This window comes from Schistocerca serialis, chromosome 1 (assembly GCF_023864345.2).
Source record: "Schistocerca serialis cubense isolate TAMUIC-IGC-003099 chromosome 1, iqSchSeri2.2, whole genome shotgun sequence".
NCBI classification, from domain to species: Eukaryota; Metazoa; Arthropoda; class Insecta; order Orthoptera; family Acrididae; genus Schistocerca; species Schistocerca serialis.
This window is the reverse complement of record NC_064638.1, coordinates 549,852,848-549,924,936: the sequence shown is the minus strand read 5'-3', so window position 1 is coordinate 549,924,936 and position 72,089 is coordinate 549,852,848. Positions and strand designations below refer to the sequence as shown.

The 72,089-nt window shown below is 42.4% G+C and overlaps 1 protein-coding gene across 1 annotated transcript; it reads right to left on the bottom strand.

Annotated features, from left to right (window-relative positions):
- Positions 1–37,784: 37,784 nt before the first annotated feature.
- LOC126414545 (uncharacterized) lies at positions 37,785–71,127 on the bottom strand. The gene is made up of 3 exons (XM_050083358.1): positions 70,873–71,127; positions 43,936–44,085; positions 37,785–38,270 (listed from the first exon to the last, which is right to left on the bottom strand). Exons 1-3 carry the CDS (start codon positions 71,125–71,127, stop codon positions 37,785–37,787), a joined length of 891 nt encoding a protein of 296 aa, XP_049939315.1.
- Positions 71,128–72,089: the final 962 nt, after the last annotated feature.

Genomic DNA, 72,089 nt, shown 5'->3' with positions numbered 1-72,089 from the left:
AATTACATCTGGAGATATTGTAACCTAAAGTTGACACTTGAGTACCACTCCTCCGCTGTTCAATCTTGTGTATCGGGGAGCACCGAATTACGTAGGGATCCAAAGGGAACGGTGATGAACCTTAGGTACAGAAGAGACTGGAACAGCACATTACGTCCACATGCTAACACCTTTTTATTGGTCTTTTTCACTGAGGCACATGTACATTACCATGAGGGGTGAGGTACACGTACACACGTGGTTTCCGTTTTCAATTATGGAGTGGAATAGAGTGTGTCCCAACATGTCAGGCCAATAGATGTTCAATGTGGTGGCCATCATTTGCTGCACACAATTGCAATCTCTGGCGTAATGAATGTCGCACACGCCGCAGTACATCTGGTGTAATGTCGCCGCAGGCTGCCACAATACGTTGTTTCATATCCTCTGGGGTTGTAGGCACATCACGGTACACATTCTCCTTTTACGTACCCCACGGAAAGAAGTCCAGAGGTGTAAGATCAGGAGAACGGGCTGGCCAATTTATGCGTCCTCCATGTCCTATGAAACGCCCGAAGAACTTGTACCTCACCCCTCATGGTAATGTACATGTGCGTCAGTGAAAAAGACCAATAAAAAGGTGTTAGCATGTGGACATAATGTGCTGTTCCAGTCTCTTCTGTACCTAAGGTCCATCACCGTTCCCTTTGGATCCCTACGTAATTCGGTGCTCCCCGATACACACGATCGAACAGCGGAGGAGTGGTACTCAAGCGTCAACTTTAGGTTACAATATCTCCGGATGTAATTAACATTTAACAATGCAACAAACGGCACTGATTACGTATTTGTATATATGTTCAGATGTGCTAACAAAACTACCTTGGTTCCATTTAAAAAAAACATAGGTTTGTGTTAAAAAACATACTTCCGTGCATTTTTTTATGGTTTGTATTAACCAATTACGCTAGCCCCTCTCCTCACGTTCGGTCTGTGGAATCGATTCGTCAGTATTTGATGTGGTTTATGAAATATATCCAGCGGTAATGTTAGGTGACTCACCCTGTATAATACTGGCAGAAGTGAAAAACATGTGGAAGGACACAGCGGGTTTAGACAAACATCCATTGTTTTAACTATAAATAGCAAGTAGTCTAATTGTATTTTTGTGTTGGTATGTACTACAAAATTAGTCTGACATCATTTATCTAACAGACATGTTTCGACCTACAGACAGGAGCAAGTACTGCGTATAAATAACAACCCATTTAGGTACGAATATAACTTCGCCCATTAGCGACAATGATCTCACGTGGCTGGGTGCAGTGCACAGCGCTCAGTATTAGGGGGAGCGAAGTGCGGGGAGTCTGCCTGAAGTCAGCTGGCAAGCCCGCAGACCACGGACTACAGCAGAAGGAGATTAGCAGGTGTAGCGGTTGTTGGCTTTGATACTAGGGCAGTCAGGGTCTCATGGATAGGGAGGTGAGTCAGCTGCAGCTGGAGCAGCTGCTGCTTGGCCCAGGGACAGTGACTGTCGTGGCTGGTCCTGTCTCACATCCGCAGTGACCCAACTATGCTTCCCTGCATGGTGCAGAGTGGTGCAGAGGCTTACTGGGGCGGTATGATGTGGTGAAGGACGACAATGTGGAGGCTCCTTTCACTCTTGGTGTTATCTTAAAGAGATAAACATCGTGAAAGTGGAAAGATTCAAAGTTAGAGGAACTGGAGTTAAGAGATGCAATTTGCAGGAACTCCATAAGTGACCATAAAAATAGCCATACATCTCTGGATGAATAATAGCTTAGAGAAACATGCCAATGAGGTCAACAGACGGGAATCCACTGTCTTATAGACAGGATTGGATCCACAGGAGAAACAAACACTTTTAGTTCTCGATCTGGTACAGGGGTAGGTGGGTGACCTTGCCCTTCGTTCTTAAATCACAGACTTAGGCCTCTTGAGGACACAAACAAACATGCTTTGTCTCGGTGGTAGAGTCCAGGAATATGGCAACAGTGCAGGGTAGGTCAGTATTACAGGACAGTCATCTTGAATTCCAACAGTTTCTACAAAGGAGAACGGTCCTAATTTCACAGTGGCAACATAGGAGCTGGAGAAAAACCCATATTTTGAATTTCCCACCAAAATCTGAATTTCCCGCCTTTTTATACTTAAGGCAATTGTTCTTTGTCAGAAGGGTGATCTTAGGAGACAGTACCCTTCATTCCAGAACTGGGAAACCCAGGAGAAGTGGAAGTGAGTGTGACATGAAAAAACACTTAACAGAAAACCATGTGGATTAGAGAGCAATAGACCTTGTTCCAGAAAAACAGAGTGCAAGGACATGAAAAACAACTCTACAGAACACTATAGAGATTAAAGAACAATAGTCCCTTGTACCAGAACGAAAGAGTGGGACAGCTGAGATGTAAAAGCACTTAACAGAACTATAGGGCGAGGAGGGGAAGGCGGAGGATGGCATACTTACTCCCACAACTCCCTGGGCCTATCTAGTCATGACCTGCTACGAAATGTTGGTGAAGATAAAAGTTTAACCACCATGTCCCTCATCAGGTACAGAGCAGTGCATGGCAGGACAGTCAGCGACGTTACTCTCTTATACACATAAAAAGAGAATCATAAAAAACTAGACCTCCCTGGTTTTGTCTCCAAAGTAATGTTGAAAAAAGTAAAACGACTCAAAACCCTCCAATACTGGCCAAAGTATATGAGACCTTTCCCTTAGTTATAAGGCAAATGCTGGAACAGGAAATCACCTACCAAATATTTACAATTGGAATCACCTTGTCCCTCTACCACCTCGCCTGTGACTTGGATAAAATGAGCGCCGTAAACGGCCGGATCGCAACAGCCTCCTTTCATCTTCCAGTCCAAGCTCCGTACTAGGGTAGCGTATGAAATGTTTTTAAAAAAATCGAAATATTCTGCAAAATATTTCCAGTGGGGGGGGGGGGGGGGCGGGGTGGGTAGCTATTTATACCACTCTCAGTTTGCTGCCATTTGGCTGAAAGGCTACATTTCTATAACAGCCCGCCATAACTACTTGGGTTGGGATAAAAACGTCAAAAACAAAAAAAAAAAAAAAAAAAAAAAAAAAAGAGAGAAAGGAAAGACAATAATAAGAACAGACACAGGATACGCGACTGTCTGCAAGCGCTAAGCCGTGAGATTCCTTTATTGTTAATCTGTGTTGAATTGCTAATTACTCAGTAAGGTAACTGTAAGAATTAAGAACGATCGAATTAAACTGGGAGTAGGTGCAAGTGCTCATGAATGAGTTATTGAGGAAATCTGCATTCAATGCTTCACGATATTTAATAGATAAAGTATGTAAAACATGTATTATTTGAGTAAAAATGTTATTATCGCTCAGCAATCTGCAAAACGCGCAAAATGTGAAATGAATTTCCTTAGAAAATAGATCAGATGCGTAGTAAGATGTGGATGAGCGAGGCATACTAAGAAAGCTTTAATTATCAGCTCGAAACAATAATATAACGTAATTAATTTATTATTCGCCTTCAGGTGCGTGATTAGAATCATTGAATGCATTGAAATCCGCCCGTCACAGTACCGTACCACGCCGCTAGAAGAGACCACAAAAAGGGCATAGCTAACTGATATTGGGCGGTAAATCGTTTTCTGTGTTTGGAAGGGAAGAACGCTGTGACAGTCCATGTTGAATAGATAGACGTATAGACAGTAATGTACCATAGTCGTGTAGGCGCTTCCAGTGTGGTCAAACAACTCTGAACGGCGGTGAATAAACAGGGAAACCATCTATCTATTAAGAAGGCGGAATCGCAAGAGAAGAGAAGGCCTCGAAGGTTGCCGTACCCCATCAGTGCGACAGTCTTGCCATTGATGAATTCATTATTAGTCACGCACCAGGTCAGATAGACAGAACATTCGGCATTAGCAGGGGAAGACCGTACATGTTGGGCGCGCATCCCATAACTGTAACAGAAGACAAAATACAAATAGGTGATAGACAGTTTGACCGAACACCAGGCTTAATGAACCTTATTTTCCTAAGACCAACCAAAAAACCTATAAATTATTCAGTTAGTGATAAGGACACGTACCGTCAAATACTACACATGACTGGTGTACACAAGATCACCAAAAGCCTAACCAACAGGAAGTATAAAACCATTATAAAACCAATACTTGAAGACCAAAACAGCAACAACGGTGCCAGCAGCGGAGATGGTATTGACATTGGTCTTAAGGCAGTGAACAATCGAATCCCTCAGTATATATATTATGACGACCCCAACGAACTAATAGATCGACTACGTCTGCTCATGGCATCAGCTGCTGCAGGCAATACAGCTCATTCGAATGAAGTTGTCTCCATAATCTCTGGGCTTCGAGAGAGAGGTATCATCGAATAAGTATGGAGACCGTAGTTCGAGAACTACACAATCCAGCACGCAAAACATACCCGCGCAGGCGTGTCATGATTAAAGGGTTGGATGACTTGTGGCAAGCTGATCTTGTAGATATGCGTCAATATTCACATGAGAATAATGGCTTCAAATACATTTTAATTGTTATTGATACATACTCCAAATTTGCATGGGCAGTACCAGTCAAGACAAAAACCGGTCCAAATGCCGCTGATGCTTTTGAACGCTTGCTACAGATGGGAACCAATCGATGCGCGGACAATCTCCAAACCGATCATGGTGGTGAGTTCTACAATAGGTACTTCAAGACAGTGATGCAGCGGTATGGAATACATCACTACTCGACATTCACTCACCTGAAGGCAAGTATCGTAGAGCGCTTGAACAGAACAATAAAAGGCCGAATGTGGATGCGGTTTAACCTTCGCGGCTCATACAAATGGACAGATATCCTCCCAGAAATAATTGCTCAATATAATAGAACCAAACATAGCACAATAAAAATGCGGCCAATTGATGTTCGTGATAACACACTTATGGATACGGTATACTTTCACATTAAGATACTGGATCCACGCAAACAGAAATTTAATGTAGGTGATTTGGTGCGTATCTCAAAACACAAGACCGCATTTGAGAAATCATACCTACCGAACTGGTCAACTGAGATATTTACAGTTTCAAATGTGCAGCGAACGAATCCTAGAACTTATTTTTTGAAAGACAGTAAAGGTGAAGAAATTGCAGGCTCCTTCTACACTGAGGAGATGCAGAAGAGCTCACAACCAGATCTTTTTCTCGTGGAGAGAGTCATAAGACGACTTGGAAATAAGGCCCTAGTCAAATGGCTTGGTTTTCCTGCTACACAAAACAGTTGGATTGATGCCAGGGATTTGCTATATAATGAACATTCATCGCCCACAACCACCACAGTAGCCTGACATGCGCGATCGAAGGCACATTAGAGGAGGCGGTGGTGTTCTGGACAAACTACCTTTGGAATTACACATCCCGGGATATAACTACTGCGGACCTGGGACAAAGCTTCAGAAACGGTTGGTGCGAGGCGATAAGGGAGTGAATCTGCTTGACGAAGCGTGCATGGAACACGACATTGCATACGAAGCAAATAAAGATCTACCAAGTCGTCACATTGCAGATAGGATTTTAGCTGATAAGGCTAAGGCGATACGGAAAAGAAAAGATATTGGTATAGGTCAACGCATCTGTGGATATACTCCCAGTCAGCACAATACGTGTCGAGTGTAACATTGCTACGAATTCCTATCTCAACGATACTCTCATTCACACTATTTACGGATTCTTCCCCGCAGTTGCAGCGGGGTATAAGATTGTTGAGACACCGGCCAATTCAATATACCTTCCAGTGACTGCTCAGACATTGGGCTATTTGGAGCTGCGTATTGTGGATCAGAATAATAAACTTGTCGACTTTCGCGGTGAGGAAATCATTATACGATCACATCTAAAACAAGATGGGCATGCGGTATAAAACAAGTGCACGCAATACACAACGCGCCACTTCGCTACTGAACAGCAAACTGATAACACCTGCGAACTACGAATTTCTTAAATCAGTTGGTCTCAAACCCCGCAATGACGTCATCACTCAATATAACCAATCCAGTAGAGTATGATGACAGAATTATACGTCAAGAATACTTCTCTCATAAATCTTACGCTTCAACCACGTTTAACAAGAATGATGAAATCACGATTGTCATACAGCACCAGGACACACTCACTCTTCCGTGCAAGAGTTTCATATATCTCGAGGGGTCATTCAAGAAAACTGATGGCACCGATACAGTGGGGTCCAAGCTGACACGAAACGCATTGGCATTCCTCTTCCGAGAGATTCGCTATGAACTGAATGGTTCTGAGATTGATCGTACACGCAATGTTGGCCTAACATCGACCCTTAAAACATACGTCTCGGCATCACCAGCAGATCTGCACAGTTTAGAAAATGCTGGATGGTTCATAGACGAGGCGGAGGGTAGAACACCCCAGGAGTACAAGCGATTTACTGCATGCATACCTCTAAAAATACTTATGGGATATTTTGAGGATATGAGACAGATTATTATGAACGCTAAACAGGAACTTATTCTCGCGCGGAGTGCGACAGAAAATAACTCTTACATTCAAGGAGCTCAAGAAGAGAATAGGATCACAATCAACAAATTAATATGGAAAATGCCTCACGTCAGTGTATCCGACGAGGAACGTTTGAAGCTTTTAAAAGTGCTGAATTCAAGTACATTTCTGTCACTGACATTCTGCTCATGGGAGATCTTTGAGTATCCAGTGTTACCGACCGCGAGCAGACAAACATGGGCTATTAAGACCTCCAGTCATATCGAGACACCCAGATTCATTATACTTGCGTTTCAGAGTAATAGAAGAGCAAATACATCAAACGATTCCACCGTGTTCGATAACTGCAAGTTAACTAACGCCAAAGTCTACCTCAATTTAGAATTCTACCCATATGACAATCTACATCTGCAATGGAATGAAAATGTATACAGCCTCGCGTATGACATGTAAGCTAGGTTTCGCCCTTCTTACTATGAAATTGCTGAAGGAGAGGGAGAAGGGTGTCTACTGAGTCCTCGTAAGTTCAAAGAGCTTTCACCGATCATTGTAATAGACTGCTCTAAACAGAATGAGATAATTAAGTCTGGACCTATAGACGTTCGAATTGAATTTGAATCATCGACAAATTTCCCAGAACACACCGCTGCATATGCCTTAGTCCTACACGACAGAATAATCAATTACTGTCCGCTCACAGGTGTTGTGCAACGAGCTGTATAAATGAATATATGCTGTCCTGTGCATTGATCATTTGACGATGGCAACTCAGCCGGTGAAGATCATTGCAGATGTTCAAGGATTCCATGATGGAAAGCGAAGACAGTTCATATTTAAACAAGTTCTTTTGTGGCCTACACACAAGACGCAGGAATAATTGAAACCTTCTCCGCAAATATTCGATCACCAAGACCGTTCACGCAAGTGAAATCTTGTAAAACACGGACCAGTGCATTGTGGTCAACTAATTTTTATCATGGAATTCACTGGGATGATCCCGGCATACCCTATAAAGATGTGGTGATAGCACTTAAATTATTCGATCACAAGGACACCATCGTTTACGTCAAGGGAAAGGACAAAACCTCCTGGATGCGTCGAATATTTAAATTTGCATCTATTCAAGACCTTGAATGGTACGGATGTCCATCCATCCATCGACTGAAGAATATTTACGAAAAAAGTGCTTTTGTATCTGCATATGAGAATGTAAAATTACTTTTCACTTTTATTAGAAATAAATAATAATTTATAAGATTGAGTGTTTTTTCTTTCTATGACACCCAACGTCCCTAGTATTGTAAGTTTATTCTTTTTATATTGTATATGAAGGGAACTCCACTGGAACTGTCCGAGAGAGACACATACCCCGGCCTTTGACGTGGAATGAGCCTACTGTCATAGTTAAGCGCGGATGCGTCAGATGCCGATCTCGCGGCCTCCGTCGAAAGCGACAGACACGCGCAGCCGCTGACGCTTGGTAGGGGGTTGCGCCAGTTGCCGGCCTCGCGGCCGCTGTGGAAAGCGATGCGTCAGATTACGATCTCCAAAGTATCTGCTGACGCTTGGGCTGTGTGTGTTCGTGACAACTAGCCCAAGTCCGGCACTTGTCATTAAAAGCAGGAAACCTTATAACTTTATGCAGTGCGATGTGGCTATATGTACGTATTCTACATACACACATAAATAAATTTATAATATTTTTAATAAGAAGAATAATCATTATTAGGGCATCAAATAATAATAACATTTTTTTAGAATGAAATAACTGAGTTTATTATTGAATTCAGAATTTAACATTTTTTTCACATTATATATAAATATGAGTTTACAGATATAAGATTGGTTTTTGACCAAAAATATGAACTTCCGCATCTTTTTACATAATTTTTTTAAAACAATTTTAGATAATTAAGAAATATATATATAAGCATTCTCTTCAGATAAATTACATATATATAATTTTAAAGCTAATGCAGAGGTACTACCCTATCTTACAAAGTAAATAATATCGCTAATGAAGTTCCACCAGAAAAACAAATCACTTTTAATTAATGCCAAACCTATTTGTTTCAAGTCAATGGCTCTAAACATTTTCGAAAAGAACAACAAATTGAATATATATTTTTTTCCAAGTAAGTCGATTTAAAGATTTTCAACTACAAGAACAAGGTGAACATATATATTTTTCTTTAAAGTGGTTGCGTGGAAACATTTTCCACTAGAACAAGCAAGTGAACATATAGAAAGAATTTAATTAGTGGAACTCATACACTTAAAAACTAGTTCTGACTGGATGGCTAGCGGTAGGTGAGACTTACAAACTAAAATCTAAGCTCTATAATGACTAGAAATGAAGCATATATTACGTGAGAAAATTTTATTATTTTTTTTTTGTTCATACAGAAGTTAATTGGCAAAATTTATAGCCTTTTCATATATATATATATATATATATATATATATATATATATATATATATATATATTAATAATGGCCAACAATATGTAGATATAAAAACTTCTATAAATTAGTTTTTTAATTTTATTTATTATGATTTTCTTTGAAAAAATAATGATTATATTTACATACACACACACACTTAACACAAGTTCGCGCTCATTCACACACTCAGACATACATGGAAGCACGCAAACTGATACACACACAACAAAACACTCTCATCCACTAGTTACACTATGATAAAAGAGCCATACTATTTCCACGCATAACCCACATTCGTAACATTCACACGCTCATTCCCTCTCTATCACTCAACCAGAGTCCCCCACCCCTACTTTCGTTTCAAGTAAATAGTGTGAGTATGGGAGGGTTCCCACCCCATCCTCACAAATGACTCTTTTTATCGTCATGAGGAGACAGTTCGACTTTAGACTGCAGCACAGTGTACACCTCGTGAGCTCGTGATCGAATGCTAGTTTGTTGAACCATGTGTGGATGAGCGCCTTCAACGCTACGACCGTACAGGCACTGCAAATAGTCCTCGACCGTAAGCGCACGAGACGCGATCCGTCTAACGCCCTTTGCCAGCCTCAGAGTGCTCCCGTCTACTGTGCGATATGCATACATTTTCGACCTCAGTCCCACAAACTCTACAATTGGTAAACCATTCGACTCGTCTTTCATGAGACCGATAACCTTCTTGTTCTGTGGAACAATACCATAAGGATTATTGACCTCATAAGAAGAGGTGTCGAATTCTTTACCATTGCACCTAATTACTTCATATGGATCACAGTTCTTGATCCAGTAGATAAAGCTGTCTGTATCCACATAAAGTAATTTTGGATCTACGAAATGAGGTTTCGCAAACTCATAGTGGAATCGGTACATGTAGAATTTGGAGATATCGAGTATACACATCCCCAAATAGATGGGTTTCATAAACTCTACTGCAGTCTTCGACATCTCCACAGCAACAAAGTTTTCATTGAAGATGGTGGCACGCTTAAAATTTGGTCTGGCTGTACATTTTCTCACGCCATAACGCCCTTCCCATGCGGTTCTAATAACAATATCGCGTTCATTTCTTACATTCTGCATAGTTTTCCCGAAAATGGAGTTATTCATTAATTTATAAAAGTCTTTTTCAAAATCATTACTCGCGACCGCCCTCTTTTCGGTATTTAGTTCAATATACTCCTTCAACCAGGGGGATTGCTTGAAGGAGATTTCCCGGGTGATTTTAATGAGCTCCATTCCTAATCTGAGGCACTGCTGGAGGTTACGATAATGAATAATATACCTCTGCTTATCCCCAACAGTGGCCAGCAGTTTAGGGATGGTGCTTCCTCGTGGAATTTGTTGCTCTGGACATAACGGCAAGTCGCTTGTCTCTCCATGCAAATTATTAGGGTACGCGATGTCTACCTCAAGCACATACCCTACATCAGAATCGGCCGCAAGACCCATTATCTGTCCACCTAATCCCTTCAATTCGTCTTCAGGCACCCATTGGAACCCGGCAACCGGCAGCGGGTGCTTCATAGCATGCCCACATAAATTGTTAACATCTAAGTACAAAATGTAACTAGAATCAAGGGATGCGTTGTACTCGACACCCATCCGCGGGTTATTTGCCTTGGCGTGCCTGTGAACACATTGACAAAGTCCGCCGCGGATCCCTCGCTCAAAAAATAGAAGCATCGAAGCATCAGTCAAAAGTTCAATGTTGCAATCCTTTTTTTTAGCATAGCGTCCCAGGACAACCCAGGTGCCGTGTAATAAAAGGCCGGGTCCAGAGAGTACGTGGTCATACATACACTCCGGAAGTTTTCGAAAACATCTGCAAGCAAACGAACGTCCGTGTCCATGTATAACCTTGCATATTCTCCCAAATTGGGGATGTTGAATTCCTGCCAGACATTAACGGCATGCTCATAATCTGTGATAGTTGTGGTATCGCCTGTGAGAGTACTGGTAAAAGAAGTTATGTCGGGAAGCCTGGTTTCATTGAGTTTTGCCATACTATCAAGATACTCGTACGGGAAAACTCCTTTCCTCATCGCAAGTTGAAACTTTTCCTCATCGGTAAATGCAGATCGAGTGATATGCATATCATTCCGAGGTAAAGTCTCAACCAGTTTCTGGAGAGAAGTCTGCATAAATCGTAGAGAGTCAAGGAAGCGGAGCGTAATTTTCGGCGTCATTCGTTTTGAAAAAGAAATGTACTTTTCAACACTTTCAGGCAGGATACTGACCAGATCATTCTTCATACCGAACTTAGCCAAGTGCTCAACGAGAAAATGAGCGTCATACCCGCTCAGATTATGAAAAAAGACGGGTATGTGTGTAGGTAACTGATACTTCAAGTTGCATGCATAGTGGGCTGCACCGCGGAACTTACCCGTAAGATGACAATGGTCTCTACGAGGAGTCTCCGCTTTTCTATCTAAGGCCAGCCCGCAAATATGACAATTAACAGCCTTTTCATACAAGTCATCAGTTTCTTTTGATTTGGTCATGGGAATATTGATGCTGTAGAGCTTGTGAACTTGCCATGAAAGTTTTTCGAGCTCAGTGAGAAGCCAAAGCGCCGGATCGTCCCCTACATAAGACTGATAGCTATTAAGTTTACAATCATACGCGCATACAACTTGGAACGCCGCCGCATAAGGTACGTGTTTTTGTGTGAAGGTTGTGTGTGAGGCTAAGGGGTTCCCTTCACAACGAGTAATAGGAGCCAACAAACATTCAAAATCGGAGTACACAACAAAAGGACAACGCTGCTGATGGTGAGCATTTTTAAATTTAATGAAGTTATTTTCCTCAGTGGGCATAACAACACGTACCGGGTCCTTGGATGCACAATCTAATAGATGTGTCGCTAATAACTCTTGAGATAAAAAACAATTCAAACACCTTATACAAATATGTTGTTTATGTTCATTTTTACTTAACTGGGAGGAAATGAGTCGGGACATGTCTTTGATCCAGACGCAGTGATAATTATGACGTTCGGAGAAGAGCAGCATGTTGACATGCAACTCTCGCTCACCTGCAAATTTTGAGAAATGGAGGGGGCCTACTACTGTATGCTTGTTCTGCTCATCTGACTTGCTTTTCTTCTCCAGGCCATAAACGTGGACCGATATTGCGGTATTCTGAGCCTCAAACTTAGGTATGTCCTGGATTCTTAAAGGGAGCTTTATTCCGTCAAAGTTATACTGTCTCTTAATATCTTTGACTTTGTAACTGCTGGGACGCTCGGGAAGATGTTTGTAATTGTAATTTCTCTCGCAAGCCAGGACTGACCATGCAAAACACACATTATCATAGTTATTTTGAACATTAATGCACGCCTGCTTTTTCTCAATATCTATAGGGAGTTTAATATAACTGGACCCTCCATTCAATGGATCATAGACATGTATATGGATGTCGAAGTGTGGTATACTGCTGAGCGCTTTAGCGGATCCACGTACTTCCATCTCGGAAAATCGGGTCATAATAGCGCTCAAGGTGGATTCTCGGTACCACTCAGCAATCGATGTGCTCCGAGAAATAACGCCATTGTCACCCCATATATAATGCAGAGTAGCCGTCTCCGCGCACCTTGATGTTTAGGGGGGTGACTCAGTTCACAGCATAATACCGCACTGCATTTAATGGCGTTAAATTCCGGATCTTCTAAGAGTTTGAGGAGCTCGGTCTCCAAGACGGGGAGGCACGCCTCCAAAAACCTTACAGGATCGCGATACCTCCCGCCTGGATTCTCAATTCTGGTGAAAGAGATTCGCCCCTCAAACGCTCTAGCAATTGCTGAGTATTCTAAGGGAGTCATTACGCCGTTATTCTGATCGAATTCATTATCGATAGGACGGGGGAGAGAACTACCGCTAGCCATAGGGAAATTACTATTATTACTATTGCTACAACTAGGAGTCCACCCGATAGATGAAGGGGCTGGTGATGGGGGATCGTAATCATCATCATTTGCGGGGAGAGGTATACGTCTCCGAACGCATACCTTGCGTGGGCGGCGGCGGCGAGCTGCTGCTTCCGGAGGAGGAGGGGGTGACAGCCGGCTTGAAGGGCCTGGCTGTGGCGACGGCGGACGGGCTGCGCTGCTGCCTCTACCTGCCGGTGGCGCGGGGGCTCGGTGTTGTTGTTTTTCACAGCCAAACGGTTGCGGCAGCGCTGGGGGAGGAGCTGGCGCGTGTTCTCCATCCGCCTCCCGAGAAGCCGTTATAGGGGCTACGCAAGGCGCTTCGTGTCTTTGCGGTTCGGTGCGCCCGAGTCCCGCCCCCGCAACCACCGCTCTAGGAACACGGCCTACGTCGTGTGATATACCTGTAAGATAAATAAGGAAAAAAAATATTAATTTAGTGATTTATATTTAAAAGAGCGATAAATAATAACAATATAGTAAATAATGGTAGTTATGTGAAGGAATGTTAATGTTCAAAATTATTCACCTTCTCCGCTCTGACTCCATGGTTTGAGCAACTCATTGCCAAAATCAAGTAGATCCTCAAACCAGTCAGGTAGGCTGATCTCCTCCTCCTCCTCCTCCTCTAAAGACTGAGTGTTCTGCGTGGCGGGCGCCGTTTGAACGCCACCGCTGCCTCCTTGAACGCTTTGGGTGGTAGAACTGAATGCTGAATTAGGCGCATCTACAAAGAAAAGACAAGCTTATGAGGACTAAATGTATACAATCAGAAAACGGGTATATATTAGATGAAATTATTTAAGTTTAAGAAGTATGTTTGTATTAGAAATGTACTTACATTCGAGCTGCGCTTGAGCCCTTTCCATCTCGAGCTGCTTGTCTGCTGCTGCCACTGGCTGATCGTGATCGCTTCATTTTTGCACGTTTAATTACGAAGACGTGACAAGTATTGGACGAACGAAGTATACGAGCAGTGTGAGAGTGAGGTGGGCCATGCACTGATTTATATAGGGATACACTGGGTGCGACCTTGTTGTTGTTGAATAACAGTGCTTTGGAATGGTGGCGGGATTGGAATGGTACTGGCTTTGTTACAATACTTACGCAGACCGTAGCGGTCGCTCGGTTCCAGACTGTAGCGCCTAGAACCGCTCGGCCACTCCGGCCGTCATCACTGGTTTGTTAGTATCCATTTGGAAATTCCGAAACGCAGCTTTCTAAAGCTTCTTCCTGTCCCACTCCAATGGCCCGCTACTTGCTCTCCTGCATGAGTCGTTGACTCTCGCCGTGGGATGCACCCTGAAAGCTTTCCGTTGAATTGCCCATGATGCACCCTTCACACCTGCTCATGACTGCTCACGTCTGCTCCCAAACAAAAAGTTTTCTCTAGCTACTTGTTTCACCTCTTTCTCATTGACATGCAGTATATGGGATCGGTGTGTCAGTACCATCGATTGAGTGTTATCCCTTCGCATTACATACTTATAGGTAAATCTGCTCATTTCTGCCGAAGTATGTTAGGTGTCATATTCGCCTTCCCATTACGATGGATAAAAACTCTCATGTAATTTGCGAACTTGGCCTTTATTTAATCTGACACCTTACAAAATAAGTTTGAAGATCGGATCAAATCTCTTTCTTCACATTCCACACACAGTATACACAATGAAGTCCCGACTTGTGTTCTCTACAGGAGCTGGTGCACATATCGCCCCTGCTGTTCGTTGTAAAGGATGTGTCTCCATCACATCCTTTGATACACTCGGATCTCAAACCCCAGGGCGCATCTGTGGAAAATCACAGTCAACGCTCCTAGTTGCAGACGTACCAGCTTCTCACAGATCTCCTTGAAGTCAGACAAAAATGGTATGTGATGAACTTAGGCAGTCTGGAAATCGTTCTCTATGTATGGGTGCAGCTCTATCATTATGTACCTTACCGTGAAGTGGAAGACTTGGAAGTGATCGGATTTTTAATCTTATTTTATATCCAAACCTCACATTTCCGGACATGCTTTACTTGTCAAATCTTTGTCTACTACGTCCCCTTCATAATCCCCAGAAGGCTGTAAAAGATTGTGAACATCCTGTATAGTAGTGTACCCATATTACAGTAGTTCGCCGATGCAGTGTTTTATCGAACTTTCTGTCTACTGAATATCCTGTAACAGAGGCATCAGACAGTGCAGTGCGGTGATAAACGGAAAAGGGCAAAACGGACAGCAGAGTGTAGAAGTAGCGCTTAAAAGGCTGAACATATAAAAAAGTACAGACTCTGTTTTTGTTATCTACTTGCTACATAAGAACTTCACAATTAATGAAGAATGTCTCCCGGAACTATGGTATACTGAACTTGCATGAGTTGTATTCAAAACGATATGGGAATTTTCTAATTTCATGTGTTCTATTATTTCGCGTAACTTTTTTCGTTTTTGTGTTGGTAAAAATATTTGAAAATTATCCATACAGTGTTAGCTACAGCAGATATGTAGTCTGTTGTCAGCTGACAAATAAATTACGTATGTTTGGGTAGTATCGACATACACTTATTTTGTGTGAAAATAAATTAAAACATTTTAATTACATTTTGCTGTAAGAACGGATTTAGTACAAATTTGCAAGCGACTTCTAATCAAGCTGCGGGGCTATGGGGTATCGTCTCAGTTGTGCGACTGGATTCCTGATTTCCTGTCAGGAAGGTCGCAGTTCGTAGTAATAGACGGCAAATCATCGAGTAAAACTGAAGTGATATCAGGTGTTCCCCAGGGAAGCGTCCTGGGACCTCTGCTGTTCCTGACCTATATAAATGACCTGGGTGACAATCTGAGCAGTTCTCTTAGGTTGTTCGCAGATGATGCTGTAATTTACCGTCTAGTAAGGTCATCCGAAGACCAGTATCGGTTGCAAAGCGATTTAGAAAAGATTGCTGTATGATGTGGCAGGTGGCAGTTGACGCTAAATAATGAGAAGTGTGAGGTGATCCACATCAGTTCCAAAAGAAATCAGTTGGAATTTGATTACTCGATAAATAGTACAATTCTCAAGGCTGTCAATTCAACTAAGTACCTGGGTGTTAAAATTACGAACAACTTCAGTTGGAAAGACCACATAGACAATATTGTGGGGAAGGCGAGCCAAAGGTTGCGTTTCATTGGCAGGACACTTAGAAGATGCAACAAGTCCGCTAAAGAGACAGATTACACTACACTCGTTCGTCCTCTGTTAGAATATTGCTGCGCGGTGTGGGATCCTTACCAGGTTAGATTGACGGAGGACTTCGAAAGGGTGCAAAAAAGGGCAGTTCGTTTTGTATTATCATGTAATAGGGGAGAGAGTATGGCAGATATGATACGCAAGTTGGGATGGAAGTCATTAAAGCAAAGACGTTTTTCGTCGTGGCGAGATCTATTTACGAAATTTCAGTCACCGACTTTCTCTTCCGAATGCGAAAATATTTTGTTGAGCACAACCTACATAGGAATGATCATCAAAATAAAATAAGAGAAATTAGAGCTCGAACAGAAAGGTTTAGGTGTTCGTTTTTCCCGCGCGCTGTTCAGGAGTGGAATTGTAGGGAGATTGTGGTTCGATGAACCCTCTGCCAAGCACTTAAATGTGAATTGCAGAGTAATCATGTAGCTTTAGATGCTATGGTGTTGTGAGCAAAACAATGTTTTTGAGTGGTATGAGCGATTCGAATAAGGAGATGCAGTCGTTGAAGATGACGAATACCCTGGATCGGCTAGTCACAATCAGCGGATTTGCTGATGACGTTCGCATATCAACAGGTTCATTCCATTTTTCAGATGTTCTGTTCATGTGGCAGCAAAATGTTTTCCATACTCGGTAAATTTCGACCGAAACCAGTGGCAATGCAAGTTGCTCAGGGGTCGACGCATGATGTCAACAACGATGGATATACAAAAACGTGTTATATCAGGGAACGGATCATGAGTCAACGGACATGATGACAAAACCAAGGCTCACTCTGCACCAGTGGGAGGACTCTGGATTGCCGCAGCCTCAGAAAGCTGGGCAAGTGCAGTCAGATGCGAAGGTTATGCTCGCTCGGTTCTTCGATTTTAACGACAAAATGAACCAAGAGTTCTTGCCACATGTTCGGACGGTCAATAAATAGCACTGCTTACAAGATCAACGCCGTTTGCATGAAGCAGTCCAGGAAAACGCGTCCGGGTATATAGCGGAACAATTGATGACTTTTGCACCAAAATAAACACCTGCTCACACTTTCTTGCTTGTTCGTGAATTTTTGTCCAAAAGCTATAATGTAATGATGGCTCAGTCTCCATATTCGCCAACCATGACTCCATGTTGTAAAGAAAACCGCAAAGAATCATAGTTTTAAAACAAGCGTAGAAGAGATAACAAAGTAATGCTGAGATAGCTAAAAGTTATCTCAAAAGATCGAGTTCCAGGAGTGTTTCGGGGACTGGAAAAAGCACTGGTGTGTAATTATATAAAATGTAATGGGAACTATTTTGAAGAGGATGCTATGGATACGGGGGAGTAAATAGGATTGTTTCCAAAATACAAAATTTAATGTTGTTTTTTTGACACGTCTCGTATGTCCGATTGTCGGTGAAGCCTATCTGACGGCCAAATCCTGGTCATAATTCACATTACCTTAATGGTATGGGACGCAGTGTCATCGCAGACAACATCTAGACAAGATATAGATGAGGACTAACGATAAGATAAGCATGAAACACCAGCTAAAGCGTTGTAAATCGGACACTTGTGAACTGGGAAACGAAACCTCATGAGATGAAGGTCGCTGAGTGTTCGACCTCTTTACACATACTGGTAAACTGTTAAAAAGGGATTATGTACATATTTGTGGACGCAGATGTAGTTGTGGCAGCCATTATCCCACAAGTCAATAACTCTTTCCAGTTTATTTATAACGTTTGCTCTCTGATGTCGTGGAGCGTGTTGTTTTATATAACACGGAATCCCTTATCACATAACTTCCTACACATAAGTACTTTCGATGATAATCTTTATGACTCTCCAACAGGTGAAAATCTTGTGTTACTATCCTGAAACGGAACATTGGCGCAACACCGAAACCAGTGTCCGAGCAGAAAAAAAGTAAAAATGTTAGGTGTCGTGGTTCAAATACGGTGCGAAGTGTGATTCCGCTGTGTTACAGTGTTATCAGTTGGATAAAACCTATCCTTTCTTTAGGCGGAGTCAACTGTAGTTCTTATGTGACATGTTTCGCACCCACCGATTTCGACCATACAATAATAAATATAGAATACTTACATGTGTACAAGCAGAAGAAACATTAGCTGCCTGGACACATTCAGTTGGAATTATACATTGTTTCAGCAGAGACTAACAAGAGTGCGTTTGGATCGTTGTGTGTGGCATCTCTTTCTTTACTTTTTTTAATTTAAAAAAGTATACATTCATATGCAGGGTAGTTACGTAGTTATAGTCAGGTTTTAGAGTCTCAATTAGGTCTTCAGCCCTACATAAGTATTATAACGTGATTTTGTAATACACAAACCTCAGTACAACGTTTGTAATAATTATTGGAATGACGTGCTACTACAGTCTAGAAGGCGGATCAATAAATAAATTTTACAGAAAAAAGTTTGAGATCTGTTAACTGATATGCTTTTATGGAACAAGATGTACGAAATTACTCACCACAGCGGAAACAAAGATACAGGAACACAAGTCCGCCATGTTGACGAAAAGAAGAATGAAGATTGATACATTCATTACTCCCTGCAATAAGGAGACAGATCTGTAAAAAAATAAGTAAATAAATAAATAAATAAATAAAAATAAAAAATTACAAGAAATAACAAAAAACACTGTCGTTATTTATGAATTAAAATATTTTAGCATTTTGGTTTTATTGGAAGTAGCACATATTACCGATGTTAAAACTGGAAACGAGTTAACGTACTGCATAATAGTAATTACAAAATAAGTGACATAAACGTCACGTGCATTATACTCAGATAAACTCTGTCGGTTTTAAACTCTTGCCCGAGGAACATCCAGAAATTGACTTCTGCGCCTGTGATTAGTCTATATATTGTCATTAATGTACGTCTTTTTACAATGTCTTTACTATTCCAGCTTTCATTACATTGTGGAATTTACTTGTGGCAGATAGATTAAAAATTGTCTCTTGAGTCACAACACGAATAAACAGTGTTGTGAAAATACAGGAATGGACCAAAGTAATCGGAATGCAAGAAAACTTGAGTTGATGGGGTAGATTTACTTTCGTTTTGTATACGGGATTTTCAATTAACTCACTTTTATTAAACGAGAAGTGAATTATTGTGAGGAAACAGGAGAGATAATCATATGTGAATTGCATTTTGTAACATCGGTAGAAATTTACCGTTATCAATCTGGAATTGTGAAATACTCTATATAAGAAGTTATATCATTGCAACAGAAGTTTTCAAAATACAGGCGAGTTATGCGGTAGCACATTTGCACCAGTCACTGGTGGTGCTATGCGAACTGAAGTAATTTGATTCGTAAATAAATGAACTGCTGTGAATTGAAGACTGAAATAATGTTAGTCGGAGGCGACTTCAACCTAACTAGTATAGACTGGGATGTCTGTGGATTCATTAAAGGTGGTATAGACAAGCCGTCGTGTGAATTACTTTTGAACACATTATCCGAAAACTATCTTGAGCAGCTAAATCGACAGCCAACGCGTAATGGAAATATTTTGGATCTGGTAGCCACGAACAGACCAGACCTCATCGACGGTGTCAGTGTTGAGACAGGGATTAGTGATCATGATGTTTTCATTACGACAATGGTTACGAAAGTTGAAAAGTCGGTCAAGCAGGCTAGGAGAGTATTCTTACTAGAAAGAGCAGATGAGCAGTTGTTATCATCCCACTTAATAAATGAATCGACTTCATTTACTTCCGGTACGATGGATGTGGAAGAATTATGGGCAAATTTTAAACACATTGTAAATCACGCATTGGACAAGTATGTGCCAAAAAAGTGGGTTACGCACGTAAAAGACCCACCGTGGTTTAACAGCGCAATTCGGAGAATGCTCAGGAAGCAAAGATAGTTGCACTCGCGGTTCAAGGAAGATCGGGAGAATGAGGACAGGCAAAAGTTAGTAGAGATTCGTGCTGCTGTAAAAAGAACTATGCGTGAAGCATACAACCTCTACCACCGTCATACCTTAGCAAAAGATCTTGCTGAAAACCCATGGAAATTCTGGTCTTACGTAAAATCGGTAAGCGGGTCGAAGGCTTCCATCGAGTCACTCACTGATCAGTCTGGTCTGGCAACGGAAGACAGCAAAACGAAAGCTGAAATTTTAAATTTAGTGTTTGAGAAATCTTTCACGCGGGAGGATCGTACAAACATACCGCCGTTCGAGTCTCGTACAGATTCCCGTATGGAGGACGAAGTGATAGACATTCCTGGGGTTGTGAAGCAGCTGAATGGGTTGAAAATAAATAAATCGCCAGGTCCTGATGGGATTCCAATTCGGTTTTACAGAGAGTACTCTACTGCATTGGCTCCTCACTTAGCTTGCATTTATCGCGAATCTCCTGGCCAACGTAAAGTCCCGAGCGACTGGGAAAAAGCGCAGGTGACGCCTGTATGTAAGAAGGGTAGAAGGACGGATCCTCAAAATTACAGACCAATATCCTTGACACCGGTTTGTTGCAGGATTCTCGAACATATTCTCAGTTCGAATATAATGAATTTCCTTGAGACTGAGAAGTTGCTGTCCATGCATCAGCACGGCTTTAGAAAGCATCGCTCCTGCGAAACGCAACTCGCCCTTTTTGCACATGATATCTTGCGAACCATGGATGAAGGGTATCAGACGGATGCCATATTCCTAGACTTCCGGAAAGCGTTTGACTCGGTGCCCCACTGCAGACTCCTAACTAAGGTACGAGCATATGGGATTGGTTCCCAAATATGTGAGTGGCTCGAAGACTTCTTAAGTAATAGAACCCAGTACGGTGTCCTCGATGGTGAGTGTTCATCGAAGGTGAAGGTATCATCTGGAGTGCCCCAGGGAAGTGTGGTAGGTCCGCTGTTGTTTTCTATCTACATAAATGATCTTTTGGATAGAGTGAACAGCAATGTGCGGCTGTTTGCGGATGATGCTGTGGTGTACGGGAAGGTGTCGTCCTTGAGAGACTGTGTAAGTAGGCTGTTTATGTTTTCTCTATGTAAGTAGGCTGTTTATGTTTTCTTATTGGCAACGTTACGTAGCGCTCAATATGAAAATCATTGGCTGTGCTGTGTGCAGTCTGTGGCTGCTTTGCATTGTTGTAATACTCGCCATTGTAGTGTTAGGCAGCTGGCTGTGAACAGCGCGTAGCGTTGCGCAGTTGGAGGTGAGCCGCCAGCAGTGGTGGATGTGGGGAGAGAGATGGCGGAGATTTGTAATTTGTCATGAACTGCTATATTTATATATGATGATATCAAGGTAAATACATTGTTTATTCTCTATTAATATCTTTCATTTGCTAACTATCCCTATCAGTAGTTAGTGCCTTCCATAGTTTGAATCTTTTATTTAGCTGGCAGTAGTGGCGCTCGCTGTATTGCAGTAGCTTGAGCAGCGAAGATTTTTGTGAGGTAAATGATTTGTGAAAGGTATAGTTTAATGTTAGTCAGGGCCATTCTTTTGTAGGGAATTTTGAAAGTCAGATTGCGTTGCGCTAACAAAATATCGTGTGTCAGTTTAAGCACAGTCATGTATAAATTGTTCAAAGAGGACGTTGCATATGTCGACCCTTAGCCGAGGATACCTCACTGGAATCTTCTGATTTTTTCTTGTAGTTTGTGTAATTAGTGTAGATTTTGTTTATTGCTAGCGCGTAATTGTAGAGAAAATCTCCTTTGTAGTTGCAGTCTTTCATTGTTGTACAGTAAAACAGTTGTGGCATGCATGTAGATTTGCACCAAGTATTTCGCAGCTGCAATTAACTAGATATTATTTTCAATGCTATGTTAATGTGTTCTCTTATTTTTGATCTTCAAATTGTGTTTTTCTGTGTTGTCGTGTGAAATACTGTGACAATAATGGCGTGTGAAAAACGTAATACTAGGCTCCAAAGTAAACTGAGAAATGACAGTGAAAATGAAAGCAGTGTGTTAGCGCCACCGAGTAATGAATTAACTGATGTTCAAAGTAGTAATTTGGTAATTGTGCATAGGGAAATGGAGCGGGCTGCAAACAATGGTGTAGACAGTGAAACAGGTAGTGAACAGGGAAGCATTATCGATCGATCGGTCAGCAACAGCTCGCCTCAGAAATCCGAAATGACAGGACACAGTTTCGCAAATACTGTAGATTCAGGTTTTGGGTCATCACCGTTTTCTCAAATAAGTCAAGACACATTTTCTGCTTGTCAAAATGCACTGCCGAAAAGCGTAGAGAAACAGATTCCAGACACTAATACATTATTATTGCAATTAATGCAACAAATGGGACAAAATCAGAGACAAATGGGACAAAATCTTAAAAAGTTAGACACAGTGGAACAAAATCTTAAGAAGTTAGACACAATGGAACAACATCAGAGACAAACACAGCAACAGTTAGACACAATGGAACAAAATCTTAAAAAGTTAGACTCATTGGAACAAACACTTGAACAAACACGTGAAGATTTAACTACTGAGTTACATAACATTGAATCGAAATGTCAAAAATTCTGTAATGACGTAAAAACGCAAATTTGTGAGCATTTTCAACCTATTTTTTCGCGGCATGAAAATGCATTACAGAATCACGAAGCAGCCATAAAAGAACTGCAAACCATTGTTCATGAAAATCATGAGACCTTGTGGGCTAAAATTGACTCAGTTGCATCTACCGATTCGGTTACGCAACTTGCAAAAACTCAGGAAAACTTAAAGGACACAGTAGATTCGATTTCAACACAAATGGACACTCTGAAACTTGGTTCAGAAAAACACACTGAGGAAATGTGTTCACTATCGGAGAAAGTAGCCGAACTTTCGGATCAGGTCACTAACCTATCTACAAAGGTAGATGATGATCTGAATAACACAACACCTGTAGCCTTCACTGACACTGAAGAGTATGTAGAAATTAGAAAATTCAAACAAAATCAAAATCAAATCAATACACAGTACAAAAGAGAAATCCGAGAAGTGCAAGATCAGTTGGCACAAGTAGTACAAGAACTACGTATTTCAGAGGATACTCGCGCCCCAATACGGGAAGAGGGACACAGAAATACGGAACAGCCACAAAATAATAACACAGGGCATTTCGGAAGTTATGAAAGAAATTGGCAATGTGCACCGAATTTTGAGATGGAACGGCCGACACGACCTAACAATAACCGATATGAGACTCGGCGACATGATGATTTTGACTATAAGCTGTTCATTACTACACGAAAATTCAAAACATTTAAGAATTCTGGCAACGACATTCATCCACAAGCATGGCTCCATCAATTCTCGCATTGTTTTCCTCCCAACTGGTCGTTAGAACACAGATTAGAATTTATGTGTGGCTACTTGGAGAATGAACCAGCTGTAAGAATGCGATCGGTAATTCACGATTGCCACAGTGAAGGAGAGTTTTACCATGCCTTCCTCGCAGCATATTGGTCTCAAGCTACACAAGACCGTGAAAAACATAGCATCATGATGATGAAACACTTTGAACAATCTGAATTTTCCGGTCTTGTCAAATATTTTGAAGACATGTTGCATAAGAATCAATATCTTTCAAACCCATACAGCCCCTCAGAACTCATCCGCATTTGCTTACTCAAATTACCTGAACATTTACGACATATTATTTTAGCAGGGCGTTGCAAAGACGACATTGAAGCTTTTCAGGGACTGTTACAAGAATTAGAAATTGACTCAGACAGTCGCGGGATGCGAAAACAGGGAAACAATCACTACAGGTCACATCCGTCACAATTCCGTGACGACAGAAATGATAACTGGACGCGACAAGGCTATTCTCACAACACATATCGTGACCAAAACAGACACCACCCGTATGACAACCGTTGGCAGAGTAGTAATAACTACAGGGAAAGATCACCTCTCCGTGGTAATGACTATCACAGAGACAATAAGAGAAACAGACAATATGGGAACCAAAATAAATACTATCAAGGGAGACAGAATAACTTTAGACGCAACGGACCAGCGCGCAGTTACGATTCAAGGAGAAATTCTCCACCATGTGACCGACAAGAAAGAAACTATGGAATTTACCGACATGACGACAGACGATATGATCGTAACGACAGACCTGAATTGCATCAGAACTGGCGGGATTCAAACAGAGCAGGGCCCTCTCGTCACGGTGAATTTGTAGAAGTTAGGTCTCCTAATCCCAATAACGACACGCGCCAACAAAGGAACAGACAATGACTCGCACCGCAGGCAGCCACCTGCGCCGGCTGGCTCAGAGAAAAATAACACAGACGCTAACCTTGAGAAAAGATTTAACATTCCTTACCGACATGTAAAACATGACAATTGCTTTTCAGTTGAAACTCTGCGTACTAGAAAGAGTAAAGGTTTACACCACATTTCACATGTAAGACCGTTTATTGAAGGTTAATCTGCTTTTTAACTTTGTCATTGCCATAAAACTTTTCACTTCACATTTCTAGTATGCTTTGTCAGACTTAAGAAACTGTTAACATGCAACAATGTTTGAAGTTAAATATCCAGTCTAGAACCTAGGGAACATTTTTAAACAGAAATTACGAATGCATTGTTATAGTGAACAGACGACAAAGTGTTGTATTTGTACATTCTTGCTTGTTAGTTGCACGATTACGTAACGACTATGAGGCTTACATACTTAGGACACATACTGGTACTGCTAATGAGATTTTAATGCAACATTTTGGTTTACTTGAAAATACATTCTGGGTTTAATGTACTTTCTGTGAGATACCAGACGACACAGTGGTTAGTTCAAGTGACAACTACACGGTTTTATCACGACGCTACTAATGAGTGACAATTTACAATGTTGCTTTTGCGGTGTATCTGTTTTATATCTGCACAGTTTTTCTGAATTCTTCTGGAAATCAAAACATGTTTTATTAGTAATTTTTGTGGTATAGCTACAAGGAGACAGCCTTTTCCATAGCACAACAATACGTTACAGCACAGTACTTTCATCATCACAACAATAAGCGTAATAACTAAGATATCTCTACACAAAGCATTTCACTTTTGTTTATCATGAGGTAAGTACATTGGCTTCTGCAGAACTTAGCTTTCGGAGGAAAATAACTACGACACTTCCACAGAGATTATCTTACAACAAGATGCACATTTAGCGCTACAGGACACGCATTTCAGTGATTAATTTTGTACTTAAAACATTTATTTTTAAAGATTTTTGAATTACAAAGAAAGTTTTCCATGATACATTTCATTCCATTGCTGTAATCTGTAACACCTGAGGGTATAATTACATTAATCCTCAGGGGGGTACACGCCTACTTTGTGTACCATGTGTTTGGCAAGCACAAGGAACCCTAGCTAATATGGTATTTGCTTATACAACTTTACACATCGGTACCATATTTCTCTAACACACAAATTACACAGCTATCTGATCATTTAACTGAGAGAGACAAACATTTATTTTACTATATCAGTGACAGATGTTTACGTAATTACACAGTTGGATAACTTCACACTTATGAAACTGTATTTTGTCTGTACTTTGTAAACTGTTCATATTTTTTTCGGAACCATTGTGATACTATGAGAGCTTTGAATGATGTATTTGGTATGGATTCATGATTTTTAAAGTACGTTTGAGCAGATGACACTTTTGACACGAGCAGAGAATTTTTTTAATTATTGGAGGAAGCTACGACGATTTTGAGATTTGACTGAGGTGTTATGATGTTATTTTTACGACGACGATGTGTATTATGCTGCTGAGGTATGTTTATGATTAATAGGCTCAGGCTATATGAGTTATTTGATTATGCTTCATATTTATAATGACGAAATATTGACGAGTGTCGATGGATACGTATATGTGTAATAAGGTAAGGAGTAATGAATAGTGGGTAGGGACTCTTGACTTGTGAAACAGGATGTTGGAAACCAAGAATCGTACTTTAAGAGTTATGAAATGTGTGCAAATGCGTGACTGTATCACAATGCTGACGAATATTTTATTTGAACACTTATATTTATAGGATTTTCTTTCTACAGATTTGCAACGCTAATTCTTGACCTGTGAAATATTTTTATGTGAGACTGTCACTGTAGCGGAAACTGGTGTCGTAAATATTTCCGTAAGAAAGTTAAGTGACCACCTGCACGTAATGCATTGTGGGCACGCAGCTGTGTCAAACACCTGGAAAACAAGCCATTAGGGTGTGCCTTTCTGGAAGCACAGGTAGAAAAAAAAATAAAAAAAGACGCCATTAACCTCGCTTCTGACATGCCTTTGTAGAAAGCATCGCAAAAACGACACGGTCGAACTTGAAAACATACGATTACACTGGATGCCTAATGAAATGACGAGAAATGTTTTTATGTCTATGCACCTGATTATGACTACTGTCTCTCTAGTTGAGAGATTTTTCTACTAACTTATGAAATGCCACATGGCTATTGAACGATGTTCTTATGCTTTGCTGTGTACATAGTTGCTTATTTCATTTGATATCTAGTTTCTAGCTGCACTGCAGCATTGGTTAAAATAAAATTTTATAGATGTACTAATATAAATATTTTCTGTCTACAGATCGAGTATATAATAATTTTTTTCAAAAAAATGAGGGAGCACAAAGCGACATTTACCTTCACAGGAACTGCATTCATAATTTTCTTTTCAAGTACTTGGTAATTTCTTTTGTAGAATAAATTGTGATGCATCACTCTAGTGTTAAGATGTGACATAGGTATTAGACATGGCCATTTTTAGTGTAATATTTTTTTCTGCTTGAGCTATGTCATGTTTTGATATAAGTTATTACATTTGCTGCTGCTAGCTTTGCCAATCTGTATTTTTTGTCATTGCTGCTTGTGTTAATTGTTTTGTGCTGCTGCATTGCCTCGTCCCTTAGTTTAGCATCTGAGCCCAGTAGATTTAAGTTAGCTTAAGATGGGGTAGGCTACATGAGAGAACGAGATGTGATGAATTGGAAGAAATGCATTGAGAAGCTATAAGAAAATGGTTTGGCCAAAAAAAAGTATTTTGAAAGCGGATATGAGCAAAAAAGTAGGGTTTAGGGACAACAGGTTTACGTAGGATTTTCTTGGAAATAAATAATGAGGTAAGAAATATGTGAACATATAAATACAGAAAGCATGCTTTGATAGGATTTTTTTGGTGGAAACAAATTTTGAAATAAGACGAAAGATCTATGGAATGAAGTTTTAGGTTGGACTGCAGTACCAAATGTTACACTGAAAACAAACCCTGCCCTTTCCTCTTGTGTTATTCTGCTATGTGTTTGTGTACTCTTGTATATTTGTGTTTTTCCTGTCTTTATGTGTTTAGCGGATATGAGTTACATTGTAGAATTTTTCTGATACTATTAATTCTGTTCTGTTTAATGCTCATGTGTGAAGTTGATGTTTCAAAAGTTATTGTGATCTTTTATGTATGTACTCATGTCATAATTCCACTGATGTATATGTTTATTTCTATTCTGTTGTAAAGCCGGTACTACAAATGTTATCTGTATTGTTATGTTTTTAATGATGTATTTTGTACCTTTGTTATTGTATTCTTATGTTATAAAATTGTAATTGTCACCAGTTCATGATATTATTAACTTGTTAATTACATTTCACTGCACATGTTTCTGTTGGTCATAGTATATGGACAATATGTGAGAAGTTGGGACTGTTAGTGTTTGCACGTGTGTTAATAACTCAGCAAGGGACTGGATAACAGCATTGCTGGTTCTAAGGACAATTTCAAAAACTTTGTGAGTGCACAAGTGGTGGTTTATGGACTTGCTATATTGTCCGCAAGTCTCTTCAGTGGTGATTGTGCACCTGCACAGTCACAACAGATGGCTGCTGGCCATCTCTTCAAGGACTACAGTGGGTCTACATCTTTGATGATCCATCAATACCATTATTTCTACAAGGACTGCAGTGGGTCTGCACCTCTAGTGGCCCACCAATACCGTAATCTCTACCAGGACTACAGTGGGTCTGCTCTGTGATGACCTACCTACCAATATTCTTCAAAACTTCGAATGACTCTGCTGTGGGTTTGCTCTGTTGTGACCCATTACTTGTCTGCATGTCGAGAGTCAGCACTGTCTTTCCGTTGAAAGGACAACACTACTTCTTCAAGACTGCATGCAAATCCACTACTTCTGTGTGCATTTTCTTCTACTGCTCAGACTTTGAGAAAAACACTACTATTTTACCATAATGAACGATCAGGACTGTCTTTATGGACTATGAGAAAATTTTCGCTTTTGACCAACATTGTATCAATAAGTGTGTGCATTTGATATCTTTGTTATTGTAATTATGAAAAATTTTATCAAATCATTATTGGCCACTGCCCAAACCAATTTGTAAAAATTTTTTGTGGGGAGCATGGGGGCTATGTAAGTAGGCTGTTTATGTTTTCTCTATGTAAGTAGGCTGTTTATGTTTTCTTATTGGCAACGTTACGTAGCGCTCAATATGAAAATCACTGGCTGTGCTGTGTGCAGTCTGTGGCTGCTTTGCATTGTTGTAATACTCGCCATTGTAGTGTTAGGCAGCTGGCTGTGAACAGCGCGTAGCGTTGCGCAGTTGGAGGTGAGCCGCCAGCAGTGGTGGATGTGGGGAGAGAGATGGCGGAGATTTGTAATTTGTCATGAACTGCTATATTTATATATGATGATATCAAGGTAAATACATTGTTTGTTCTCTATTAATATCTTTCATTTGCTAACTATCCCTATCAGTAGTTAGTGCCTTCCATAGTTTGAATCTTTTATTTAGCTGGCAGTAGTGGCGCTCGCTGTATTGCAGTAGCTTGAGCAGCGAAGATTTTTGTGAGGTAAGTGATTTGTGAAAGGTATAGTTTAATGTTAGTCAGGGCCATTCTTTTGTAGGGAATTTTGAAAGTCAGATTGCGTTGCGCTAACAAAATATTGTGTGTCAGTTTAAGCACAGTCATGTATAAATTGTTCAAAGGGGACGTTTCAACTGTAGGAGGATACAAGATGACTTGGACAGGATTTGTGATTGGTGTAAAGAATGGCAGCTAACTCTAAATATAGAAAATGTCAATTAATGCAGATGAATAGGAAAAAGAATCCTGTAATGTTTAAATACTCGCTTGACACAGTCACGTCAATTAAATATTTGGGCGTAACATTGCAGAGCGATATGAAGTGGGACAAGCATGTAATGGCAGTTGTGGGGAAGGCGGATAGTCGTCTTCGGTTCATTGGTAGAATTTTGGGAAGATGTGGTTCATCTGTAAAGGAGACCGCTTATAAAACACTAATACGACCTATTCTTGAGTACTGCTCGAGCGTTTGGGATCCCTATGAGGTCGGATTGAGGGAGGACATAGAAGCAATTCAGAAGCGGGCTGCTAGAATTGTTACTGGTAGGTTTGATCATCACGCGAGTGTTACGGAAATACTTCAGGAACTCGGGTCTCTAGAGGAAAGGAGGCGTTCTTTTCGTGAATCGCTACTGAGGAAATTTAGAGAACCAGCATTTGAGGCTGACTGCAGTACAATTTTACTGCCGCCAACTTATATTTCGCGGAAAGACCACAAGGATAAAATAAGAGAGATTAGGTCTCGTACAGAGGCATATAGGCAGTCATTTTTCCCTCGTTCTGTTTGGGAGTGGAACAGGGAGAGAAGAAGCTAGTTGTGGTAAAGGTACCCTCCGCCACGCACCGTATGGTGGATTTCGGAGTGTGTATGTAGATGTAGATGTAATGTGAAAGAATTTTCAGGAAGGTACTTTCGCTTAAACTTGAAAGTGAGTTTGGTCACGTTCTAAGATACGCATGTTTCCGACGAAAATTTGTTGTTCAAAGAAATATGCTGGAATTTAGTTTTTCGTTTTTGCACCAGGATATTACGCCCAGTTATACTGCGGCTTTAGGGAATAGGATACGGTGGATCATCATTTGCTTTGAAATATCACATTCTGAAGGATTAGAAACGCACTATCGGAGGGAGCACATAATCGAAAAAGACGATTTCCCGATGGGTTTAGCAACTAGCGAATGGGTGAAGTATTACGTAGATTACTCTGCTTATTCGTCCGGAATTTATGTTCCTTGATCTGAAATGAAACTGAGCGGTCGACATCTCAGCATGTTAGTGTCTCAACATTTCTGTCCTCAAGAATCCAATTAACTCCTCCAGAGAATTTCCTTATTGTTTACCAGACAGTCTTTGGGTAGATAATTATTGATGAGTAGTGAACATTTACGTAAATAACAATAAATATTTTACTCTAATTCATGCACCGATACAGTTGAAATTTAGTTGGTTGGAGGGAACCATGTAAAAATATTTTTCTGAGTAGGTAAGTGGTGAGTCGCTTATATTTTAAACCTTTATCGGGTACGGAAATAATCTTCCACCAAAACAGAATGTCGTGTGTTTGATTGTATCTACAGCATTCAACTACTGCGTTAACAGAAGAGCTAAGGCTGAACAAAGAAAAGTTTGACTGTTTGTCACTTGTTGGTTTAGTTACAGTGAAAGTTTCGCTTAAATGTCCAATAAACTGCAATAGGAAATGCCAAACGGAAGATGTACGTCGAGCAGAAGTTGTTCCCAAAGTTGTTGGGAGCCCAAGAACGAATGCGAGTCAACAGAAACATTTTTTGCTCAAAATGTGTCTCTTATAATGATTATGACGGTAAAACTACAAAAGCACAGAAGTACCAATTATTCTCGCCATGGAGCATCCATGAACTAAAAAGAAGAGGGAGGAAAATGACATTAATACGCAATATTTCCCCCGCTAAGCCGGCCAGTGTGGCCGTGCGGTTCTAGGCGCTTCAGTCTGGAACCGCGTGACCGCTACGGTCGCAGGTTCGAATCCTGCCTCGGGCATGGATGTGTGTGATGTCCTTAGTTAGGTTTAAGTAGTTCTAAGTTCTAGGGGACTGATGACCACAGATGTAAAGTCCCATAGTGCTCAGAGCCATTTCCTCCGCTATGTATTGTACAATTAGTTCTGGGGTGCTGTTGTGCAGGGAGGCCTAGAGATAGTGAACCAGATAGTTACAGGTAAAAAAAGTCGTAGAGACATTTCTATTTTTTTCAGCATGAAAGTAACTTCGGTTACACTATAAATCAGTGAAATCCAGAGGCCGCAAATTCAACTAGATACCTAGGAATCAACTTAAATTGGAAGGAACACATAGAAAGCAGCGCGGGGTGGCTGCTTGGTCTGTGGTCTGAGACGCCTTGCCACAGTTTGGGAGGCTACCCCCGTCGGAGGTTCGACTACTCCCTCGGGCTTGGGTGTGCAAGCCTCGGGACCGATGAACCACTTGAACTTACCACAAATTTCCAAAACACCTAGAAAAAGTCGTGGAGAAAGCGAACTAAGACTGTGTTTTATTGGCAGAACACTTAGAAGGACAGATCTTCTCAACAGATTGCCTATACTAAGCTTGTCCGTCCTCTTTTAGAGTACTGCCGCTCCGCGTGGGGTCCTTACCAGATAGGATTCACGGAGTACATCGAGAAACTCCAGAGAAGGGCAGCACATTTTGTATTATCGAGAAATAGGAAATAGAGTATCACGGACGTGATACAGGATTTGGGGTCGACAGCATTAAAACATAAGCGTTTCTCGTTACGGTGGGATCTTCTCACGAAATTTCAATCGTCAACTTTCTCCGCCGAATGCGAAAATATTATTTGACGCCGACCCACATATGGAAAAACAATCATCATAACAAAGTAAGGGAAATGGGAAGGGAGGAAGAGATTAGCGTTTAAGGTCTTGTCGACAACGAGGTCCTTACGACGGAGCACAACCTCGTATTAGAAAAGAATGGGGAAGGAAGTCGACTGTGCCCTTGCAAATAAACCATCCCGACATTTGTCTGAAGCCATTCAGAGAAACCACGAAAAAAATCAAGATGGCCAGGCACATATTTGAATCGTCGTCCTCGTGAATGAGAGTCCAGTGTCCTAACCACTGCTCGACCTCGCTTGGTTGGGAAATCACAACTCGTACGGAAAAATATACGTGTTCGTTTTTCTCTGTACGCAGTTTGCCAGTGGATTAACAAAGAATCATCGTGAAGGTGGTTCGATGGACACTGTGCCGAGCACTTAAGTGTGATTTGCAGAGTATCCATGTTACTGTTTGATGACAAGCACACACATCTAGCATAGCGTAGCAACCTCTTTTGCTAAAATGACACATCAAGGCAAGAATTCCGTGAAACGAAGAAAGGTTTGGGGAACCAATTTTGCCTGGGACCGCTTACCAGTGGTCTACATCGGGCCAGTACGGTCGGGTGTACGGCTAGTTACGCAGACCGCCGCGTCCGTCTCTGTGTTGCGACACAACAGTGCGCCCTGCTGTGTCGCCGAGTTGCGTCTCTCGGGTACAAGCGGGTCTGAGCGGATACGGTCGGGCGACTGTTACTTCGGCCGCCGTGCAGTGCAGTGTTTCGAACAACTGTGCATGCTGCTTCACTATTCGGGTATCTCGGGCATTTGCGGATCTGAGCGTATCTTTAAAGGACACAGGCTCCGTAGTGGCTTTATGACGCATTTCACGCATTGTTCAGCAGTTGACAATTCTTATGTCGTTTGATACTGCTCGTGGTGATTCCTTAATTATTTGCCGTGAACTGGAATTTTGTATTCTGAATGCTTTTACTGTTGACTCTACTGAGAAGCAGTGGCTGAGGAAACAAGGAAAAACATTAACCTTTAACTCTTAGCGTGGGATCTGACAGAACCCAAGCACATTTAGTTTAGCTAAATTTATATGACCAAAGTTGGCAACACTGCCTGCCGTCTAGCAGCCCTGTCTCATATCTTTTTACTCCCCGTCACCAGTTTTTCACTGTTGTATTGCTCATTGTTGGTAGTGTTTGACAGGTATTTAGTGGCTGGGGAGTTCCTAGCCCTTCACGCTAACACTCCCGTTACAACATAGTGCCGAACAAGTAGGCGTAAATTCGCATACTCACGCTTTCCTGTCAGTCTGCATTTGGAATTCTCATTAATTGATTTCATTCTTGTAACAGACGATGGAAGAAGACGTTTCCAATTGCTTCACTGAGGAGGTTTCAGATGAAGATAACTCTGTAGATGGATGGTCTCCTCATTCTGTGTCAGGTTACTGTATGAATATGAGCGTAATACCGCTGGTGAGTATTCTGGTGGTTCAGATGGTGTAGACTCAGACCTGTCTAATTTTTTCATAGGCAAAGACAAGAGTACGCAATGGAGGAAGATTCCTGCCAATCAGAGAGTAAAAGCTAGAATGAGAAATATCATAACTCATGTTCCTGGAGTAAGGGATCGGCAAAGACTTGTATATCTCCCAATGATTGTTTCTCTGAGCTAATAGAAACCACACTCATTAGTGTTAGTACAGTCAGTACAAACATAAAAATTGATGAAGACAAGCAAAAGAATGAAAATGACAGGACTGCTTGTTTGACTGATGATACTGAGGTAAAACCCGTCATTAGATTTCTGATTTTAGCAGGATCTATTCGCTCAGGTCACTGAAACTAGCGTGACTTGTGGAATATACAATGAATAGGAATTCAAGGTTTTCCATCAACAATCACCTTGAGTTGTTTCCAGTTTCTTCCGAAGCACATGCGGTTCGATGACGGACACCCCACCACAACGGTAAATAACAAGACAAACTGGCACCTGTTCGGTTTACATTTGAACATTTCATACGCAACTGCAGAGTCAATTACATACCTACTGAATATCTGACAGTAGATGAGCAGGTTGTACCATTCAGAAGTCGCTATAGCTTTCGACAGTATTTGCCGTCTAAATCAGCTAAGTGTGGTCTCTAAGTCTTCTCTCTAATAGATGCGAAAACTTGGTATACTATTTCCATGGAGATTTACCTTGAAAATCAACATAATGGCCCATTCGAGGCGTCCACCTCTGTAGCTGATGTGGTTATGAGACTGGTAGAACCACTGAGTGGAACAGGTAGGAACACAACTGGAGATAACTGGTTTTCTGGTGTTCCTCTTGTCCTAAGATTGTTGGAGGAAAGGGTGATAATTACTGAAATACATGAAATAAAATCGTCAAAACTTCTGAACGGTTTCTTCAGGACGTTCAAACCGCACGGTTGGCCGCGGGGCGTGATGGGAATTAGTATGCGCATGCGCGCGCGCCTTCTTGTCGGTCACTTTCACTTGTATGGGTTCGTCAATAAGCAAAATTGCCGCATCTGGGGGACTGAGAATCCGCATTGCGCGATATAAAAGTGTCTTCACCCTCAACTGGTGACTGTGTGGTGTGCAATGTTCAGTCACGGAATAATCGGTGTGATATTCCTGGCATGGTGACTACCGAAGGGTGTGTGATGGTTTTGGATGATGATTTTAACTTCATTACCCAAAGTGACCCCGATTTCGATAAGATGCGGTTCATACAAGACGGAGCTCGACCCCATGCCCTGGAGGAGCACTTCGCAGACCGCGATTTTCCGACACTTCAACGGGTCATTAAGAATTCGCCATTTTTCTGCGCCACACCATCGCCTATGAGGGTAGGCATATCGAACATATCATAACCGTAATTGGAATATCTGTAGCGATATTTACATGTTCAAAAAGGTATGTGCACGCCGTAGTTTCTAACTAAGTTACGTTGTTTTCATATAGTTCAATAATTGTCATCTTCTATGTCGGTACGCTGAAGATTAAGCGAGAGGTTCCTCCCCAACATGCGGCTAAGAAGAGAGATGTGAAATCCACAATGTTTGGCTTTCAAAATGACGTGTCTTCTTACTCCTATGCCCTAAAGAAGAATACAAATGTAATTTTAATTTCTTTTTTGCATCTTGAAGACACGTCAATAGACCCTACCTCCGGTGTTAACAAGAAACCAAACATAATCACATTCTACAACGACAGAGAAGATAAGTGGGGGGAAGGGGGGCGGGGTTTATGGCAAGTTGTCTGCCACATAATCAACTGCAAGGAAGTGCAGTGGATGGCCTATTATGATATTCTTTCTCATTGCAATTTTTAACAGCAATAACCCCGAAAACAAAATGCCAAGGAAAGATTTTCTTTGGGAAACTGGATTCGGCTTGGTGCAAGACCGACTACAGTAGAGGGCAATAATGGATCACTTACTCAGAGAAATTCACCAAAGGAGAGCAAAAATGAGTGGATCAACATCTGCTGTCAAGAAATGTCAGCTGCGAAAAGGAGGTGCATCACCTACGCTAGAAATAAGGATGAAAAACCCCGATTTACATCCATATGCATGAAACATTTCCTTATTGTGTGTGATCAGTGTATTAATGGTAGTTGTAAAGAGTCATCAGTAGAAACTGTCGAATCACTGAATGTTTAGTTTATATTGTGTGAACGTAACTGTAAGTATTACCTGTTTCCTAATGTAATGAAATACGTTATTTCTTCAAGCAAGCATTAATTTATTCAATTTCATAATTTGCAAGGTTTCTTCTACATTATTTTGTATTAAATAACCTAGTTATTAATATTCTATGTATACAACACCATTAACACATCATGGGGATCCACTGGACCTCACTTATATAAAATGCTGCCACGTTAACACACAACGATTAAGAAGTGGGAGTTAATACCAAATCCAAGGGCAAAAAGCAAAGTTTGGCACAATTTTTACGTAGTGAATAATAAAGTCAGCGCTATTATTCCCGGATGTGTTGAGTTTGTGAAATGCAAACACATGTTATCACAAAAGTCATCATCGGACAATAGGAATTTGGTTATGCGGGTGGACACAAAATTCCGCTAAAACAAGTGTGTAGCAACAGAATAATAACATGTTAGAAACAGGTAAAGAAAGCATGTATAACATTTATAAATACTGCCTTGGACTTCATGTTATTTTTCATGATGTTGCTGCGTTTCGTTGGAGACTTTATCGGTGAATATTATCGGTAGAATTCTGAACCCTTCACTGCTTTTGCAGTTTCGTATCTGTACCATTAACCAAGAGCGATCGTTTCAAGAAAGCCAATGCACAATATGTGCAACTAGATGTGCGTCCATTCCAAGCTGTGGAGAGACGAGGCTTCATTAAAACCATCCAGGATTCTGTCACCGTGGGGGCAAATTTTGGAATGGTATTCGGCAATTAACTTGTACCTCACCCTTGCTTGAGCACTCGCCAACAATGCATAAATTGCAAGAATGACCATCCTTCAGGAAATTATTGCAGCAATCAGACAAAGTGGATGTTCAGCCAGTTCAGATGTATGGGCAAATGAAAAACTTGTGGGATGTACTATTGGAACAAACTGCTGAGGTCATCGGTCCCTAAACTTACACGCAGTTAAGTCTAGCTTAAACTAGCTTACGATAAGGACAACACACACCCATGCCCGAGGGAGGACTCGAACCTCCAACGGAAGGAGTAGCGCAGACCGTGAAAAGGCGCCTTAGACAGCGTGGCAAACCCGCTCTGCTTTCTGTGCTTGAATTACAATTCTATAAGTAAGAAAAATCGCAGAAAGGTACATGTCTGTTTTCTGATTGTATAAAAATACGACTCATGTAAAACCTGCTGAAATTTCCTCTCAACTGCTTTCAGGTTCACATGGTTCAAATGGCTCTGAGCACTATGCGACTTAACTTCTGAGGTCATCAGTCGCCTAGAACTTAGAACTAATTAAACCTAACTAAACTAAGGACATCACACACATCCGTGCCCGAGGCAGGATTCGAACCTGTGACCCTAGCGGTCGCTCGGATCCAGACTGTAGCGCCTAGAACCGCACGGCCACTCCGGCCGGGCTTCTTTCAGTTTTTTTTATATTTATTTGTTCATGATTCGTGAATGTTATGTGCGTATGTAATGTGTTCTACAGCCCTCCTTGGGAATAGAGGGAAATGAACACAATCACAGAATAATATGAGTCTGAGTCGGATATTTTGTATGAAATTGGGCGGATACCGGCGGGGATAACCTTTCGGGTACTGATCATACTGTGTCGGTCATCGAGCCGACTGAAATCTCCCGTAATCCGGCCTTAGCCTCTCTCTCCAGATCTCTGCCGCTTACTCAATGCTATCCTCTAGCTAGGTGTCTTCCTCAACATACTCGTTAGAAGTACGATCAGCTGACGTGAGAGCCAACACGAACAGTATCATGTCCTAACAGTCAGACGATTATTTAGCTTCATTCCAGCTTTGACACAGAGACACACGTGTAGCGGTCATGATGTGTGGGGGAGGAAGAGTAGGATTGACTTAAATCTTATCGAGAAGATGATTATGGATGGTATGGGTGGACTCCTGCGCTGCTGTCAGTGAGCATTAAATGTAGTTTTGTGCCCTGTCTACCCGCTGCTGCAATCCACAGTATTCAACTGCTGCTGCTATTGTCACGATTTAGGTCGTCACGAAAGCTGATAATGGCAACTGAATCGGGGTACCTATTGAACCATGTCTGCGATATGAGCAGGATTACATTACGCTCGTCGAATTCAACGTACAATCAATGTTATTCATAGAAATGTAGATTTTTCTAACCATACCATGAATTGCGATAACATTAAAGCAACAAGAATAGCAGTAAATTTATCAAATACGTTGAGTGGCAATATCCCTGGAAGTGATATTGCTTACCTGAGAATTTCGTGATGATGGTGAATGTTCTTTACCAGTTGTGGATACATATCGTTTGCCATGCCCTCTAATGACACGTGCTCAGTACTTTGAAGGTAATCATTGCTTCCAACGGTCCACCCGTCGCGTTTAGGGACAGTCCGACGATTCCTCTGTTGATATTCCGTTCCTTGAACCGTAAGGCGATCCTTGTGCATGGCTGTAATGTTTCCGTTCAGAACTTCTAGCTCAGCTGCCACCACCAGCATTATGTGAATAAAGAAGGCGTCCACGCAAGTAGCAGACTGCGTCCCTACTAGCAGGCAGAAACCTTGAACAACATAGAGTATTTCATACGAGGGTGACAGGTACATATACTCAGGGAACCAGAGGGGTACGGGGAACTGGCGAGCAGGTTCAAGTGACTCCTGGTCCGAGGCGAGGAGAGCACGAGCCAGCAGCGGAGTGGACAGCCACGCGACCAGACCTTGGATGAGAGCCACCTGCGGAAAGAAGCAAGCTTTGTACGTATCTGGCTGAGCTACGTTGCAGCCAGACACTGACAGCCTGGCCTCAGTAACAACAAAGTTCTGCGATAAATACAGGGTTATTCATAACGTTCTTCCGATTCCACAAGAGTAGGTCTTCTACACGAACGAAGATAAAAATGTAGGGTGGACATTATCATAAGCCTAGACCTAGAAAGCTTTTTTTTTTTTCAAAGGAAGAAATCGATTTTACAAGAGTATACAGGGTGGCCCATTGATCGTGACCGGGCCAAATATCTCACGAAATAAGCGTCAAACGAAAAAACTAGATGGCGATGCCATAGGTCAAACAGATATCAACTGCGTTTTTTAAAATAGGAACTCCCATTTTTTATTACATATTCATGTAGTACGTAAAGAAATATGAATGTTTTAGTTGGACCACTTTTTTTGCTTTGTGATAGATGGCGCTGTAATAATCACAAACACATGGCTCACATTTTAGACGATCAATTGGTAACAGGTAGGCTTTTTAAATTAAAATACAGATCGTAGGTACGTTCGAACATTTTATTTCGGTTGTGCTAATGTGATACATGTACCTTTGTGAACTTACCAATTCTGAGAACGCATGCTGTTACAGCATGATTACCTGTAAATACCACATTAATGCAATAAATGCTCAAAATGATGTCCGTAAACCTCAATGCATTTGGCAATACGTGTAACGACATTCCTCTCAACAGCGAGTAGTTCGCCTTGCGTAATGTTCGCACATGCATAGAGAATGCGCTGAGCATATTGTCAGGCGTTGTCGGTGGATCACGATAGCAAATATCCTTCAACTTTACCCACAGAAAGAAATACAGGGACGTCAAACCCGGTGAGCGTGCGGGCCATGGTACGGTGCTTTGACGACCAATCCGACTGTCGTGAAATATGCTATTCAATACTGCTTCAACCACACGCGAGCTATCTGCCGGACATCCATCATGTTGGAAGTACATCGCCATTCTGTCATGCAGTGAAACATCTCGTAGTAACATCGGTGGAAAATTACGTAGGAAATCAGCACATGCTGCACCATTTAGATTGCCATCGATAAAATGGGGACCATTCACCTTCCTGCCATAATGCATCACCAAACATTAACCCGCCAAGGTCACTGATGTTCCACTCGTCGTAGCCATCGTGGTTTTTCCGTTGCCCAACAGTGCATATTACGCCGGTTTACGTTACCGCTGTTGGTCAATGACGCTTCGTCGCTAAATAGAACGTGTGCAAAAAATCTGTCATCGTCCCGTAATTTCTCTTGTGCCCAGTGGCAGAACTGTACACGACGTTCAATGTCGTCGCCATGCAGTTCCTGGTGCATACAGATATGGTACGGTTGCAATCGATGTTGATGTATCATTCCCAACACCGATGTTTCTGAGATTACCGATTCTCGCGCAATTTGTCTGTTACTGATTTGCGGATTAGCCCCGACAGCAGCTAAAACACCTGCTTGGGTATCATCATTTGTTGCAGGTCGTGGTTGACGTTTCACATGTGACTGAACACCTCCTGTTTCCTTAAATAACGTAACTATCGGGCGAACGGTCCAGACACTTGGATGATGTCGTCCAGGATACCGAGCAGCATACATAGCACACGCGCGTAGCATTACTTATTGAACGTCCCTCGTAAAACCTTTGGCGACTTTTTACAATTAATTTGAAAATCCAAAATTTTACTTAAGTCTCACAAATGTCAGTGTGGCCCACATCACACGCATGACAAGAAAACAAACAACAGAACGACAGTTAAACTCGTTACATATTTTTAGCGAGCGCATCTGGGGTTACTGTGTTCACTACCGTTGTTATGAGGCGTCGTAGTTTTCCCAATGTCGTTGGAAGCGAAGACACGTAAATGAAATATTTCACAGACACCCACAATGAAAAATTTCATACGACGAGAAGAAATGAAATTGGAGGCCAACGGTGCATCATTCGTTGAGGCAGCTCGTTGTGAGCAAAATGCTCGTATTGCAGCAATCAGTTATCTGATGCTACGACTCGTTGGGAAATGGAGTTTTCATCACATAATGAACTTTCAAATTCGATGAATAAATTGAAATGCACCGGAACTTTCTATCTCTATTTATGTAGTAGACATAGTGTTGCGAAATCGAATGATTTTTTTTCAAAATCCGTGTGTCTCATTTTCTGAAGCTGTTTATCACTTACATGCAAAATAATTTCCGTATTCTGTGTTGTCTTGTAATATTTCAGCAAATCCTCTCAAGTGCAAATATATATGTAAATGGTCAAATGGCTCTAAGGACATCACACACATCCATGCCCGAGGCAGGATTCGAACCTGCGACCGTAGCGGTCGCGCGGTTCTAGACTGTAGCGCCTAGAACCGCTCGGCCAATCCGGCCGGCGAAATGTATATGTAAGCTTTGAGTTTCTGTGTTCATATAACGTCATGCCACATTTACCAGATAGATAGTCCTCATTGGGCATTACACTCAAGGAGGCAAGAAAACCACCACGAAGGTGTTATCCAAATGGGACAGATAGAAATGGATAAATGTTATGCACATGTACTGACGAACAAATGATTGCAGTTTCAGAAAAATCAGATGATTTATTCAAGAGAAAAAGTTTCACGTACTGAGAAAGTCAACAACGGGTTCTTCCACCTCTGGTCCTCATGCAACAAGTTATTCGGCTTGGAACTGATCGTTAGAGGCGCTGGCTGTACTTCTGAGGCCGGCCGAAGTGGCCGTGCGGTTAAAGGCGCTGCAGTCTGGAACCGCAACACCGCTACGGTCACAGGTTCGAATCCTGCCTCGGGCATGGATGTTTGTGATGTTCTTAGGTTAGTTAGGTTTAATTAGTTCTAAGTTCTAGGGGACTAATGACCTCAGAAGTTGAGTCCCATAGTGTTCAGAGCCATTTGAACCATTTTTTTGTACTCCTGAGGGACATCGTGCCAAATTCTGTCCAACTAGCGCGGTAGATCGCTCTGACCACAATGCTCCAATTGTTCTCTGTTGGGAAGCGATATGGCTGGCCACCTTGCTGGCGAAGGTATTGTTTGGCAAGCACGAAAACAAGCATCAGAAACTCTGGCAGTGTGCGGGCGGGCATCATCTTGTTCAAGCGTAACCCCAGGATGGTTTGTTACGAAGGTCATCAAAACGAGTCGTAGAATATCGTCGTCGTGCCGCTGTGCTGTAAGGGTCAACCAAAGGGGTTCTGCTATGCAATGAAATGGAATCCCAGAGCATCACTCCTGGTTGTCGGGCCGTATGGCGGGCAACAGTCAGGTTGAAATCCCACCGCTCTCCAGGAAGTCTCCCGACAGGTCTGCGGCCCGGAATCTTATTGACTGGAGTAGAATTGTCTTCAGCGATGAGACCCGCTTGGAACTGAGCCCCCACGACCAGTGAAGATGTATCTGGAGACGTCAAAGACAATGGTGAGACATCAACTTGTATTTTGTCGGCCATGCGGTCCGACAACCTGTAGTGATGGTTTGCGGTGCCATTTCCTCTCGTAGCAGGATCCCTTGGGTCGTCATCTGCGGTACCCTTACAGCTCAGCGGTAAGTCGACGATATCCGCCGCCCCGTTTGGTTGCCCTTCATGTCAAATCATTCGGGCTTACATTTCAGCAAGATAAAGCACGTCCTCAAATGGCGAGTATTTCTAATGCTTGCCTTCGTGCTTGCCAAATTCTGTTTTCGTCAGCAAGGTCGCCAGATCCCTACTCAACTGAGAATGTCTGGAGGACTGCGGGCAGGGCCCTCCAACCAGCTGCACACTTTGACGATCTAACGTGCCAACTGGACAGATTTGATACGAATTCCATCAGGAGGATATTCAACAACTCCGACAATCAATGTCAAGTTGAATAACTGCTTGCACTGTGGCGACAGGGACACTAACGCACTACTGACTTGCTCAGTTTGTGAAGCACTTTCTCTTTGATAAATTATCAATTTTTTTCTGAAATCATAATCATTTGCTTGTCTGCACATATACATAACGCCTACCGATTTTAGTCTCATTCGAATAATTTCTTCGTGTGGCGCAATTTTCTTTAATATTTTTTTGTATCTTAGAGTGTATATGTAACTACTTAGGGGTGCCAGAGCTTATGTGCTTATGTATCAAATTTCATGAAAATACGCATAGCTCAAATGACAATTCATCTGAAAAGCAGAACAGTTTAATCAACGCTTAGCTTACTGACAGAATAACAAGGGATATTAAAGTATTTATTGCTTATAATTTGATCGTTACCAGGAAACGGACTGCTGAGCTTTACTTTAGACCAATGGAGATATACAATGTGATCGAACTAGTCAACAGCCACACTTTTTCCACGACAAGTTCGTATTTAAATGTGGAGAACACCATACAATTTGTGTTGTACTCTTTCCGCTGTAAATGATGATGAATGTTGTTCGTACTTAGACTTCCACGTTCAAAACCGCTTGATATAAAAGTTACCTAGGTTTAGAGGAATGTCCTATTGTCAAATAAGCTGACTTTTAACCAGGCGCTTTCCTTTGGTCTTCTAATGGAGAATAATGTGAAATACTATCTTTAACGATAGTATTTTTTCAGCGTATTCTGTGAAAGAAGATAAAGGTGCTGAAAGTGGATATAAGGTCTGTAGTTATTTTAAGTGCCAGTAATCAAACAATAGCATAGGCATAGCTTTAACCACATGGCTGCATCTTCTGAAGTGATAATGCTCCGTGTCACATGGCATTCAGAGCAGAAGATAAGCGCGATGAACATGAGAATGAAGGAACACGTACTCCCCAGCGTCGAAACGTTCGTATCAAGATATAAGTGAGACACATGAGTGTCTACTGAAAAATAATTAAAGGTGTTAAATGAAACAACAAATATACTGTTTGCCGTCACTGTTTATTTCTACGACGCGTTTCAAAGGGTTTGTTTACAAAATACAGCAGTATACATGTGATGTGTTACGACAGTGAAAGGAATCTGGAGATAGTGCCACAAGTTCCTCCAAATATGTAACACGACACACACACAAATGTGACATCAACAAATGTAAACCCACCTGATGATGGAGGTTTAAACCTTGGAAACGAGTCGTGGGGATAAATAAACAGTGACTGGTAACAGTATACTTGTTGTTTCATTTAATGTCAATAACAGTCACGGTAAAACCTAACCTAAAATGTTCCCATTTAAAATTAAAGGTGTATTGGGATACTGAAGCATCTCTCAAGAATTTCAACACTTTTTATGTAAGAATTAATATAAAATCCCACTGATCACTATTCAGGATTTACATGTGATCCTCAGATAAGTTAGGCCTGTTTCGGTGAGCAGAGCTATTCCGGCGACATATTGGGTGGGTGTCCATATTATTATATGCAAGTTCAGTAGACAGTTATGAAAAATAGCACAGATGATTTAGTGGTAGAAATTAGGTAAACTTGAGATAGAGTCCTTATGCAAAGCCAGTGCGCTTCTTGTCGCCACATCCTAAAGCTAAAAGTTTTGCTGATGAACGGATCTCCTTCATACAGTCGTTTCTGTTTGGCAGCACATTAAAAATTTAAACATTATCGTACGAATCATATTTTTAAACGTTGTTTTTGGATATCTGTAACATTTACACTGAGTGTTGGTCAGTACCTGCATGAATATGTACAGGCGGCGTGACAGCTTTTGGTTTCGGCTCCGGAGCCTGTGACTGCTTTTGCCGTTACCATAACTTCCCCTGACGTCGGACAGAATCTGCAGCAGCTCTCGCAGGGCGTCACGTTTGTAGATGAAGAACGCAACCTACAAACAGATAGCACCGATTGCCACAGTAACACTTGGTTACAGTCGCAACGACGAAGGGGTTAACTCATATAGGCCTACAAAGTCTAAACCGATACTGCTAGCTAATAGTGAGGTTACAATACACTTTGCTAGTACTTTTACCAAAGCGTGCAATAACGACTCTAACAAATGGTAGAACAACTATGCCAGTGAATGCAAATAGGACATTACTCAACAATGCATCTTACTAGAAGGAGTGTTGTATGTAGATTACACTGGAATACAGTTACTCAGTGTATCTACGGGAAAACGTCGTTCTACTTTCCTAGACGCTAGGGAGCTAGCACGTAATGACCTATCAGCAGATCCCATTGAGTCTGTTGTGGACCGCTAATACGACTGCATCTTTCCTGTCACATAATGGGAGCCTTGTACTGTGATTAATGAATGAGATAATGGGACGGACATTTTATTAATAAGTAATTGTCTATTCTGACCTGGGGTTATTTTCTGATTCACTAATTGTTCTTTGTATGTTTTTTTCGTAGTTATTGGACTACTTCTAAAGATGTGAATTATCTATGAATGTATTTTGATATCTAAATTTCTTGCTTGTACATACATTCTTGCTATGAAAATTACTATGATGTAGTAGTTTATTGTAAATCGATTCAAGTGCCAGGCCCAGTTAGGGTTAAAAGTTGTAGTAACCACAACCAACAGCGGGAATGCCTTGGGACGCGGATCGGAGCCGCCAGGCGGGGAAGCCGCAGGCGGTGGAGCACGCACCACCGGGTAAACACAGGACGAGTCGGACGACAGACCAACGACAACTGACAACAACCGACCACGACCGACTATGAGCGAGACAACAAGGAAGAGATAAACAACGGGGGCTTGTGGAAACCACAACACCAAACACCAAACGCAAATCCACTCGGAACCAGAGCCAGGCAAATGTCAACAACGAACAACGAGCAACGACCAGAACGCAGTACTGCCGGGATAGAAACTTTTTTTATCTTTATTGTATTTCAATTCCCCATCGGGGCGGGCTGGCAGCAGCATATGCGCTGCTCTTCAGCCGAAAGACATAGAACAAACAATAGAAGACATTTAAAAATAACAAAGGAGAGAATATGGTGAACATAGATATAAAAAAAGGGGAAACATCATGGAAGGCAATAGACAAAAAACGGGGTGACTGTAAAATGGAGATAAAAAACTGTTTAAAAGTAGCACACACAAAAAGCCACACACTGCGACAATTAAAAGAACACAAGACACAGTATGACTGGAGCATAAAAGGTATCGACGGATGACGTAGCACATAACAAACACTGACGGCGAACCTCAAGGCAGTACACAATTAAAATCACACCTCTTGACGCACAGGAGAAACAGCACTAAACAACACTGATGTGGCACACTGACAATGATCAAAACAGAGGATCTGCCAGGCGCAAGGAGATGAGGGAGACCGGAAGAAGGGAGGGAGGGGAAGAGATGGGGGAGATGAGCGGGGGGCGCGCTGAAGAGGGCCAGGTAGGGAGGGATATGGGAAGGAAAGAGGCAAGTATGGGGTGCAGGGTCTCAGGGAAGGGGGGGAAAGGAGGAAAATCCGCTCTGGGAGAAAGAGGGAAGTGGAAAAAGGGGGCCCTGGGGAGGGGGGGGGGGACAAGGCCAGGTTATAGTTGGAAGGAAGGGTAGATGTCACGGCGAAGTTCGTCATCTGGGAGGCATGGGAAATTGCCCTGATGAAGGAGGGTGTGGAGGTGGAGAGGAGGAGGTATACAGCGATAGACGTGCGGCGTGGGTGGGGGGTGGAGAGGAAGGAGGAAACCAGAGGGTGGGGGGATCAAGCCTGCAGACAAAGTAAAGGATGCGGAGATGTTGGAGGAACAGGAGGAGGTGGGGGAAGGGGATCAGTTCATACAGGAGCCGTGTGGGGGAAGGAAGGCGGATACAGAAGGCAAGGCGGAGCGCATGACATTCAAGGATTTGGAGGGCCTTGTAAAAGTGGGTGGGGGCGGAGATCCAGGCAACGCTGGCATAACAGAGGATAGGATGGATGAGGGATTTGTAGGTGTGGAGGATGGTAGAAGGATGCAATCCCCATGTCCGGCCAGACAGGAGTTTCAGAAGGCGGAGGCGGGAATGGGCTTTCTGCTGGACGGCCTGGAGATGAGGGGTCCAGGTGAGGTGTCAGTCGAGGGTGAGGCCAAGGTATTTCAGGGTGGGGGTGAGCTGGATGGGATGACCATAAAGGGTGAGGTAGAAATCATGGAGGCGAAAGGAGCTAGTGGTGCGGCCTATGATGACTGCCTGGGTTTTGGAGGGGTTGAGACGGAGGAACCACTGGTTACACCAAGTGGCGAACTGGTTATGGTGGGTTTGGAGGGTACGTTGAGACCGTTGAAGGGTAGGATAGAGAGCCAGGTAGGCGGCGTCATCAGCATACTGGAGAAGGTGGACTGGTGGGGGTGGCTTGGGCATATCAGCTGTATACAAGAGATAAAGGAGAGGACAGAACCCTGGGGAACACCATCCGTGGGATAAAAGATATGGGAGTTGCTGTTGTGGAAGGTGACATAGGAAGGACGATGCGAGAGGAAGGAAGCGACCAGACGGACAAAATTGATAGGCAGGGCGTAGGTTTGGAGTTTAAAGAGGAGACGGGATGCCATACACGGTCATAGGCATTTTGGAGGTCAAGGGAAACAAAAATGGCGGAGCGACGGGAGCTGAGCTGGAGGGACAGAAGGTGATCAAGGTTGAGGAGTTGGTCTTCAGCAGAGGAGATAGAAACGAAATCCAGAGCGAGTACCAGACTGGCTGGACTAGGGCAGAGCGGGTCCCTATATACGAAACCGGAGGGAGCGGCTATTGGCCGCTGCCTGCACATGGCGTAGCGGTGGCGCCCTCGCTGCGCGAGAGACGCTGCGTGGAATAGCCGCTGCGGAGGCGGAGTCCTCTATGGGCTGACCACGTCCATTTGTTCTGCCGCGTATTCGACTTCCGCGGCGGAAGGTACTAGAAAAGTGACCTGTGTTGACGGCGGAAGAAGAAATGACGATTTCTTGACAGCTAAGAGTGACCTGCATATAAATACAAAGAATCAATGGAACAAATAAAAAAAGAGACATCTGCACCACGTATTAACAATTCATAGCTCCCTATGACTGTGTCAAGCCAAAAAGAAAGTGTAATACACATTGTGAAACAAGAGAATATGTTCAAATAATTGTTTGAAACTTTCTGACATATTGAGATTCAGATTCTAATTCGTTGCCTTTTGGCTTCAGCTTTTGTTGCTGTTAAAGAGCGGTGAACCAAATCGTTTCACAGTTAGAGCGAAGTTTGCAACAAACATTATAATTTTATGTTGTCTAACTACGTGAATAGGGTTAGAACGTTCACGGATAACTATTAATATTTCTACTGCAGTATAGTTCCTTGTTTACCCCCGAAGAGTGGAAAACAGGTGCATCAAATGGCTGAAATCACAGATAATATGCGATAGCTGTTTTTCATTGGAATTTTCAGAGTTGAATTTTCTGTATGTATGTCGTTCCTGCATGCGAGCTTTCCGGCGTATTAAGCTCGGTACTATCACGCAAACTACTCGTAGCTAACTGCGAAGTCCTCCCCCCCCCCCTCCCCCCCCCCCCCCCCGTCGACATCGCGTCACGTGTTGTCGTCGCACTACTGCGCGTCATCAGACCTCAGTCCTCTTGAGAAAACTCTCTGTTCTGCTACCACTAGCAGCCAAAAATTTGTATTTCACTTTACGTGTTTTTTATCTGTCATTTTAACCTTCTTTAGTTGTTCTAACAACTTTATTTTCTTTCTTCGTTGTCGCAGAAAAATACTAACTAGCAACGGAAAGTCTAACAAATGACCCCTTAGGTGCAGGGAAGTTAACGCAGATCTTTCCATAAACCGACCATACTAAGATTCTCATAACTTCTTCTTATCACTTGGAGAATTTTAATTTCGAGTCTCTGGTCCTGAATGCATACGTTGTTTCTCGCGTTAGCATGCCACTAATTAGTTATTTTGTGATATTACTATAGCCAATTAGGCCTGACATATATTTTTAAGAGTGCTCAATCACAGCTTGTGTTTGCGAATTGCGTTACACGTAGAATTATGGGTACAGAAACACTGTTCCTGTCGACTCAATTTCGATAAAAATCGTCTGACAGATTTTGTGTCGATCGTTACTGACGGTTTCTTCACTCTTCTGAGTAGTAGCCATTAAGTGTTGACTAGTACAAGAAAATGTTATGCCAATGAAAAGTGTTCTAATGAATATTTTATTTGCCTTCTGATAAGGATTTCTGAGCAACCATACTTTATACGTATCTACACTTTCATGTTCAGTTTAAAATATGATGACTTGTTGCCAGAAATGACTAATTCTACAAATGATTAATTACTTCTTTGGAACATTTATTATACGAAGAGGAAGAGCATATCTCGTTGGAAACGGCAGCTGAAGTCTGGAGTCGCAATATCACAGTAAATTATTCAAACCAGTTTCCTTTATTTACAATTGGAATTTTTTAAATAATAGGGGAGTTTGGATATTGTTAGCATACAAAGGACTATAGCAGAAAGAAACATACCCCATGTCCTAATACTAACCTGTCCAATGCTTCCTTAATCATTGGCCATATTTCACTACGGGTTTTCCCGAGCTTAATGCAGATATTAATGTTCATTCATCCCTCACAATCGGCATCTATTGTGTCACCATAACTAATGCACCAAGAACTCAGACAGTCTGTTGTCAGGCACAGCCCTGTATCTTGTGAGTTTGTGGGGAAATGTGGCCAAGGTCATTTCAAGAACGCACATATACCAGGTAACATATGAACAGCTTTTGTTCCTTTTTAACATTCCAAAGTCAGGAGTGAAAAACATGTCCTGGAACTTTTCTGACAAAGGGGATATGTTATTAATTTGCAACATTTATTCTTCTTGTACTTTTTGGCCTGTTTCTGTTTAATACAGATGTGAATTATGAAAGGGGGCGTAGCATCGCATTCTGTCTTCGCAAACGCAAGTGTACAGTGGTGTAAGGTGGCAGAAAAAATGGTCAGATTCGCTCCTTACATGAGACCTTTACAAATCGCAATGAGAAGGTGAAGATGACACCTAACGTAAATCGACAGTTATGAGAACATTTGCCTATCAATATATAATACAAAAAGGGAAGACAGTCAATTGACGGTAATTAACAAACCATTCGTATACAATGCATGTCTTTGAGCGGAAGGTAGAACAGGGAAAGCGAGTCGAGTCGCTTTTAGTTTTGAAAAGCCAGCTCCACAACGGCGTAGCGAAACGGCTGGTGACCACTTAAGGGGTGGCAGGAAAGAGGACAGTGACCCCGGACCAGGTCATTCAAGCTGGAGGGCAGCCTGTAGCGAGGGCATCGGTAAAAGAGCAGAGAAGAAGGTTTAGGAAACTGTGTTTCAAAATTCGAATGGGATACGAACAAAAGCAAAATTTAGCTGTAGCAACGTTTAGCTCCAACTATGGAGAAACCAACCAGCCAAATTAGTTAATTGTTCTTTCGAGAACTGAGAGGGCACTATAATATGCACGCTGCTCCAACCATGCGCGTGTATATCGCCACGTAATTTGAATAGGGCTGAGAACATGTTTTCTCACATAACGAGAAACATAGGGAAAGTTTCTGCTGCAAAGTTCAGCAAAGGCCAGATTAGTTTTGCAGGAATTTGAGTGGGAGAGAGCGGTCTTGCAGACAGCAGTACGTCGCAGCTTAAATACCGCGTGCAGAGGCGTAAACTTTATTGGTTCACCAGCTTGCGTCCGCTGTAAACTCGAGCGGCCTTGGGTAATCTTGCTCTCAAATTTGTCACATAACTAACCATCCACCGTAGAATTGATTGTCATCCTAAATAGTATCGAATTTTGAACCGGAATCGGACGATTTTCGTATTACTGACCAACATCATAACGTATTTGTAGGAGCGATTTTGTAAAGAAACGTCCAATTAAACTTTGATAATATTGTGCTTAAGATTACTGTCCTTTCAGAGAGTTAATATTTAATATTGTTGTGTATAAACTTTTTTCACTTTTTGATATTGGCAAGATGCATTATCCATCGCGCTGTTTTTATGATGGCGAGTTGAAAACCGAATGAAAAGCTGTAATGTGGTGAGAAATATTGCGACAATAAACTCGTCATTTCACCTCACACAGTTGTTCTCAGTTCAAGAATAAGCAAGCAAAAATAACAAAATCCCGCAACCTTACAGTGGTATATAAACATTCCATTAGGCTAGTGTTTGTTATTATCAGTTGCTCCTTGGCGAGAGTGATATAGACGATCCCACGCCTGTCTTAACAGTTAATTGTTCAGCCTTCGTAGCTACTCTGCATAGATGTGTTTTATGTGGAAATGAATGTTCAGTTCCACCAGATACCTTCCGCGTCAGCCACGAGTCGCTAGTTCTCGCACGAAAAGGGACAATTCGCCAGTCACCACAAAGCCAGCTACAGGCAGCACAGTTAAGTGGGTTACAATTAAACCTCCCGCCGTTCTGGCAACATAGCCCGGTGTTGTGGTTTGCGCAGCTTGAAAGCCAGTTCGTCCCTGCACAGATATCAGCAGACGATACGAAGTATAGCTATGTAGTCGCAGCACCAACAGAAGACTCAGCTGCTGAGTTACAAGATATCCTTGCAGGACCTCTCAACGCCGAAAGGTATGCGTGAATTAAGACGCACCTATCGCAGTCGGAAGCGAAGCCACTAGAGAAACTTTTACGGACTGAAAAATTCTGACAGTGTGCACAGGTGATTTAAATGCACTAGCGGAGAAAAGGGTTAGGACCGTCGAGATGTATCCCGCAACGAAAGTGTCAACACTGACACCACGGCAAGAGGATACGTCTTCGGTGACACTAGCATCGCTCCAGTCGCAAATAGCGGAGCTCATCACGCAAGTAGCCCCATTACAAACGACGCACACACATCATCGACGGCGCTGCCGGTCGTCGAAAAGTCGTAACCGCTCGCCATCGGCACAAAATTTGTATTGGTACTACAAGAAATTCGGCAACGACGTGCGAAAGTGTACTCTAACATGCAAGTAGAAACACGAAGCGGAATACGTAGCAGCAACAACTACTCATACTGGTAATGCATGTCGACTTTTTGTCACAGACCGTAACGCGAAAGTACGATACCCAGTGGACACAGGGGCAGAATTGTCGTGTACCAGCTAACTCGTGTACCACGCCGGAGCTGCGGCGATTCTTGTGTTTGCCGCTAACAACTCTAAGATTAGAACACACCGTCAGGTCACGTTGTTGCTTAACCTAGGACTACGCCGCACATTTGAGTGGCGCTTCACTGTAGCGTATTATCGCAACCTATCATACGAGCGGATTTTTTATCCTTTTCTGATCTGATACGTGACCTCCGACGCAAGCAGCTGATTGATTCCACTACAAACCTGCGTACGCCAGAGAAGGTGTGTTCCATCACTCCGATGACAGTACGTACGGTAGCAGGAGATACACCGTACACACGATTACTAATAGAATTTCCCGAAATGGTGGAGCAGTCTCCTACTCTCCCGCCGGTTAAACACACAACGGTGCGTAACATTTTGACCACGCCAAACTCTACATCTACTACATCTACATCTATACTCCGCGAGCCACCTTACGGTGTGTGGCGGAGGGTACTTATTGTACCACTATCTGATCCCCCCTTCCCTGTTCCATTCACGAATTGTGCGTGGAAAGAACGACTGCTTGTAAGTCTCCGTATTTGCTCTAATTTCTCGGATCTTTTCGTTGTGATCATTACGCGAGATATATGTGGGCGGTAGTAATATGTTGCCCATCTCTTCCCGGAATGTGCTCTCTCGTAATTTCGATAATAAACCTCTCCGTATTGCGTAACGCCTTTCTTGAAGTGTCCGCCACTAGAGCTTGTTCAGCATCTCCGTAACGCTCTCGCGCTGACTAAATGTCCCCATGACGAATCGCGCTGCTTTTCGCTGGATCATGTCTATCTCTTCTATTAATCCAACCTGGTAAGGGTCCCATACTGATGAGCAATACTCAAGAATCGGACGAACAAGCGTTTTGTAAGCTACTTCTTTCGTCGATGAGTCACATTTTCTTAGAATTCTTCCTATGAATCTCAACCTGGCGCCTGCTTTTCCCACTATTTGTTTTATGTGATCATTCCACTTCAGATCGCTCCGGATAGTAACTCCTAAGTATTTTACGGTCGTTACCGCTTCCAATGATTTACCACCTATGGCATAATCGTACTGGAATGGATTTCTGCCCCTATGTATGCGCATTATATTACATTTATCTACGTTTAGGGAAAGCTGCCAGCTGTCGCACCATGCATTAATCCTCTGCAGGTCCTCCTGGAGTACGTACGAGTCTTCTGATGTTGCTACTTTCTTGTAGACAACCGTGTCATCTGCAAATAGCCTCACGGAGCTACCGATGTTGTCAACTAAGTCATTTATGTATATTGTAAACAATAAAGGTCCTATCACGCTTCCCTGCGGTACTCCCGAAATTACCTCTACATCTGCAGATTTTGAACCGTTAAGAATGACATGTTGTGTTCTTTCTTCTAGGAAATCCTGAATCCAATCACAAACCTGGTCCGATATTCCGTAAGCTCGTATTTTTTTCACTAAACGTAAGTGCGGAACCGTATCAAATGCCTTCCTGAAGTCCAGGAATACGGCATCAATCTGCTCGCCAGTGTCTACGGCACTGTGAATTTCTTGGGCAAATAGGGCGAGCTGAGTTTCACATGATCTCTGTTTGCGGAATCCATGTTGGTTATGATGAAGGAGATTTGTATTATCTAAGAACGTCATAATACGAGAACACAAAACATGTTCCATTATTCTACAACAGATTGACGTAAGCGAAATAGGCCTATAATTATTCGCATCTGATTTATGACCCTTCTTGAAAATGGGAACGACCTGCGCTTTCTTCCAGTCGCTAGGTACTTTACGTTCTTCCAGCGATCTACGATAAATTGCTGATAGAAAGGGGGCAAGTTCTTTAGCATGATCACTGTAGAATCTTAAGGGTATCTCGTCTGGTCCGGATGCTTTTCCGCTACTAAGTGATAGCAGTTGTTTTTCAATTCCGATATCGTTTATTTCAATATTTTCCATTTTGGCGTCCGTGCGACGGCTGAAGTCAGGGACCGTGTTACGATTTTCCGCAGTGAAACAGTTTCGGAACACTGAATTCAGTATTTCTGCCTTTCTTCGGTCGTCCTCTGTTTCGGTTCCATCGTGGTCAACGAGTGACTGAATAGGGGATTTAGATCCGCTTACCGATGTTACATATGACCAAAACTTTTTAGGGTTCTTGTTTAGATTGTTTGCCAATGTTTTATGTTCGAATTCGTTGAATGCTTCTCTCATTGCTCTCTTTACGCTCTTTTTCGCTTCGTTCAGCTTTTCCTTATCAGCTATGATTCGACTACTCTTAAACCTATGATGAAGCTTTCTTTGTTTCCGTAGTACCTTTCGTACATGATTGTTATACCACGGTGGATCTTTCCCCTCGCTTTGGACCTTAGTCGGTACGAACTTATCTAAGGCGTACTGGACGATGTTTCTAAATTTTTTCCATTTTTGTTCCACATCCTCTTCCTCAGAAATGAACGTTTGATGGTGGTCACTCAGATATTCTGCGATTTGTGCCCTATCACTCTTGTTAAGCAAATATATTTTCCTTCCTTTCTTGGCATTTCTTATTACACTTGCCATCTCACGCTAGGACTAGACGTTTCACGCCAGAGAAGTTGCGAGTGGTGAAGCAGGAATTCCACAGAATGCTATATATGGGCATTTGCACAGTTTCTAGCAGCAGTTGGGCAGCCCCAATCCATGTAGTACCGAAGAAGTACAGATGACGTCCATGTGGCGATTACTGACAGCTCAGTGCGAGGACCATCTCGGATCGGTACCCCGTGCCACATATAGAAGAGTTCTCTGCCTGTGTTCATGGTGAGACTATATTTTCCACTACTGATATAGTCCAGGCGTATTACCAGATCCCCGTTGCATTAGAAGATATCCGAAAAAATCGGTGACAACACGTTTCGGTTTATTCGAGTTCACTAGGATGCCTTTTGGTCTGTGCAACGCAGCATAGACGTTTCAACGTATCATGGATGAGATCACTAGTGGCTTAGGTTTCTGTTATGTTTACACAGATGATATCTTGGTCTTGTGTGCGACGGAAGAAGAACATTTACATCATCTGACTCAGATATTTAATCGTGTACGGTCACAAAGCTTACTAATTAATCCTTCAAAGTGTGCTTTTGGAGCGAGGGAAGTGCAATTTCTGGGTTATACGGTAGACGCCCATGGTATTCTACCCCAGCAAGATAAAGTGGAAGCCATAAACAAGTACCCTCGCCCCACTAAAATCAGAGAGCTACGCCAGTTTTTAGGGTTATAAATTTTTACCAAAGATTTGTATAAAATTACGCAACGATAACGGCGCCCCTGAATGAATTTCTTAAGGGCACACCAAAGCCAAACGACAAGTTTCATTGGACAAGCGAAGTCGTAAAAACAGCAGTTGCAGAAGCTGCACACGCAGTGGCACAGGCTCCACTGGCACTTATGGTTGATGCCTCGTCTACAACCGTTGGCGCTGCTCTGAAACAACAGCTCTAACATTGTTGGCAGCCCACAGCATTTTTAAGTCATGGTTTGTCACCTTCGCAGCAATATTGGGCAACCTATGATCGCGAACAGTATGCAGCTTACGCCGCAGTCAAGAAATTCAGGCATTTACTAGAGTGCCGGAAGTTCACTATTTAAACAGATCATAACCTGCTTAAGTACACCTTTGCTGTAAAACAGAGAAACCCTCACCGAGGGAACTACGCCATTTAGATTACATTAGACAGTTCTCCACCTGCATTGTGTATACAGAAGGGAAGCTAAACATACCAGCAGATGCGCTATCACCTGTAGAGGCTGCGAACGCGACAGCAGACACAGGTTCACTTGTTGAAACTGTAACGGTTACCATTGATTTTGATGCCCTCGTACAGGCCATGCGGCGTGATAATGTGTTGCAAGATTTGTTGAAACAACCGGGACGACTGAAGTTACAACGTGTTGTGATGCCTGGAGCGAATGTTGAATTGTATTGTGACCTATCTGGAGTGAGAGCACGCCCATTTGTGCCGCAACACTTTCGAGCACAAGCTATTGAATCGGTACACAATCTGGCACATCCAGCAGTACGAGCCACTATTAGATTGGTCAAAGTTTCGTCTGGCCTGCATTACACGCCTCCTGCAAAACATTTGTTAAGCAATGCATTGCGTGTGAGAGGAACAAGATTACACAGCATGTCAGAGCACAACTAGGCTCATTTCTGCCACCAAATCAACGTTTCTAACATGGTGCACGTCTATTTTGTAGGCCCGCTCACAGTATCAGAAGGCTATAATTATAGTCTTACAGTTGTGGAACGATTTACCAGATGGCCTGAAGCATTCCTCATGAAGAATATCACAGTCGAAACCCAGGCGCAGGCATTTCTTCGTTATTGGATCCTCCGATTCGGCATATCATTAAGGTTTACCACAGACCAGGAACGACAATTCGAACCTACCTTTTCAGAGCATTAGCTACATTATTAGGCATGAAGAATATATGTGCATCACAGCCTATCATCCTGCATCAAATGGTATGGTTGAACGCCTGCCAACTGAAACAGCTGTACAATGTCACACGATGCAAAATTGGATGGAGGCACTACCTGTTGTACTCCTCGAACTACGAGCATCATTCAAAAGCGATAAAAGCTACAGCAGTAGAGCTGGCGTACGGGCAAACGATACGTCTGCCAGGGGAATTCTTGAACAGCGTGGGAGACGATACAGTGGATGCATCAGACTTTTCTGCTAGATGTAGACCAGCGGCGCCCAGAAGCCAGGCTGGGAAACATTCGTTTGTATTCGCATATCTTGAGAACTGCACACACGTTTTCTTATTCAATGATGCAGTACGCAAGCCGTTGCAAGCACAGTAGAACGGGCCATATCCGGAGATCAGCAGAGATTGCCACACATTCCAGATTAGAGTAAGTGGTATGCCTACCAACGTCGCACTAGACCGACTCAAGCCCACATTTTTTGACACATTAGATACAGCCTTCCACACTCACAAGCTACTCTGTATAGATGCGTTTTATGTGGAAATAAATGTCAAATTCTACCAGATACCACAAACGTATTTCGTTATTTACAACTGTTGTTTGTGAAAACGTTCCTGTTATAAAAATTTGTGAGATTTAATAATGTAAATCGATAGAAGTGCTACGACCAGTTATGTTTAAATGTAATCTGTGTTGGAAGCGAAAGAGGAAGACGTTGGCAGCTGACAGTTGAGAATAAGTTCGAATGGTTGTACACTAGTTTTCGCGTTTTCGTGACATTCGGTAACGTGGAAACACGGAGGAGTAGTAGCCTGGACTTTGTCTTGAAAAAAGAAATGTTAAACGAAGTGGTTGAGGTTACAGTAAATGGTGAAATTGAATTCTAGTGATACTGTAACATGTTGAAAATAGCTGTAGTGTCGTAGCATAATGGTTATGTCTTACATACGTTTGATGAAGTTTATATCTATCTGCCTTTAATTAAAGTGGGGTGATCTTTATGCTAACAGATTGTATAACTTCACAATCTACATCATATGCATGGTTTCCTGTTAAAAGAGGATCAGCAAAAGTTGGATCTTCCTTCCTTAATGTTCAGCTTATCCCAATTTCAGATAACCTAATTGCCTTATTGATCAATATACACATACCGGTACATATATCATGACGTAATCGTCGTTACTCAGAAGCGTGTAAAAGAGAATTACTTCCGGTTTCGGGGCAAGTATTATAGTCGGTCTGATGGCCTAGCTATGGGTTCATCTCTTGGTCATATATTACCTTAAATTTTCAGGGACAATTTCGATCAAATTTTCTTAGGGAAAGAGCCACGGAGCTGCAACATGAGGTACTGGTTCAGAGATTTGAATGATATTCTTTGTTCGTGGACCGGAACCACCAGACACCTATGTACATTATTAAAACATTTGAAGGTGCAACATTAATATGTTCGGTTTACAATGGAGCTGGGAGGCTCTACTATAACTGTCTTGGATCTTAGCGTAGTCATTAGAACAAGAAGACACATATTTAGCGTTTACAAAGAAAAAAACATGCTACAGATGTGGTAATCCGTAAAAGCTACCAGCATCCACAGAGCAACAAACGAGAAGCTTCATATTCGATTGTGCATCACCTCATTTGTGTTACATTATCTGAATCAGACTTTCTAACAGAGATACAGACCATCAAACATGTCACTTCGAGCAATTGCTATCGCACTGACCTGATTGGTAATACATGACTGTGGCTACAAAGCCTGGTGTAAACTTCTATATATTGACAACATTTCAGTTAACGTTGCAAAAAAGTTAATGCCTCGCAACTGCAGACCGGCTTTTTATAATACTAACATTGCATTACATTAATTCCACAGATCATGAAGAAGACGATTCGTAATGATGTGGAAAGTGTCACTTTAACGTAACTTTATAGGATATAATCCAATTTCTTATACAATTACTACTTCATATCTTAAAATTCATTTATTGTATATGAGGTGTCATTCAAAAAAGCTTTTAATTTCTTTAAATGCTAGTTGGCTATGTGTCACACTTTTAATGCTATTTGGTAAGTGACAAAAGATTTTTGTGGCAGCATAATTCACCCCTTTCTATGCCAAAGTCAGATTTAACCCAGAATAGTGAGGATCATCCTTTCCTCTAGTGTTGTAGCTATGCACTAGGTGTTATTTTTGAATTGGGAGTGTTTATTAATAACAAATTTCGTAAGTGAATATATGTACTACAAAGGTACTGTGAATATCCCAAGTTCGTTAAATAAATGTCTGCAAGGTGTTCTAGGGTGAACTCCAGCAATTATTCTGATTGCACGCTTTTGTGCAATGAATATGTTTTCTCTTAATGATGAATAGCGTATTAAAATTTTTAATGAATAATAAAAGCGAACTACAATCCTTCGCACAAGGTAGTATCTTTAAAATCATTTGGAAGCAGCGTCAGAAAGTACTACATTCTGTTAGGAGAAGCAGAAAGCGACCCTTCTGAAAATACTCGAAATGGAAAAGCACATTACATAGAATGCCAGCTTAATATTAAGTGATCTGATTTAAGTTTCTTTTTCACCTTTGTTAAAAGAGGTTTTCGTTACAAATATTAGATTAGAACTGCAAAGTCATCTTATTTCTCAGCTGTTGTTAAATCTGCCTCCACATAAATACTTTATCTCCCTTTTCTGATTAATGTAATCATTTACACATGAAAAGAATAATAATCATTTTCTATGCAGACATTCTAAGTCATTATTGTGCCTTCCGTACAACAATTTTATCTTTCTTTGCGAAAGTCAGTTGTCTCCTGGAGATGGCCCAAAACGCCGAATGACGGTTTGCGACCTAGTAAATATAATCGTGAAGAGCGTTTTGAAGTGCTTTCCTATCTGATATTAACATTGTGCAAATGTTAATGGTGGCCAGCAAGTGCGTTAAGCTACGAGAGGTTTCGTAACTTATGGACATAGTATCAGGACATAATGGAAGAAGGAGCGTGTATAATTAATTTTGCGAACATTAATTAGCACATTAAGGAACGAATTGATATATCTGTGAACTTCGGCGATTTAATGAACTGTCTGCTTGGAGAGATAAGAAGCATTACGTGGACATTACAGTTTCGGAGAAGCGTTAAGTTCAGTGAAGCGAAAATTTTTAATGAATGAGAGCGCAATTAAACAGATAATTTCCATGTTGTGTGTACTGTTCTCAATAAAATGCTACGTTTTGCTAAAGAAGCAAACTGTGTCTCCTCCAGCAGTTTCCTTTGTGTTTCACGAAATCTTAATTTAGCATCTGATGACAATCATGCCTCGGATTTTCAGAGTAACAACTTCCAGGAGTTCTGGTTCTGCAAGGTTCGCAGAAGAGATTCTGTGATGTTTGGAAGTTTGGAAGGTAGGAGACGAGGTACTGGCAGAATTGAAGTTGTGAGGACGGGCCATGAGTCGTGCTTGGGTAGCTCAGATGTCAGAGCACTTGCCCGTGAAAGGCAAAGGTCCTGAGTTCGAGTCGCTGTCCGACACAGAGAAGAGCTTCTGTGAAGTTTGGAAGGCAGGAGACGAGGTACTGGCAGAATTGAAGTTGTGAGGACGGGTCGTGAGTCGTGCTTGGGTAGCTCAGATGGTAGAGCACTTGCCCATGAAAGGCAAAGGTCCCGAGTTCGAGTCTCGGTCCGGTACACACTTTTAATCCGCCAAGAAGTTTCAGCTTCCAATTAAATTTGTTTAAAATGATTCCCGAGGACCGCTAATTCAGGCTAACAACGAGGAACGACTACGAAAGGAGCAGAGATCACACAAGATCCCACCGCAATACCAATGACGTGAACAATGTGGGAAATAATTAAAAGCACATCTTCAGTCACAGAAGAAAAATTATGCAAATCCATCACGTACGAAGAGCGAATTGTCTCAACTCTGACAAAATCATTGTTTTTGGTTACGTTAGTAAGAGCTGCTATTAAACTGTTGGAAATTTGGAATTTATTTGCAACAAGAAATATGTAAACATAATAGGCTATGCTCTTAAAGTTAGATTTAACAGTGGAAGGTACTGAAACTTTAAGTGCCCATAACGTTTAGGCTCATACAATTAGAACAGAAAGCCTTTTCGCAGGCTAAACTTTGTTAAACCTTCGCAAAACTGTGGTTAAATTTAGATATGTTAAGAAGAATCTTGAGAGTTGTTAATGGCACCTCTTTCATACCTTCGTATTCGATTATTAGAAATCAAAGCTATCATTTTCTCTTACTGTCTAAATTTGACAATAAAGGGTGCGTCTTAGTAGATCAGAGTAATTTGCAATTTCTGTTTTGTTAATTCTTCACAAACCATTAACTCCAGACTCAACAGTTTGTCATTTTATAGCTACATCTGATGCATGTGTTCGCTTAAGATAGAATGTTACCATAAATTTATGCTATGCTCTTGCGGCATGTTTGAATGAATGTGCACGTCATGCATACATTTGGCTACCATGTGATTAAATTTTATAGTAAGTTCATCTACATCTACATCTACATACATACTCCGCAATCCACCATACGGTGCGTGGCGGAGGGTACCTCGTACCACAACTAGCATCTTCTCTCCCTGTTCCACTCCCAAACAGAACGAGGGCAAAATGACTTCCTATATGCCTCTGTACGAGCCCTAATCTCTCTTATCTTATCTTTGTGGTCTTTGCGCGAAATGTAAGTTGGCGACAGTAAAATTGTACTTCAAATGCTGGTTCTCTAAATTTCCTCAGTAGCGATTCACGAAAAGAACGCCTCCTTTCCTCTAGGGACTCCCACCCGAGTTCCTGAAGCATTTCCGTAACACTCGCGTGATGATCAAACCTACCAGTAACAAATCTAGCAGCCCGCCTCTGAATTGCTTCTATGTCCTCCCTCAATCCAACCTGATAGGGATCCAAAGTGCTCGAGCAGCACTCAAGAGTAGGTCATATTAGTATTTTATAAGCGGTCTCCTTTACTGATGAACCACATCTTCCCAAAATTCTACCAATGAGTCGAAGACGACTATCTGCCTTCCCCACAACTGCCATTACATGCTTGTGCCACTTCATATCGCTCTGCTATGTTACGCCAAAATATTTAATCGACGAGACTGTGTCAAGCGCTACACCACTAATGGAGTATTCAAATATTACGGGATTCTTTTTCCTATTCATCTGCATTAATTTACATTTATCTATATTTAAAGTTAGCTGCCATTCTTTACACCAATCACAAATCCTGTCCAAGTCATCTTGAATCCTCCTACAGTCACCCAACGTCGACACCTTCCCGTACACCACAGCATCATCAGCAAACTGCCGCACATTGCTATCAATCCTATCCAAAAGATCATTTATGTAGATAGAAAACAACAACGGACCTACCACACTTCCCTGGGGCACTCCAGACTATACCGTCACCTCCGATGAACATTCACCATCGAGGACAACGTACTGGGTTCTATTACTTATGAAGTCTTCGAGTCACTCACATACTTGGGAACCAATCCCATATGCTCGTACCTTAGTTAGGAGTCTGCAGTGGGCACCGAGTCAAACGCTTTCCGGAAGTCAAGGAATATGGCAACCATCTGATACCTTTCATCCATGGTTCACAAGATATCATGTTAAAAAAGGGCGAGTTGTGTTTCGCAGGAGCGATGCTTTCTTAAGCCGTGCTGATGCATGGACAGCAACTTCTCTGTCTCAAGGAAATTCATTATATTCGAACTGAGAATATGTGCGAGAATCCTGCAACAAACCGATGTCAAGGATATTGGTCTGTAATTTTGAGGATCCGTCCTTCTACTCTTCTTATATACAGGCGTCACCTGCGCTTTTTTCCAGTCGCTCGGGACTTTACGTTGGGCAAGAGATTCGCGATAAATGCAAGCTAAGTGAGGAGCCAATGCAGTAGAGTACTCTCTGTAAAGCCGAATTGGAATCCCATCAGGACCTGGCGATTTATTTATTTTCAACCCATTCAGCTGCTTCACAACCCCAGTGACGTCTATCATCATGTCCTCTTTTGTGTTGGCAGAGGAGAAAACACCGCGTTACGAGTGGAGGCCGAAATGCACGCATTTTAGCTCACCCAGGCTGGCGTGAGGAGGGAAGAACTATACTGACGTGAGGTCTGGAACGTGACAAGGAATGAGAATTCACAAAGCGGACGTAATTAGTTTGATACTTAACTTTTATCCATTAATCATGAACGTCGCTCTTGACGGTACATGATTCACAATATTACCTGTTCATAATACATTCTTGAAGATAGTTCTTATAGTAACTGAATATGGCGCCTTGCTAGGTCGTAGCAAATGACGTAGCTGAAGGCTATGCTAAACTGTCGTCTCTGCAAATGAGAGCGTATGTAGACAGTGAACCATCGTCAGCAAAGTCGGCTGTACAACTGGGGCGAGTGCTAGGGAGTCTCTAGACTAGACCTGCCGTGTGGCGGCGCTCGGCCTGCAATCACTGATAGTGGCGACACGCGGGTCCGACGTATACTAACGGACCGCGGCCGATTTAAAGGCTACCACCTAGCAAGTGTGGTGTTTGGCGGTGACACCACATCCTCTATCTGTACGAGACGCAAACGGCGGTATGTTTGTACGATCCTCTTGCGTGAAATATTTCTCAAATGCTAAATTTAAAATTTCAGCTTTCGTTTTTCTGTCTTCCGTTGCCAGACCAGACTGATCAGTGAGTGACTGGATAGAAGCCTTCGACCCGCTTACCGACTTTACGTAAGACCGGTATTTCCTTGGGTTTTCAGTAAGATCTTTTGCTAAGGTATGACGGTTGTAGTGATTGAATTCTTCGCACATTGCTCTTTTTACAGCAGCACGAATCTCTACTAACTTTTGCCTGTCCTCATTCTCCCGATCTTTCTTGTACCGGGTGTGCAACTGCCTTTGCTTCCTGAGCATTCTCCGAATTGCGCTGTTAAACCACCGTGGGTCTTTTCCGTCCGTAACCCAGTTTTTCGGCACATACTTGTCCAATGCGTGATTTACAATGTGTTTAAAATTTGCCCATAATTCTTCCATTCATCAATTGTACGTAAGATGTGTTAGAATAAATGCATGTGCGTCTTTTTTATGGGGTCTATGTGTTTAGAAGAGTAAGAAGTGCTACAACAGAGGGAGTTGGTGATCCTTTACATGTTGGATTTCACCAAGTTTCTGTGTTTAGAAAAGTAATAGAATATGCTCAACGTTGGTTTTAACATTGAACGAATGCATAAGAACTATTTTCCCTGTCGAAAGACGAGAGGTTTCTGAAGAAGCAGTTTCTTCGAGAACTGTCGTTTACTAAAGAAGAGTTACCCGAGAGTTTATAGAAAAGTAAAGGTATAGCGAAGAGGATAATTAATACTTTTTGCAGTTTCAGTGCGGAAGTCGTCAGTCGCTCCCATGCAAGACGTTTGTTCGCATTGTCGGCACTGGGTGGCAGATCTGTCGAACCCAAGATTTCCGCAAGCATTTCTTGAGTCATTTTAAACATCCGTTTGAAGCAAATCTCCAATCCTGGGGTTTTACAGGATATTCTATAATTACAAACGTGTCAGTCTTACAATGAGGAATGCTGTTAAGTGAGCTACGATTTCTCTCTTAAAACACAGAAGACAGTGTTAAGAAAAACATGACGAATATAACTTGTCATACGGAACTGTGGAGGAATTTTTTCTGCTTTTGCAGGAGCATACCCGCTGTTAATTGCCTGTGAATAATAAAGCCACAGACGCAAATTATAATAATGTGTAGAATCCTTTTTTATGAAAGTGCGCCATGTAAGCCAAAGTTATTGAAAACAGAAACTGTAAGAAGATTGGCCGATTAGATCCAAGCTCGGAGAATGTCTGAAACCGTTTGTCAGCAATACGTAGTTCAGTGTACAGATGCACGGCGTAGAGGTAAAGGCAACACAGACCTATCTTGAATGAAGGCAGTGAAGAGCTCTCAGGCGAATTGTAAACATGAAAATAAAGGACCACATGGTGCATCGACGTCAAAGAACACAATACGGAGTGGGACAGCTAATGCCGACCACCCCACGATATCCAGAACCAGTAAGCAAACTCAGATGCGCTTTTGCCAGGCAGTGCCTTGACTCTTCAAACCTGTTCTAGTAATTTTTAATGTCTACAGCTGCTGATGTATCACACTGACTACATACTTTTCCAGTCACATTGGGAAGAGGACTTCAACTAGATAACATGTGTGGAGCATAAACACGTCTCGCCCGGCCCCTCCAGCCGGATGTTCGTGTCCTCCCTCGGGCACGGGTGTGTGTGTTGTCCTTAGAATAAGGTAGTTTAAGTTGGGTGTAAGTCTAGGGACCGATGACCTCAGTAGTTTGGTCCCTTAGGCATTCGTACACATTTGAAAATTTTATTTGAACACATCTTATTTAAGTCTACCCTTCTGAACCAAATACATGCAAACTGTTCGTAATACGGAAAGTCCAACAGAACTGCTTTTTAAAGCACAGACCGATGGGCTAGTCGTACACAGATTATGTGGCGATGGTAGTACAGGCGATTTAGGAAACCGGTAGCGAGAAAACCTGTTTGTTGATAACGACGCTACAGTAAGCATTGATGGTAAAGGAGCGATGAGGCCGAAAGTTATTTCAAACGCTGTTGTGTCTTTCTGCATCTTCGCTTTTTTCCGCCTTGTGTATAAACTTAGTCAGAAAGGGCGACCATTTGATTTCGCTCTAAATTTGAATTACAATGCAATTTCGTATGTAGCATATACATGAAGTATTGACAAAGATGTAAGAGATGGCTGAGTAAATTTTCGGCTGAGAGGACATTGTTCATCTAACATTTGTCTCTTGATGTAGCTTCTTCTTCTTATTAGTATTCTGCCAATCAGGGGGTATATCTTACTGCCTGTTCAGGCCTCAACATCTCTTCCTCGGTCCTTCCACACACCTTCCTACGGGTTTGTATTCAATCTGTTCTCGAGGGATTCTCTAGGGCAACATACGCAACATATTCTCTTTCAAATCCCTATTTCGTTGAATTACTTTTTCAGATAAAGGCTGTACTCCTAGTTCTTTCCTTCTTTCTTCATATCTTGTTCTATCATCTCTTGTGCAGGCTTTCACTGATCTAAGGAAATTCATTTCTGATGTTTCGTCTCAGGCCTTTTTATCTTAATATGCGACTTTCTGCACCTTTTAATACAGCGAGTAGTGCCATGATTTTATAAAATTTAATTTCGAATTTCTACACATCTTATCCGTTAATAGTGTTCTTATCGTGCCGCATACACTGAAGTGCCAAAGAAACTTGTATAGGCATATCGCTGCGGTCGTCAGCACCTGTATAACACAAAAAGGATCTGGCGCAGTTGTTAGATCGGTTACTGCTGCTTAGATATCAGTTTATCAAGATGTAAGTGAGTTTGAACGTGGTGTTACAGTCAGCGCACGAGCGGTGGGATACAGCATCTCCGAGGTAGCGATGAAGTGGGGATTTTCCCGTACGACCATTTCACGAGTGTACTGTGAAATCAGGATTCCGAGAAATCATCAAACCTCCGACATCGCTGAGGCTGGAAAAAAAAAAAAATTCAGGAAGAACGGGACCAGCGACGGCTGAAGAGAGTCGTTAAACTTGACAGAAGTGCAACCCTTCCGCAAATTGCTGCAGATTTCAATGCTGGGCCACCAATAAGTGTCACCCTGCGAAACATCATCGATACGGGCTTTCGGAGCCGAAGGCCCACTCGTGTATACTCGATGACTGCACGACACAAAACTATATTCCTCACCTGGGCCCGTCAACACCGACATTGGACTGTTGATGATTGGAAACATGTTGCCTGGTCGAGCGAGTCTCGTTTCAAATTGTAACGAGCGAAAGGACATGTACGGTTATGGAGGCAACCTCATGAATCCATGGAATCTGCATGTCAGTAGGGGGCTGCTCAAGGTGGTGGAGGTTCTATAATGGTGTAGTGCGTGAGCAGCTGGAGTGATATGGGACCCCTGATGCGTCTACATACGACTCTGACACGTAAGCATTCTGTCTGATCACCTGCATCCATTAATGTCCATTGTGCATTCCGACTGTCGTCCTAGTGCGATAGAACTAGGACGACAGTAACTTGTTACCCTGAAACTCTTTCTACCGCTTTTTCATTGATTGCTTCGCAACCAGCAATCTGAAGCAGAAGGCCGTTTTTCCACAAGCGTCTGCATCATCCCATGACAGTGACAACCAGTTAGGGAGACAAATGTTGCACAGTTTTGCAGAACCACATGATGGAACCCGTTAGAGCGTTAACAGTATTTACTGTGTCACGAAAGCCCTAAACATCACCCAACATAAACTTTTGAAATTATTGTTTGTCTTTCTTCTTTTTAGTTTGTTCATCAGCCTCCTGACTACTTGCTCTCGTATGTACAGCGTCTCCATCTCAGAGTAGGACTTACACCACACGTGGTCCATTATGTGTTGCATACATTCCAATCTGCAACTTTTCATATAGTTTTGGCCCTCTATGACTCCCTTCAGACCCACAACAGTTTTCACCTGGTCTCAGTTCATGTCATTTAATCATGTCCCTTCTTCTAGACACTGTTTTCCTTGTACTTCTTTTCTTACGGATTCAACGGAGATCAGCTGCATTTCGTCTCCTATAGTTCACTTAATTTTTACTATGGACAGAGACTGCGATTGTTGTATGCGGATGCGAGCCGAGTTGGCGACACATCGCTCTCAGCTTCAGGCTGTGATGGCTTCGGTTACACAGCTTGAGGCTGCAATGGATGGGCACTACTGTTGTGGGCCAACCGTGGGGATCCAACCGACGTCCAGCACGTCAGAGTCCTCCTTTCGGTCCTCACCGGTGGCCAACCCAGTTACTGCTGGCACTGAGGCTGACCCCTCACCTGTGGTCGAGTGGGAGGTCGTCCCAGGGCGAAGCAGGCGGCGAAAGACTTCCCAGGCAACCGCGCGTAAGGCCTCCCCGGTTTGTCTGACAAACAGGTTCCAGGTGCTGCCTGTGGCTGACACTATCGCTGAGCTACATGCTGTCGCCTGTCTTGTTTCAGACGAAACCACTCAGACTACAAGATCCGAGCAATCGCAGAGGGTGGGATTATTGGGAACAATGTTAAGCGCGTTATGGAGCCCCTCAGGGACTTGGCTGACAAAGAGGGTAAGAAATCCAATGTGCACTCCGTGTGCGTACTGGGTGGAGTCATTCCAGATGTGGAAAGGGTTCTCCTGAATGCCATGAAGAGCACAAGGTGCAGCCAACTGCAGGTGGTGGCTCACGTCGGTACCAGTGATGTGTGTCACTTTGGATCAGAAGAGATTCCCTCTGCTTTCGAGCGGCTAACAGAAGTGGTAAAGGCTGCCAGTCTTGCTTGCAAGATGAAAGCAGAGCTAACCATTTGCAGCATAGTCGACAAGACTGATTGCGGACCTCTGGTACAGAGCCGAGTGGAGGGTCTGAATCAGAGGCTCAGACGGTTCTGCGACCGTGTAGGCTGCTGATTCCTCGACTTGCGCCAAAGGGTGGTTGGGTTTCGGGTTCCACTGAATAGGTTAGGTGTCCACTATACGCAGGAGGCGGCTACACCGGTAGCAAGGGCTGTGTGGCGTGGACTGGACGGTTTTTTTGGGTTAGAGGGTCTCGGGAAAACACTAGAAGGGCTTCAGTCACAAAGGGTGCAGGCTGAACACAGGAAAAACGCAGACACAGGAACCACTGGTATAGCAGTAGCTGTGTTGGGAAAGTACCAGAGCTCCATGCGCTAATAGAAAGCACTGATGCTCAAATCGTTATAGGCACTGAACGCTAAAGCGGTATATAAGCTCAGCCGAAATTTTTGCGAAGAACCTAACGGTGTTCCGGAACGATAAGCTAAACACGATGGCGGTGGCGTGTTTGTTGCTGTCAAAAGTAGTTTAACTTGTCGCAAAATTGAAGCATATACTTCCTGTGAGTTAGTATGGGCAGAGATCATTGTTGGCAACCGGAATAAAATAATAATTGGGTCCTTTTACCGACCTCCCAATTCAGATGATATAGTTACTGAAAGGTTCAAAGAAAACTTGAGTCTGATTTCAAACACGTACACAACCCATAGGATAATAGTTGGGGGGGGGGGGGGGTGACTTCTAATTTACTCTCGATATGTTGGCGAAAGTACTTGTTTAATTCCGGAGGTACGCATAAAATATCATCCGAAATTATGCTAAACGCACAATTATTTCGAACAGTTAGCTCATGAGCCCACGTGAATAGTAAACGGTTGTGAAAACACACTTGAACTCTTAGCAGCAAATCATCCCGTGTTATTAACGAGCATCAGAACCGATTGCCGCGCGGGATTAGCAGAGCGGTCTAAGGCGCTGCAGTCATGGACTGTGCGGCTGGCCCCGGCCGAAGGTTCGAGTCCTCCCTCGGGCGTGGGTGTGTGTTTTTGTCCTTAGGATAATTTAGGTTAAGTAGTGTGTAAGCTTAGGGACTGATGACCTTGGCAGTTAAGTCCCATAAGATTTTACACACGTTTGAACATTTTTTTCAGAACCGATTCAAGGTTTAGTGAACACAGTTTTGTCGTAGCGAGATTGAATACTGTAATCACCAAATCCTTTAAAAATTAGCGAAAAATATGCCTATTCAAAAAAGCAAATAAAAATTCACTTGACGCCTTCCTGAGAGACAATCTCCACTCATTCCAAATTAATAATATAAGTGTAGACAAGATGTGGCTTAATCAAAAGAAATAGTATCGGCAGCAATTGCGAGACTTATATCAAATAAATTAACAAACGACGGAGCTGATCCTCCTTGGTACACAAAACGGTTTAGAACACTGTTGCAGAAACAACGAAACAAACATGCCAAATTTAAAAAGACGCAAAATCCCCAAGACTGCCGATCTTCTACAGAAGCCCGAAATTTTTGCGTTTACTTCAATGCGAGATGCCTATAAAAGTTTCCACAACAAAACGTCGTCTCGAAACCTGGCAGAAAATCTAAAGAGATTCTGGTCGTATGTCAAGTATGTTAGCGGCAAGAAACAATCAATGCCTTCTCTGCACGATAGCAGTGGAGATACTACCGATGAGAGTGTTGCTAAAGCAGAGTTATTAACACAGCCTTCCGAAATGCCTTCATAAAAGAAGACGAAGTAAATGTTCCAGGATTCGAATAGAGAACAGCTGCCAACATGAGTAACATAGAAGTAAATATCCTCTGAGTAGTGAAGCAACTTAAATCACTTAATAAAAGCAAGTCTTCTGGTGCAGACTGTATACCAATTAGGTTACTTTCGGAGTATGCTGATGCATTATCTCCATACTTAACAATCATGTACAACCGTTCGCTCGACGAATGATCCGTACCCAAAAACTGGAAAGTTGCACAGGTCACACCAATAAGCAAGAAAGGTAGTAGGAGTATTCCACTAAATTGCAGGCCCATATCGTTAACGTCGATATGCAGCAGGATTTTAGAACATATGTTGTGTTCGAACATTATGAATTACCTCGAAGAAAACGGTCTATTGACACACAGTCAACATGGGTTTAGAAAACATGGTTCCTGTGAAACACAACTGCCTCTTAATTCACATGAAGTGCTGAGTGCTGCTGACAAGGGATTTCAGATCGGTTCCGTGTTTCTGGATTTCCGGAAGGCTTTTGACCCTGTACCACACAAGCGGCTCGTAGTGAAATTCGGTGCTTATGGAATATCGTCTCAGTTATGTGACTGGATTTGTGATTTCCTGTCAGAGAGGTCACAGTTCGTAGTAATTGACGGAAAGTCATCGAGTAAAACAGAAATGATTTCTGGCGTTCCCCAAGATAGTGTTATAGGCCCTATGTTGTTCCTTACCTATATAAGCGATTTTGGAGACAATCAGAGCAGCCGTCTTCGGTTGTTTGCAGATGACGCTGTCGTTTATTGACTAATAAAGTCACCATAAGACCGAAACAAACTGCAAAACGTTTTAGAAAATATATCTGAATGGTGCGAAAAGTGTGAGGTGATCCACATGAGTCCGCAGCTCGTGGTCGTGCGGTAGCGTTCTCGCTTCCCACGCCCGGGTTCCCGGGTTCGATATCCGGCGGGTCAGGGATTTTCTCTGCCTCGTGATGACTGGGTGTTGTGTGATGTCCTTAGGTTAGTTAGGTTTAAGTAGTTCTAAGTTCTAGGGGACTGATGACCATAGCTGTTAAGTCCCATAGTGCTCAGAGCCATTTGAACCATTTTTTTGATCCACATGAGTGCTAAAAGGAACTCGTTAAACTTCGGTTGCACGATAAATCAGTCAAATCTAAAAGCTGTAAATTCAACTAGATACCTAGGTATTACAATAACGAACAACTTAAATTGGTAGGAACACACAGAAAACGTTGTGGGGAATGCTAACCAAAGACTGCGTTTTTTTCGGGAGGACACTTAAAAAATGTAACAGATCTACTAACGAGACTACCTACACTACGCTTGTCTGTCCTCTTTTAGAATACTGCTGCGTGGTGTGGGATCCTTACCAGATAGGACTGACGGAGTACATCGAAAAAGATCAAAGAAAGGCAGCACGTTTCATAATATCGCGAAATATGGGAAAGAGTGTCACAGAAATGATACAGGGTTTGGGCTGTACATCATTGAAAGAAAGGCGTTTTTCATTGCGATGGAATCTTCTCACGAAATTCCAATCAGCAACTTTCTCCTCCGAATGCGAAAATATTTTGTTGACACTGACATACATCGGGAGGAACGATCATCAAGATAAAATAAGGGAAATCAGAGCTCGTATGGAAAGATACAGGTGTTCATTCTTTCCGCGTGCTATACGAGATTGGAATACCAGAGAATTGTATAGGTGGTTCGATGAACCCTCTGCCAAGCCCTTAAATGTGATTTTCAGAGTATCCATGTAGGTGTAGATGTAGATATTCAGAACTGTTATTGTGTCATGGGGAACATAGGTGTTACATTTCGCAAATAGTTTTTCTGAAGTACTGGGGTGAAACTGTTTTGTCAACGTCCACAGCGAGAACTTTTAATACTTGCCTTGATAAAGTAGCCGAAACAGATTACAATAACGAAGCAGCAGAGCGAGATGTCCTCCAGCTGTTCCGGGGGGTCTATTATGAGCTTGAGGGCAGCGAAAATGGTCAGCCAGATATAAGCAGAGAGCGTGACGATGGCGGAGGCGGCGGAGCGGAGGCGGCCCAGCCGGCCCTGCGACCACCAGACGCCCAACAGCCGCAGGATGGACGCTCCGGAGCCCTGCAGCGTCTGCAGGTCACTGCGCGCCAGCGCCATGGCAGCCGCCGCTGATGGCTACACCAGTGAGAAGAACCTGAAACATTGCGTTTGGTTATGATACATTCTATGTATGCTATAAAAGAAGATGGAAAAGTACGAGGGTCACTCCAAAGGAAATGCACACTATTTTTAAAAAAAATCCATCTTTTATTCTACATATTTGAAATGTTTTACAGTGTGTAGACACATCCTCCACATAACTTCCATCCCTCTCAACTGCCTTACGCTATCTTGAAACCAGCGCCTGTATAATCGCAAGGTAAAATTCTGGATCAGCCTGTTGGAGCCACTGTTTGGCAGCGTGCACAAGGGAGGCGTCATCTTGAAGCCTTGTTTCACGAAGAGAGTCTTTCAGTTTCCCAAAGAGATGATAGTCTCATGGAGCCAGGTGAGGACTGTAAGGTGGGTGTTTCAGTGTTGTCCATCCGAGTTTTGTCATCGTTTGCCGGCCGGTGTGGCCGTGCGGTTCTAGGCGCTTCAGTCTGGAACCGCGTGATCGCTACGGTCGCAGGTTCGAATCCTGCCTCGGGCATGGATGTGTGTGATGTCCTTAGGTTAGTTAGGTTTAAGTAGTTCTAAGTTCTAGGGGACTGATGACCTCAGATGTTAAGTCCCATAGTGCTCAGAGCCATTTTTTTGTCATCGTTTCCATGGTTTTCTGACTGACATGTGGCCGTGCATTGTCGTGCAACAGCAACATCCTGCTTTTGCCAATGTGGTCGAACACGGCTCAGTCGAACTTGAAATTTGTTCAGTATCGTCACATACGCATCAGAATTTATGGTGGTTCCACTTGGCATGATGTCCACAAGCAAGAGTGCTTCGGAATCGAAGAACACCGTAGCCATAACTTTTCCAGCAGAAGGTGTGGTTTTGAATTTTTTTTTTCTTCTGCGAATTTGCATGATGCCACTCCATTGATTGCTTCTTCGTCTCTGGTGAAAAATGATGCAGCCATG

What these genes read in the sequence shown, in the direction of transcription:
- LOC126414545 (XM_050083358.1), bottom strand. Translation starts at nt 71,127, where the DNA reads ATGGCGCTGGCGCGCAGTGACCTGCAGACGCTGCAGGGCTCCGGAGCG. An exon ending in GTTTCGGCTACTTTATCAAG is followed by an intron (nt 44,086 to 70,872) that starts GCAAGTATTAAA and finishes ATCTGTTTGTAG; the next exon opens with GTTGCGTTCTTCATCTACAA. An exon ending in GCCTGTACATATTCATGCAG is followed by an intron (nt 38,271 to 43,935) that starts GTACTGACCAAC and finishes TTCTTTCCGCAG; the next exon opens with GTGGCTCTCATCCAAGGTCT.